General features: G+C 45.6%; 1 protein-coding gene across 1 annotated transcript; it reads left to right on the forward strand.

Annotated features, from left to right (window-relative positions):
• Window positions 1-2,855: 2,855 nt before the first annotated feature.
• LOC129145716 (zinc finger protein 260-like) lies at window positions 2,856-39,562 on the forward strand. Its single transcript, XM_054694826.1, has 5 exons — window positions 2,856-3,014; window positions 10,764-10,929; window positions 11,175-11,267; window positions 13,347-14,999; window positions 38,086-39,562. Exons 1-5 carry the CDS (start codon window positions 3,000-3,002, stop codon window positions 38,379-38,381), a joined length of 2,223 nt encoding a protein of 740 aa, XP_054550801.1. The 5' UTR covers window positions 2,856-2,999; the 3' UTR covers window positions 38,382-39,562.
• The last annotated feature ends 32,527 nt before the right edge of the window (window positions 39,563-72,089 follow it).

Consider the following 72,089-nt stretch of genomic DNA (forward strand, 5'->3'; position numbering starts at 1 on the left):
GCCACCAGTGAGGTACCAACTTTGGTGTCTTTAACCAGAAGTCCAGAAGTTTAACCAGAAGTGTCAAAGTGATTAACAGAAGTCAGATCATCCTAAACATCAGAGAGTGCAAACCAAGAGAAACTGTAAATGGAAAGTGATGAGTGGTTTGTCCAAATATGAATTTTGAAGCCACCAGATTTTATACTGGAAACTTGAAAGAAGTGAAAATATGATTACGTAATTTATAATGCAATTTAGATTCATATTAAGATATTGCAAAACAGTAGGAAGTGAGAAACACTTTACATTCCTTAAGTCAGAAAATTGTTATGGAGCATAAGCCAACATTAAAACACTAAGTATTAGCATAATTGAAAAGTCTGAGGGCCTTCCTGGTGGTGCAGAGGGTTAAGTCACAGCACTATGAAGCTATCGTTTGGTCTCTGGCCAGGGAGCTGACCACATGAAACAGCAGACCTCTCCTGACTTATCTGCTGCTCCCCTCAGCAGTGTGTTTCAGTCAATCTGCTTGTTCTGCTCTGCATTCTGCCTTTGGGAAATCCTCTCACCCCGTACTCTTCTGGCCTACCTCTCTGTTCTTGTATGCATAAATAAATAAAATCAATCTTTAAAAAAATAAATAAGAGTTCAAGACGATGGTTTGGGGCCCTGTATAGTTATTTTCTTTGTCCTTTTTTTATCAACCATACTTGAGATATTGTGAAGAGACCTGATGAATATAATTCAGCCCTAAATCACTTCACTCTATGGCTTTCTCCTGGTATGTAGGTGGAGTCATGTATTTGACTTTCGTGTGTCAAACATCTAAGGGATCCTCTCCAGTTGATGAGTTTCTTTACATCTTAATTGCTTGGGTACATTTACAATGGTGTCATGTATCATGGATGAAGAAAATCTGAATGGATATGCTATTTGTGTCTGACTGAAAAGATTGATCTAAATCACCCAGAGGAGTCGTGGACTTCATTGTGGGCATAAAAGTTAGACACGGAAACGTGCTGAAGTTCAACTCATTTCATCATTTTCTCCTTCAGGGAATACACTAACAGTTTATTAATATCCTCATGTTTCTTCATGGTAGTAATGGAGCCATGAATATTATTGGATGTTGTTGCCAAAAGAAATCTTCACAAGCATGTGATGAAAGAGCAGGTGAGCTTTTCATAACAGCGTAGAATTCTTGTGCATTCACATTAGCTAAGCAAAGCATCTTTATGTTGAACACCGACTCTGTGATCCAGGTATCAGAAGGTCAAGATGCTTCTTAAATACCTGAATGTTGATTTTGATTAAATGTGTCTTGGTATCTGAATGTCTTATTTAGACTGTATGTGAACTTATGTATATTTTTAAAATTTATTCATACAAGAGCTGGGGTGCAGGCCAAAGGGGGTGTGTGTGTGTGTGTGTGTGTGTGTGTGTGTGAGAGAGAGAGAGAGAGAGAGAGAGAGAGAGAGGATTCACCAGAGACAGAGTGGGGCATAGCACAGGCCGACTGACTGAAATACTGAGGGGAGCAGTGGGCAAGAAGGGAGAGGTCTGCCATGCCCTGTGGGAGGCTCCCTGCTGTGGAGGGGGCAGATAGCTTGTCAGTCAGCGCGGTGCTTAACCCCTTCAGCCCCAGGGCGGCCCTGTTGAGCTCTCTTCCCTCAGAGCCCTGAACCCGTTATGGGCCCCGCAGTTTTCACGGGCCTCGCCCACCTGCCGGTTCTCCTCAACCTCCACTCCTCCCACTTCCAGGCCGCAACCCCACCCCGACGACGGCCCGACGGGCTGCGCAAGCGGTTGTGGGAAATGTAGTCTCTAGCCCCTGTGGTTCCCGCGGAGGTTTCTGGGCGGGGCTTCCGCGATCTGCGCAGGCGCGGCCCCGCCCCCACCCGTTCGAACGTTCTGGCGCCTCCGCGAGCGCTGGGCGCCCCGAGGTGAGCGCGGTTTTGTCCGGGAGGCCGGGCTCGGGTGAGCGGAGACGCCGGGGGTTGGGGAGCGGGGGGCGCGGGCGAGCGGGGGCTCCGGCCGCGTGGAGTCGGGCGCTTTGGAGCCGATTCCCCCCGGAGCGCGCGTGGGGGCGGGGCAGGGCCGTTGGGGAGACCGTCCCGGCCTTTCCGGGGTGTCCCCGGCGCGGCCGCCCGGCCCTGACCCCGGACGCTGCCCGGGGTCTTCCCGGGGCGGGGGACGGGGTCCCCAAGGCGGGGGCCCTGGGGAAGCGCGGGTCCGCCTGTGCGCATGCGCGCTGACTCCTCTGGGCCCCCCAAAAGTTGGGCTGAGAGGGAGAGGAGAGCCAGGCTGCGTTTTTGGGCGGGGTTGTATTGCGCCCGGGGCCAGATTCACGGACCCAAGGTGGGCGGGTGAAGTTGCTCAGGTTGCCAGGGGAGGCGGCCCCTGTGGGGGCGGGGAGGTCGGCGGGAAACTGGGTTTGCAGGGCTGGGAGGGGGGTTGGGGGGAGTTCCTGGGGCATTAGAGGCTTGTTGTCTGAATTTCCAGGTGCGCTTTGCGTTCCTGCCCCCAGGCGGCGTCCTGCTGGCTGCTGCATTCAGGCCTCCTGCCTGGAAGTGCGCACCCCAGGGGTCCAAGTCACTGTCCAGGTGTCCATGGAGAGGAGGCATGGAGCCACTGCCGGGGTGTCCTGGCAGAACAGTGCGTTCGGCGTCTCGTTGGAAATCGTGTCCAGACTCTGACGTGACTCATCAGCTTTGAGACTGTTGTTCTTGGCGTGACTGTTGATCAGGGAGTGGGCAGTGTCACCTTTTGTTAAGTTATGGTGAGTCGTAAACCCAAGTTCTGCCACTAATGGACTCGCGGGGCCTCTCCTGCCCCTGCTAGAAGTGTCACACGGCCGTCACCCGCAGTGACTCTCTGGTGTCTCCAGGCAGCGTGTGGCGGGCTCTGGCCAGGAGACTCCAGGATCCCATGCAGCTGCCTCCGTCCTCTGTGCTGGACCCCATCGCCCCTCCCAGCGCCGCCTCCAGAGCCCTCGCGCGTCTGTGAGAGCAGCGACAATGGGCCAATCTCTGGTGAGTGCTGTGTTTGCTTCAGCTCGGGGTGCATTGACTTTATGGGAGTACCTCAATGGACATGTAAATTAGAAACATAGTTTTCTCCAGGGACACATTCCTCACCAGAGAAAGGTGTGGCGTAGATCCAGGCGCTTCACATGTCCAGCATGTGTGAAGATTGGGCTCTGCCCTGGTGCTCATGCAGCGCTGAGTCAGAGTCTGTACCTGGGTCGCGGTTGATGACGCTGAAGGTGTGGACTGTGGCTCTTCACCCCGCTGGACAGAAACACTTCCCAGCTCTGCGCTGGTAAGGTGCGGGGTGAGGGAGGAGGATGGGGCCTGAGGACCTGAGTGCAGAATGGGGGTGAAGGAGCCACATGTCTTTTAAAAAGGACAACTGATTTTTTTTTTCAAGATTTGTTTATTTATTTATACATGCACTGGGTACAGTCAGAAGCGCAGGAGGGTGAGAGAATTCACCAGAGCCAGAGCGGGGAGCAGAGCAGGCAGAAAGACCGAACGAAGTACACTGCTGAGGGGAGCAGCGGGCGGCAGGAGAGGTCTGCTCGCCATGTGGGACCCTCTCTGGTGATCGAACTGGTGCTGCAGAGGCTGCGGGCAGCTTCACAACCCAACGCTCATCTCCTTGCGCCCCCCAGGAGGCCCCAACTAAATTTTTAAGGTTTCTGTGCAATAGCTAAAATCATATACTGTGTCCTGCACAACTCTCGGAGACTTTCATGCAGGCATCAGTCTTGGCATGTGTGCCGTTGAGTCCAATGGGGGATCCTTACATACCTGCCCCTGCCTTTCTCTCAGGTGGCCTGCAAACCGAAGGTGCCCAGTAGACTCTTCAGAGTCCTTTTTTCTGGCCGTTGTTTCCACTCCTGCGCATTTCTCCTTGGTGTGGTCTGAATGCATTTCTAGTGACACTCACTACACCCTAAGTTGCTCTCCAGTCCAGTTACACTCTCCAAAAGTTCCTGCCATGTTTGAGAACACCATGTGTGACCTTTGGGAAATTTCTTTTTTTTTTTAATTGTTTTAAAGCTTCTTACACTTTTTTCTTATTCTTTTACTTATTTTCCCTCCTCGATCTGTCATTGACATGTGTAGCACAAAAAGCCTTCTGCTGAAATAGTTGCCAGTTTTTTCCTACAATCCTAATGGGTCTTGCCCTACCCCTAGTTTCCCCCTCTAGCAAACCACCCTGGCCCATCCCCCGTCTGCCTGCCTCCCTAACCTCTTCACCCATTTCCCTGTTCCCTCTGGTGGTCATCTTTACCTTCAAATAACCCTGTTCAAGTTTTATTCAAGTATTTTGGCTGTAAATGTTTTTTGGGTATTTATTTTCCACAGATGAGTGAAGCCATCTCATATGTGTCTTTACTTTTTGGCTTATTTCACTCAAGAATAGCACCTCCCGGGGCCTCCCTGGTGGCATGAGGGGTTGAGATGCAACCGATGGGGCTGTCTGTAGTCTCTGCAGCACAAGTTCCATTCCCTGGCCAGCCAGGGAGCTACCCACATGGCGCAGCAGACCTGACTGGCCTGCTGCGTCCCTTGGCAGTGTATTTCGGTCTATCTGCCTGTTCTGTTCCCGGCTCTGTCTCTGGTGAATCCTCTCACTTTACTCCCCCACACCTCTGGCCTGTATCCCAGCTCCTGTATGCATAAATAAATAAATCTTTTTTTTTTTTAAAAAAAAAAAAAACAATATCACCTACTTGCTCACCCATTTTATCCTCAGTGTGGCCCTTTGCTCCTTCCTCGCAGCCCTGCAGTGCTCTCCTGCGTGTGCTCCACCCTTCCTGCCCTGCCTCTGCCGAAGGGATGTAGATTGGGCCATGACTGGGCAGTTGGAATCAACAGCTGCTCTGCTCACGGATGGGATAAATCTTTTTGTGTTTGAGTTTTCCCGTGAGGATAATGTGTAGAAGTATTGCAGATGATATGGAATTTCCGTTTTTACTTCCTTAAGAAACCTCTGCACCCTCATCAACAGGGTCTGTTCCGACTGTCATGACCACCAGCCATGGGTGGGAGCTCCCTTTTCTCTGCGCCCTCTCCAGCGTTGTTCATTCCATATTTGTTTTTTTTTTCTTTCAGTGTTTTCACTTTTTTAAATACTATTTTACATATTTTTACATCATTTTCATTTTTGCACAGTGTAATCATTTACATCTTTGTTATAGTCCCCATAAAATTCTCTCCCCTCACCCCCCGTTTTATATAAATCCATTCGTTTTCATTTGGGCCTTCTCAAGGGGTGAGGTGGCATCTAAGTGTGCTTTTAATTTACATTTCTCTTAAAATAAGGTGAACATTCCTATTGTCTGTAGGATGTCAGAATTCCCTCTCTAGAGAAGAGTGTATATAGTTCCTTTGTCCATTTTTTAATTAAGATTTATTCATTTATGCATACAAGAACGGGGTACAGGCGAGAGGTGCAGAGGGTGAGAGGATTTGCCAGAGACAGAGTGGGGAGCAGAACAGGCAGACTTACTGAAACACACTGCTGAGGGGAGCAGTGGGGAGTCAGGAGAGGTCTGCTGCGCCATGCGGGTTGCTCAGTGCTGGCCAGGGATCAAACTCGCGCTGCAGAGGCTGTGAAGAGCTTCATAGGCTGCGTCCCAACCCCTTGTGTCACCAGGGAGGCCCCCCTTTGTCCATTTTTAATTGGTCATCAGTTGGTTTCTCGCATTGTTTGGGGATGTTATAAATTTTTGAATGAGCCCCTTGTCACATGTGTGGCATGCAGATTGTTTTTCTGTTCTGTAGACTGCCTTTCAGTTTTGGGGCTGGTTTCTTTTAAGGTATGAAAGCTTTTAGGTTTAGTGGTGTCCCACTTGTTGAATTTTGCTTTTGTTTCCCTGGGTGTTGGGGTTGTGTTCCCTAGTGCACTTTGGGGCAACCGTCCTTAGTGTGTCCCTATATTTTCTGTCAAGTACATCACCAAATATTTAATCCATTTGGAATTTTATAGATTGATTTATTTATCCATATAAGAGCTGGGGTACAGGCCAGACATGTGGTGGGTGAGAGGATTGACCAGAGACAGAGTGGGGAACAGAACAGGCAGATCTGGTGAAATACACTACTAAGGGGAACAGCAAGGAGACAGGAGAGGTCAGGTGTGCCGTGTGGGTGAGTTCCCTGACTGGGGATTGAACTCATGCTCCAGGGGCTGTGGATAGCTTCATAGTGCTTTGCCTTAACCCCTTGCTTCACCAGGGAGACTCCATGTTGCTGTATTAAGTCGGTTGGAATTTGTGGAGGATTTTCGCTTCTCTGTTCTTTGGTGGTATTGGTTTATTTTTTCCCTTTTATGCTGTCTTTTTTTGGGGGGGGATCAGGGCAATGTTGACCTTGTCGTATGTGTTGGTTAGTTTTTTCCTCTGTCTTCAGTGTTTTGGAAGATGCAAATTTCTTTGTGTTTGCTTCTGTCATGGTCTCTCTGATGATTTCTTTTCTGTGTCCCTGAATGCTTGAGTATCTTGTGCTCCTGAATGTAGCTAGTCCCTGTGTTCCGATCTGGTCTCCCGTCTTCAGTCTGCACTTCTCCTGAGTGAGTCAGTCAACTGTGTTTTGCCATTTCTGCCGGTTACACTTGAGCGTGGGCCTCCTTCGCAGGCCTAGTACCACAGGCTCAGCTCCCACCTGACTGCGCCTGTAGCCGTCCCAATGGCACCTGCCACTCATGTAACATGCAAACCTCGTCCTGTGTTGTGCCCTCCCGTGTGGGATTAGATCCTTCTCGGCCCAGGTCTCCCGCCACCAGAAAGGGATTTCTCTGTTCCAGAGTTTAGTCTCACCCAATGCAAGTTACTCTTCAGTATTACCTGATATCTTAATGGTTGCTAACAGCAGCACCGCTGTGCGTGCGTGTGTGCGTGCGTGCATGTGTGTGTGTGTGTGTTCACTTTCTTTTACATTACAGTTCTCATTCTTGCCAAACCTGATGGATGAGTTTTCTCAGTGATGAGGTTGCTCCCTTATCTGCCTCCGACTGGCCAGGGTGTGGTGACACCTCAGAGTTCAGGGGGAGAAAGTACTCAGGGGTCAGTGGGACACGTTTGAACAAGGGTCATGACACAGACACTCGCTGAGTAAAACCAGGTAGCGCAGATGTTCATCATTTGACCTTTGGTTGTTGGGAATTTATGTCAGTGATGCTCAATGTAGTTTTTAATGAAGAGCTTCAGGTTTCTGTCATCGAGTCTGGAGTATAGTATAGTAGGTGTGTTTGCATTTGTCATATGTATGATTCTTGCTGAAGTTACCGTTAATGGTAGATTTTTTTAATTTTGATAGATGTTTATAGAATATTGATAGAATGAATGTATTTTGCAACCTAATTTTACCAGCTCTTCTGTCACCTGTGACCATGCAAGTGTTTCATTTTATAAACCTTTGCACTGTGGGGAGCAGCTGTGGCTGTTCTTCTGCCCAGCATGACTGTTGCTTCCTTTTCTCCTTTTCCTAGTAAATGTGGCCCTCCATTCATTCATTCATTCATTCATTCATTCTTTTTTTAAAAGATGAACTTATTTGTGCATACAAAAACTGGGGTATGGGCCTGAGGTGTGGGAGGGGGGAGGATTCACCAGAGACAGAGTGGGGAGCAGAACAGGCAAATCTATTGAAATACACTGCTGAGGGGAACAGTGGGCGAGTCAGGAGAGGTCTGCCACGCCATGTGGGTAGCTCTCTGGCTGGGGATTGAACTCGTGCTGCTGTGGCTGCGGGACAGCTCCATAGGTAGTGTCTTTACCTTTGAGCCACCAGGATAGCCCCTGACCCTTTATTTAAATGTAAAATAAAAATTCTCCTTTTGCTGTTATTGCATGTGGTGTTCTTTGGCTTTTAGTATCTGACCTTGTTATACAGCCATCACCACCTTCCAGATTTTTTCATTTCCCAGTAATAAAATACTGTACTCATTAAACTCTCGCTCCTAACTGCTCTGTCCCTCAGCCCCTGTGTCCACCATTTACTTTCTGTTTTCAAGAGTTTGACAACTCAGACCTGTATGAATGGAGTCTTATTACATCTTGTTTTCTTGGTGAATCTCTTATTTTATTTCATTGTTAACGGTTTTGTCATTTCATAGGTATCATACAGGAGTGCATTCATATTGTAGTGTGTGTCATTGTTTAGTTCCATTGTGAGGCTCATTAATAATCTCTTATGTGTATCTACCAGTCTTATTTATCCATTAATCCATCACCTGGGGCTTGGGTTGATTTTGCTTTGGGCTGTAATGATGGTGCAGTGACCGTAGGTGAGCAAACATCTCTGCCTGTCCCTGCTGTCCTTGCTATTGGTGAACACCCCGGGGTGGGGAGGGGTCCTCCTGTCATTCTGAGTTCCCTTTTCCCAAGAATCACCTTCCTGTCTTCCCTCCTGGCTGCATCATTTATGTTTGCCCCAACAGTGTGCAAGGGAGCCAGGTCCCAATTTTTGCCAGTACTTGTTTTTTTCTTTCTTTTTAAATCATTGCGATCCCAGCGGATGTAAAATCTCATCTCTTGTACTTCTCATTCATTTTTCCTTCGTGACTGGTCCTATTGAGCACATTCATGTGTTAGGTCCCGCTTGGGTATGTGATTTGCAGAACTGTGTATTCCAGTCCTTTACTCATTGCTGCGCATTTCCATTTTGAACAGGGTCAAAAGCGCAAGGGGAGTGTATTGTCTCATTTCGTCATATGGTGCTTTTATGGCATCCTGAGCCCATGCCTGCTGGGAGGTCCAATGAGTTTCTGTGCACAGAAATGAGCCATCCACCTTCTCTCTGCTGTTGTTTCATTTCTTGTATTAGTGTTTTAATCAATGAGCCTATAAATAAGAATGCATTTTTGTTTTCCTAGAACTGGGATGTGGCTGGGTTACCTTGTGAGAGTTGCTGTCAGTGCAGCAGGCTCATCGTGTCCTGGATGCTGTTTTGTCTTTGCATTTGTTTAATTCATTGTTTAAGCCTCCAGATTTCTTTATTCCAGCTCAGTCTCTGCCCTTGGTTCCGCTATATGTATTGCTTACTGTTTTGTCATTTCACTGGCAGCGTACAGGAGCTCCTGTGTGTGTGAACACGGGTGTGTGTTATAGTCTGCTCACTGGGTTTTCCTTTCCAGAGTCGCTTTACTGTGGCTTTCATTAGTTTTCCAAGAATGAATTATAACTAGTTATGACCATTTTTATGTATGTTGTCTTTTTGTTGTTACGTAGTGTCACCTGAACCCATTGTGAATAAGGGGACACTGAGCATCTTTGTTAGTCCTCCTCTTACTGGGAATGTTGATGTCACCTGTGGCTGTGTCAAGGACTTGTTTTGTGTTGAGAAAAAATCCTCTGAATCCTTTTTTAGCTATTACAAATAGGAATTTATTTTAATAGGTTCCTATTCAATATGTATGTGGAGGTACATAGGGTTTACTACACAGGAAATGAAATGATGGAATAAATTTACAGATTTCTTAAGATGTTTGTTTTCTTATACCTAGTGTCTTATTTTTCAAAACTCTTTCATTGCTATGATCTATTTTTTTCTTTCTCCAAAAGAAATTTTTGTCTCTTCTAGTTGTTTTTCCTCTTCTTTTGATACCTTTTGTTGTGGTCACCGTGTTCTCCCCTACGGTGATGAAAACTATCAATAATATCCTGGAGATTCCCAAATTCTTTCTTTTCTTTAATATTTATTTTATGTATGCATATAAACACTCAGGTGTAGGCCACAGGTGCAGGGGGTGAGAGGATTCACCAGAGACAGAGTGGGGAGCAGAACAGGCAGACTGACTGAAATACACTGCTGAGGGGAGCAGCGGGGAGACAGGAGAGATCTGCTGCCCCTTGTGACTAGCTCCCTGGTTGGGGATCGAATCCGTGTTGCAGTGGCTCCTGATAGCTTCATAGTGCTGAGACTTAAACTCTTGTGCCACCAGGGAGGCCCTGATTCCCAAATTTCTGTTCTCAGCTTAGAATTCCTGATCTATCAGACACATGTCCAGTTGCGTGTGGAATACCAGTGTCTACCAGCCCGTAATGCGGACAGCACATTAGGAAAACATTCCTCGTACCTCAGCCACCAAGTTATTACCGAGTTCTCCTCCCCTTTGTCCTTCCATTTTAAAAGTGATGACCTGTTCTGTCTTCTTCTGACTCTGTCAGCTGAACATCTTTTCTTAAAAAATTATTTTATATATATTTTACATTTTTCATTTTTGCACAATGTATGCGTTTTCATCTTGGTTATAGTCCCCATACATCCCACCCCCTCTTATTTTGACCCTAATCCCTCCACCCCTCTACCCACCCATAGTATGTGTCTGGTTTATACTTGCTTGTAGTTGAACATTTCTTACCTGTGCTTTTTCCCCCCTCATTGCTTGAACATTCTGGTTTCGGGTTCAGTTTTTGTTTACTGTGAGTTGGAGATAACCAGGCTTTGAGGTACAGGAGTAAAATATTGGCACAAAGTTGCACATGCTTTTCATTTGTTATGAAGCTCCTTTAGCGCATGATTCCGGGTGTGTGTCTGTTACACCTGCCAGCCAGGCTATCAGCTCCTCAAGGAGCAAATTTTATTCATCCTTTTATTCTTACAATCATAAGACACTTTCAAATTTATACAATAAGCTATAGTTCTACTTTTAGGACCGAACGGGTGAATGTAGAGGCAAGGCTCTTTCAACTGCGAATTCTATATATCCTATACAGGACCAAAGACCCACAAAATAAGATGTGTTTGCACTTGCTCTGTCTGACCCAGGCTGCCAGCCCTGAAATGAGGAGAAATGTTCCCTCAGAGGGGACGGTGTCATTTGAAGACGTGGCTGTCAACTTCACGTGGCAGGAGTGGCGGTACCTGAGTGAAGCTCAGAGGACCCTGTACTGGGATGTGATGATGGAGACCTGCAGTCACCTGGTGTCCCTAGGTGAGGAAGCTCCAGTGTAGCACTCTAGTGCAATGCTGTCTTCTGCACTGATAAGTGTGCACTTGCTTATGAAACTGAGTGTTGGTGAGGTTGAACATGGCAGGCAGTGTACATTGTGGGTGTTTCAGTTTTTGTTTGGAAAGATTCAGATTGGCCTCTTTTGCACAGCTCTTCACACTGCATTTGTTAGTTTTCAAAGACTGAAGTTGAACTTGATCAAAGACCAACGCTGTTTCTCATCACAGGGCATTGTGTTACCGATCCTGAGGAGAGCATCAGGTCGGAGCAGGGATTACAGCCGTGGTCTGTGGACGATCCCCTAAACCAGGACCTCTCAGGTCAGTCAGTGCTTGCCAGGCCGGGAGGCTGAGAGGAGGCTGGGAGTGTGGCCAGTGATACTGGCCACACTGAGGTGCTTTTCCAGTGTCCAACCTTGGACAGTGTGTCTGCATATATCAAACTGATTCTTTATTCAGTTACAAAATATTGCTGTCTGGTGAATTTTGTCCTGCTCTTTTAATGATGGTTGTCTGTGTTCTTAAACCAGTATGCAGTCCTGATACTGTGGGGATTATTCTGCAGTAATCACATTTCTCTGTTCTCTCTCTTAGTGTTTTCTCATAGACTATTTTCTTTAGGTACCTGTTCAGGAATTTTTTTATTCTGTGTGTTCATGGGAAGTTTAGCCAGTGTTAAATTTTCTATGAGAGGGGAGAGCAACAGTACTCACAGAAATGATCTTTACTTTCTGAAGTTATACACGCTGTGAGGAAAGAATATATAATATAATAAATACATTTATTAATAGAGAGGTAAAGCCACAGAGGGTGTTTGACCAGCCTGAGTGAAACAAAGTGGAGGATGTTGTTTTTGTGTGTGTGCTCCATACACATCATTATAGAGATTAATTATTTTCTTTCAGAGCTCAGGTGAGGCGAATGGCTTGCACTGACATGTCATATCTATAGTTCTCTCTGCAGTCTGGGCTAGAGGCTGTGTATTGCTATTGGAGATGTCACTTTGCAGGTGACTAACTCCAAAGGGATAGAGTGGCGTTGACTGGAGAGTTATTTAGAACATGAGTAGTTTTTCAGGGGCAAGCCTTGTGACCGCCTACATAGTAATTGTGAGGCTGAGGAGGAACCAGAAATTGTTCAGCGTGGGAAGGGATGTTCTGTGACTTGGGAGGGGGAACCTGAAGTGGTGGTTTCTAAAGCCATGGCACCAAGAGTTTCAGGTTTGGGGCTCATACCTTGGGGAACAGTGCGACCTGTGCAATTCCACCTTCTCGTGGGAATCGTTGGGAGGAAAGTAAAGGAATCGATGACAGTGTGATGTAGCTGAGAGTCACACACGACATAAAAACTGGAGCTGCTATGAACAAAGCAGAAACACAGGTTCCAGGGAGTGCATTGAGAACACCAGGGTGTTGCTCTCAGAATGATGTGGGAAAAGACTTTAACACTGATAGCCACAGGCTGGATGCAGAACTTTTTTCCTATCAGCAGGAATGTGGGACACAATGATGAGGTGGAGTTTGCTGCATGTATTAGGATTCTGAGCCTTATGTGATATGATATTTAAATAATAACTGACAGGTCTCTGCCGTGGAGGGATGTGCATGCCTCTGAGAACCTCTGCAGGTGACCGTGGCCAGGGCTGGGGTCGAAAGAAAAACTAAGGAAATGGAGAAGCAGAGTCCTTGTGTCTCAGCAGGCCTCTTGCTTAAAGTACCTGGGCAATGACTGGGTCACTCAGTCCACAGGTTTCCGGGAAAGCCATGGCCTCTGTAGGGCTTGGTTATTCAGAAAGTACCTGCAAGAGCTGCACAGGGTCAGTCTAAGAAAGAAGGTGTGTAGGATCTATGTTGGGTGAAATGCTTCTGGTTGAAATCGACAACTCTAGTTAAAGGACTATTTTCACCAAATATTTATGATTTATAAAGCCATTATGAAATTAGTTTTACTGCTTTGTTATCCTGGTTTGGCATTAGAAAATCTGTTAATTGGGGCCTCCCTGGAGGCCTAGGGATTAAGTCTCTTAGCTCTCACTCTTATGGCCTGAGTTTGATCCACAGTGAAGGAGCTCACCCACTTTGTCACAGCAGACCTCTCCTGTCTCACCCGCTGCTCCCCTCAGCAGTGTATTTGAGTCAGTCTGCCTGTTCTGTTCGAAACACTGTCTCCACGCTCCCCTACAGCGCCCCCACTCCTGCACTTCTGGCCTACACCCCAGATCTTCTATGCTAAAATAAAAAAATACCAAAAAATCTATTCTCCCCATAATTTGCTATGGGCAAAAAGCATGAATCAGAAAAGCAATACCTGTAAATTGTGTTGTAATACAGGAGCTTTTGTGCCACTTAGTAGTATTCACTCAAAATGCTTAGAGACATGATCATTTTTATCTCACTTTAGATGTCCATACTGTGGATCACCTGACTCAGGACAGCTCTGCAAATCAGGGCAGACATGTGTGGCAAGTTCTTACCACCAGCAGCAAAATACCATCCAACAAGAGAACTGACTTAATGGAAAAAAGCAATTTGGACTCAATTCATTGTTTGAACCATAGTATCAAAAATGAACGCAATTCAGCAATGATGCCTGAGAACTTTACTATACATAGGACCATGATGATCCCTGGTGAGCCTCATGAAGAGCATGCTGGAGAGAATAAGGAGGTCTTTAGTAGAATGAGGGAACCCATCAAGTATCCTGAGCACCTTAGTCACCAGGTGATTCAGAACTTTCAACAGCCTTTTGAATTTCATGAACAAGGAAAAGTTGTGAGTGTAGAAACAATATTTACACCTAAAGGAGCCCTTCCGGAAGGGGCTGCCCGTAAATGCAATGAGTGCAGGGACATCCGTGATGAGGTACCTTTCGTTGTCCGAGACAGAACCCAAGAAGGACAGACTCCCTGCAGTTGTAATGAAAAGGGGAGAGCTGCGGATATGACTCCAGTGCATTTGAATCCTCCTAGGTATGTTGAACATGAGCAGCAGGAATGTTATGAAAGTGGGGCCAGTCACAGCAACACATTTCACACCTATCAGCGTGAGAGTACCCAGTTAGGAAAGAGTAGTTTTGGATATAAGAGATATGGTGAAGCGGCCTCTAAAACCTCTGTTCTGACTGAACATCAGAAAACACAAGCAGACGATCAACCTGATGAGTGTGGGGGCACCTCTGAGATTTCCTTACAGAGGGGATACCAGAGAAATCTCACTGCAGTGAAGTTGTTTGGCTCTAACGATTATGTGAAAACTTACTCATGGAAGACTGCCCTCACTTTACATCCACAATCTCAAACGGGAGTGAAGCGCTACCCGTGTCAGGTATGTAAGAAAACTTTCAGGTGGAAATCTGCTTTTAGTGTCCATCAGAGAACTCACATAAGGGAGAAACCCTATGAATGTGAGGCGTGCAGGAAAGTGTTCTCCTGTAAGTCAGTTCTTGTTCTACATGAGAGGACTCACACTGGAGAGAAATGCTATGAATGTGAAGGGTGTGGGAAAGCTTTTTCTAGTAAGGCACACCTCATTAGACATCAGAGAATTCACACTGGAGAGAAACCCTATGAATGTGAAGGGTGTGGGAAAGCTTTTTCCAGTAAGTCTTACCTCAGGGAACATCAGAGAATTCACACTGGAGAGAAGCCTTATGAATGTCAAGAGTGTGGTAAGACTTTCCACTGGAAATCATCCCTCAGTAACCATCAGATAAGTCACACTGGAGAGAATTATGAATGTCAAGAGTGTAGGAAGACTTTCCACTGGAAATCATCCCTCAGTAACCATCAGAGAATTCACACTGGAGAGCAGCCTTATGAATGTCAAGAGTGTAGGAAGACTTTCCACTGGAAATCATCCCTCAGTATCCATCAGATAAGTCACACTGGAGAGAAGCTTTATGAATGTCAAGAGTGTAGGAAGACTTTCCACTGGAAATCAGCCTTCAGTAACCATCAAAGAATTCACACTGGAGAGAAGCCTTATGAATGTCAAGAGTGTAGGAAGACTTTCCACTGGAAATCATCCCTCACTGAACATCAGAGAGGTCACACTGGTAAGAAACCCTATGATTGTGAAGAGTGTGGGAAAGCTTTTTCCCGTAAGTCAAACCTCATTAGACATGAGAGAAGTCACACTGGAGAGAAACCCTATGATTGTGAAGGGTGTGGGATAGCTTTTTCCCGTAAGTCAAACCTCATTAAACATCAGAGAAGTCACACTGGAGAGAAACCCTATGAGTGTCAAGAGTGTGGGAAAATTTTTTCCAGTAAGCATGCTCTCACTGGACATCAGAGATGTCACTGGACAAAATCCCTATGATTGTGAAGAATGTGGGAAAACTTTTCAGGAAGTCAGCCCTCACTAGGCATGACAAAATCCACACTGGAGGGAAATGCTAAGAATGTCAAGAGTGTGCAGGCAGGCCTCCCCTGGTTGGTGCAGATGTTTGAGCGCAGCGCTGTGAAGCTGTTCGTGGCCTTTGCGGTGGGAGTTTGATTCCCTGGCCGGCCAGGAGCAGCCCCATGGTGCAGCAGACCTCTCCTGTCTGGCCTGCTGCGTGTATTTCAGCAGTGTATTTCGGTCAGTCTGCCTGTTCTGTTCCCCGCTCTGTCTCTGGTGCATCCTCTCACCCTCCCACACATCTGGCCTGTACCCTGGTTCTTGTATGCTTGAATAAGTAAAAATCTTTAAAAAAGTATTCAAACTTAGGAGCTCAAACCACATCATTCAGTTGAGAGCAATGGGAACTGATATACAGTTTCACTCCTAATTGCGTGGAGTTACCCGGTTCACTCTTCTCCCAAGTTCATGCAGTGATGATGTCTCTGTTCCTGTTGCTGTTGCTTCTAGTATCCCCTTAAGTTCCTGGGCGATGCTATTCATGTTCACGGTAGCTGTCTATCTACATGGCACACTTCATGTTGCGTGGGTAAGTGATCTCTCTGGGTTTTCTAACTTAGTCGTCACGTTCTGTCCTGTACTCTAAGTCTCTGTGGTGCCCCCCGATGCTGGAATTGCTCACCACCAAAATGTCCTCCTCTAGAAGGAAATGTTGAACTGTGTGCTCTCGGCTATAGGTTGAGGTCTGCAGCTGTCTTTACCTACCTTTCATGATGAAAGTTTCTCGGGGCCTCCCTGGTGGCCTCGGGGTTAAGTCTCAGCGCTATTGCCTGCTCTGGCCAGGGTTTCAGCCTTAGCTAGGGAGCCGCCCCACATATGCTAGAGGCCACAGCAGGCCTCTCCTGTGTCACCCGCTGCTCCTGTTAGCCAGGTATTTCAGTGGTTCTGCCTGTTTGTCGCCACACTCAGTATCTGGTGAATCCTCTCACCCCCGAACCTCTGGCCTATACCCCAGTTCTACAAAATGAGGGAATTTTTTTGGAAGATTACTTCTGCATACAAGAACTGGGGTGCAAGCCAGAGGTATGAGGGGGTGAGAGGATTCTCCACAGAGAGAGTGGGGAGCACAACAGGTGGATCTACTGAAATCCACTGCTGAGGGGTCAGTGGGGAGACAGGAGAGGTCTACTGTGCCATGTGGGTCACCTCCCTGGCCAGGGATCGAATTTGTGTCTGCAGTACTGAGAACAGCTTCATAGCGCTGAGACTTTCACCCCTGCGCCAACAGAGGCCCCTATATTATTTTTAAAGGAAAGGATTCTTGCCTTTTGAAATTTTTTTATTAAATTGTTGTTCATCTTTGTGCACTATTGAATTGCTCCCCTTCTTTATAATTCTTGTAAATGTCCTGTCCTCACCGCCCCTGTGACCCCTCACCCCAGGCCCTGGTACTCCTCCTCCCCTCCTGGCCCCTCTTCTGCCCTGTCCCCTGCTGGCATCTCAGCTCTGTCTGCCTGCTAGTTTTGTATTTTTCCCCTGACCCTTTCTTCGTCTCCCTGTATTCCTCCTGGAGGTGATGATGTAATCCAAGTCTTTTTCCTTCTCTCTTTGTTCTGAACATAATCCCTTCCGCCATTGCTGGCCGTGCCCTGAATGTGGTCTTTGTCTGAGTCAGTTCATACCTTGGGGTGAGTGGTCGGCGTGGAAGGTGGTAGCCGAGGAAGTCCTTGATGTCACTCTCGCTACCCCCTTCCCCCAGCGGCCCTGGGCACCTTCTGGTGTGTTTCTTTGGTGCTGTGGTGATGCCGAGCAGAGAGTTTGAGCAGCAGGCCCGGAGTCTGAGGCCTCGGGTATGCTCTTCTTTGTTTTTTCTCTTTTGTGTGAAAGTAGTTCCAAGTGGAGCCCAGAGTTCCAGAAGAGCCAGACATTTACTCACAGGAGTAAGGACAAGAAAGCTCCCTGAGCAGAACGGTCCCGAAGGGTGGCCGCTGTGGCCGAGAAGCAGGGGCTCCCACGGCTGTGGCGGGCAGGGAGCGGGGGCTGGTCGTGAGGGTCTCTGCCGCATGTCTCTTGCTGAGGGGCTTGGCCTGAGGGCTCTCCTGAGGCTCCGAGGCCCTCTGAGTTTGCCCCCGTTACTCGCCTGCATGTCCACACCTAGCCTCTGTCTGTGGATTTGCAGTCGTGCCCTTTGTCGGCTCCGTGGCGTCCTCTCAGCAGGGCTGGGCTCGGGGCCCGTCCGTCGGGGATTGTTTCTCTGATCATGGATTTGGGACTTGGGCGCCTGCTCCTCCCTGCCTGCGCCCTCTACGCAGCTTCCTCCGTCAGGAACATCTCTACCGCCAGAGCCCCAGTCCTGTGTTTCCAAGTCAGTGACTGACGGGGTGTCTGTCCCCTGAGAGCATCTTCTCTGATTCAGGGGGAGGTACATTGGTCCCTTCAAACTTCACCTGGAGTGTCGGGGCCACGGGCCATATTCCTCAACGCGCCATGGGAGGTCGCTGAGGTTTTCACCCCCAGGCTGCAGGCCGCTTTCCACAATGCTACAGGCTCCTAGGTGTCCTCGAGCGCCCATTAAAAATGGCATCGGGCCCCTCAGCCTTCACCTCAGACCTGGTCCAAAGAGGCCTGCAGGGTTTGCTAAGACAACGCTCCTCTGCTAGTGCCACGTTTCCTGGAAGTGTCTGTTGCTGTGACGTTACCCATGTGGGCTGTTGCAGCAAGGGTCACTCTCTGCTCTGAAGGTGAGGGGTTCAGGTGACTCGTGTCACGTCCCCCTGCAGGTGTGTTGGGGCGTCCAGGGGTGTGGCGGGTGATGCCTCTGTGGATGGGTGGGCGGCCCAAGTAGGTGGTGATGCTGTCGGCGGAGGCCCAGGAATGGCCTTCACTGTGCTCCGTGGGGACCTTGCCCAGCTCAGCCACATCCCCGGGTCAGGACGCGCAGGATCAGCACAGCCCAGAGACACTGTCCATGCTCCAGTGGTGAGGACACTACAGGAACCCTGAGCTCCAGGGGCAGGGAGTGGACCGGGGTGGGGGAGGACTCCCCAGAGACGAGTGGGGAGCAGAACAGGCAGATCCACTGAAATCCACTGCTGAGGGGAGCCGTGGGGAGACAGGGGAGGTACTGCGCCCTGTGGGTCAGCTCCCTGGCTGGGGATGGAGTTCTTGCTGCAGTGGCTGTGGACAGCTTCATGGTCTGAGACTTACGGAGCAGGGAGGCTATGGGTCCATTCTTGTGTGGGGCGCTTATCCTTCGGATATGGGGACAAGAGGTGTGTGCTACTTGCAGGTCTGTGCCATCTCCCTTGGTCGCCCCCACCCCTAAGTTCATCCCCTGGATGAAAGGGAGTGTACCCATAAGACCAAGGTGGATGGCCGCTCTTGGGCTGCGAGGTTCTCTTTCTCTGGAGAAGCAGAACTGCTCGGGAAGAACATGTTCATCTTGGTAATGTAGCCAGGCTAGAAGACAAAGAATAGTTTGACTTTGTTAACAGTTAAGCAATGAGCAGAAAGAATGCAGGTCTATTTTGGGGATGTATGTGAGCCTTCGGGGACACCCTGGTTTCAGAAATGAGAGTTACACGACAGAGTGAGTGTATGTAATGCCACCAAACTCTGCATTGAAAAACATATGCCTTCCTAAGTACAAATAATGAACTAGAAGAGGAAATTAACAAAGCCATGCCACCTACAGTTGCACACTCAAAAAATTAACTGGGAATAAACTTAACAGAGGAGGGGAAAGACATTTACAAGGAAAACTATCAAACATTGTGAAAAAAAATAATAGAAAGCATAGAGAAATGGAAAGAGACACCCAGCTCATGGGTTGGAAGAATCAACATTGTCCAAAGGGCCATCCAACCCAAAGCCCCTTCTAGATTCACTGCAACCCCAATAAATATCCCGATGGCATTCTTCAAAGGAACAGAACAAAGATTACTGAGGTTCATATGGAAACACAAAAGACCCCAAATAACGAAAGCTTTGCTTATTAAAAGTGGGGGGAAATGAAGGAGTCACACTTCTGTCCTCAAACTAAAGGTAAGGGGCCTCCCTGGTGGCCCAGGGGTTAAACACAGTGCTCTCAAACTACTGCCAGCCACTGTGCACGACTTGTCAGTCAGCTCCCAGCCGGCCAGGGAGCTGACTGACATGTGCCTCAGACCTCTCCTGACTGGCCTGCTGTGTCCCTCAGCAGTGTATTTTGTCAGTCGGCCTGCTCTGTTCCCTGCTCTGTCTCTGGTGAATCCTCTCAACCCCGGCATCTACGGCCTGTACCCCAGCTCTTGTGTGCATAAATAATTAAATCTTAAATATTCGTTAAACGAGTAATTTGGAAAGCCAAATAATTGAGCTAGAGTTACCTTATCAAATTCCTAGTTATAAATTAATCTGACTTGTGATATCATTTTGAAGAATACTAATAATAAATATGTGTAGATTCATGAAACACATCTGTAAAAACTTGGATGTGTGCAAGATTATGTGGAACATCCTGAGAGACAGAAAATACATCCCGAGAACAGGCCAGGATGAGCTGCTCACCTTGTCACAAGCAGGGATGAGCATCAAGTAGTCTCCGGCCGGGAGAGGCCGTGTTGTTTCCAGCTGGTGTCATGAGACTCTCGTGGGCTTGGCTGCCGGGACTGACATGTCGGCCAAGGTGAGGTGAAGTGTGGACTCTCTCTCCGTCCTGAGGAGAGAGTGATCAGGGCCGTCCTCCTGCAGAGAGCTGGGGTGGAGGATGTGGACGCTGCTCCGGGCGCCGTCTCGCCGTGACTCTGCACACCCTGCTCCTTGGCCTTTTGGGGTGAGCTGAGGAAACAGTGTGAAGGACACGTGAAGTCTGTGAAAAGGCCTCTGGCGCTGGCCGCTGTCACTGCTGAATAACCTGGGAATGTTTTCCCTCTGCAGCGAGCCCTGTGCCGGCTCCGGCGGCTGCCGGCCTTCCAGGGACACCGTCCTGGGAAGCCGGAGCCGCTGCCTCCCCGTGCCTGAGTGCCAAATTCGCGGGGGGGGGGGGTTCCCGGGCGGTGTGGAGTCGGGGTGCAGAGGCGGCCCAGACCTGGTGGTGCCAGGAGCTGGCCCTCGACAGGTGGATTCCTCCATCGGGTGCGAACGTCCTCAAGGCGCTCGCCGGGGATTCTCTCCACAGCAGCCGGTGAAGCCCATGGAGGAAACAGGGTGATGAGAAGCCACGGGCGGTGGGGGGGGAGCAGGGGCGGAGGCTGGACCTGCACCCGCCCGGGCAGAGGCGGCCCTGGCACCGTTGCCCGCGGTTGCTCCGCCGTCGTTGGGCGCTAGCGGGGGGAGGGACCGTCCCAGGTCCCTGACGAGACCATTCCCCCTTGCGCCCCCGTGTCCCGTGTGTCCTCCCCGCGATGGTCTCGGCACCTCCAGAGCGTCAGCCCGTCCCGGGCACGTCCTCCCTGCGTGCCGGGGTCTGAGCTGGCAGCGCCTCCTCCAGGTTCTCAGTCCTCCCTCGACTCTCCCGGGCCGCTGCTCCGGCACCACTGGAAACGGGGTGTCCCCAGGGGTCGTGCGGGCGGCTGTCGTCAGAGTGTGGAGAGACGAGTGCATGCGGGGGTGGTTCTGTGTCTGTCACTCACCTCCATCTTCTTGGGGGGCGTGACGTCGAAATTGGGAATTTAAAAAGTCCTATTGTTACAGGAGGTGGGGGGACCGCAAAGCCCCCAGAATATCCGCTCTAGAAAGGGTCTGCATCTGCTGCATCAAGAAAAAGCATAAAAAGGGGCCTCCTCGGTGGCGCAGCGGTTGAGCCCTGGGTTGTGAATCTGCCCGCAGCCTCTGCAGTGCCGGTTCGATCCCCGGCTGCTCCCTGGCCACCGGTGAGGGTCCCGCATGGCGCACAGACCTCTCCTGCCGCCCGCTGCTCCCCTCAGCAGTGTACTTCGGTCCTTCTGCCTGCTCTGCTCCCTGCTCTGGCTCTGGTGAATTCTCTCACCCTCCTGCGCTTCTGACTGTACCCAGTGCTTGTATAAATAAATGAATAAATCTTAAAAAAAAAAAGCATAAATTTAAAACAATCTGGCCAAGCGTCTTGAGGATGGGATGGTTGCTGGAGCCCCGCGGGCAGGAGGGGAGCGGCTGAGCCCTGCACAGTGGGACCAGGGCAGCTGCCCCTCTGGTGGCCCAGGCTGTGGCCACGGAAGCAACAGCATTTTGCTGCCCCCAGGCCCTGCGTGCAGAGCCCCTCAAGCCTCTCAGTGCCGCAGAATGTGTCCAGGTCAGTCAGCCCCTCAGGAAGGCTCTGAAACATAAACTGGACAGTCAACAGAGTCTTAGGTCAAGGAGCTTCCATTTCTCCTTGTTAAGGAGAATAATTCTCACAGTGAAACCGGAGTTGTTGTTTAGAGCCAAGTGGAGTTTCGAGTTCATAAGAACATCCAGAAGTTTCTGATGACAGTAATTATTGGCAGTTTTCTCTATGGAGAGCAGTCATTTCAGCTTGGGAAAAATTTACATGTTGGGCAGATCGGTTCCTGGGAGATGATACTTAGAAGGACAGCACGGGATGCACCGATAAAGGAAAAAGATATTTCATGTGGTGTCCAGGATGTCATTATTCAAGACACCATTTGCATCGCTCACAGTAAAGGACCCCAGGTGCTATAACGTGGAACCTGGAACACCGGGTGCTTCAGCCTCTAAACTCCCTCCCTTTCTCATGGAGGTGCCTGTCTGGCTGGGAGCATCTAGTGATCATTTGGGAGCTCCGGCTCCTCAGGTGTTGATTCCGTCCTCCTGCGTGTCTGTGGAGTCCTCTGGCTGCAGCCAAAGGAGGGGTGGGGAAGGACACTGTGGTGAGGTGGGGAGGTTTTACTAGCAGACCTCTCTCCTGCCCCTGCTCGGGTGGCTACAGCTCCCGCAGGCACCGCTGCGGTGGAGACCCGTGATGTGATCTCATTGTGGCGCGCAGAGATCGTGTGCTGGCGAGCATCTGGCCGTTCTGCTCGCTTCCTTCCTTGAGTCCTCTGTTTTCCCTCGAAAACTCAGGGGGTTTTAAGGATTTCCCTTATTTGTACTCCGGAGCCAATGCTGCGTATTGTTGAGGGTCTCAAGTAGTTAAATATTTCTTGTCTATAATGACACTTCATTGTGTCCTTGGTTCTCGTGGACCGGGTGCTCCCAGCCCTGGACACCTGGAGGGACATGTTGGCCACGGTGCGGTGCGATACAGCCCCTCACTCCTTCCTGGGAAAAGAAAGAGATCGTGCCATCCTCCTGCAGAGAGCTGTGCATTGAGAACATGTAGACTGCTTGATACGGTCTTTCTTTTTCGGGGGGGATGACCTGAGGAGATGCTTTCCAATGCAGATGAAATCTTCGAGTGTGACAGTACTCACCAGCCGTGTCTTGCAGTAACAAATCGCTGGAGACGATGTGTAAGTACAACCGCGAGGACGGTTGGACAGAGGACAGTGGACCGTGTCCCTGGACTGCAGTGGGGCAGCTGCAGGTGGACGGTGGAGCGGGCTGAGGAGGATGCGGGGCCCAGCAGGGGCCTCGGTCCGCGCAGGGCAAAGAAGAGGCCGCCCCTCCTGGTGCCGAGAGGCAGGGATGCCGCGAACGCGGAGCTGCGAGGGTGCAGGGTGTTGCTGGGGCGGGGAGCCTGTTGCAGGGCGCCCCCGCCTGACGGTGCAGTGGGCCCACCTTTCTCTCCCGGGAGGGCCGGTCCGGCGCGTCCGCGGTCCCCGCTGAGGAACCCCAAGCAGGTGCCCAGCTCGGGACAGACGCCTGTCGCCGCTCTAAAGGCTCCCGATGCGTCCGTTGCCTTGTTTGGAGCAGACAGTCCATCTCCTCCCTTCCGGGCAGAACTCCCAGATGGGCGCCCCTGCGGGAGGCTCCCAGGTGTGCCGGCCCCGCGCACCTGCCTGCGCACCTGCGTGTTCCCGCCCGCGCGCTCCGCCCAGCCGCCTGCGTGCCCGGGCGCCCCGCCGGAGCCCCGGAGTGAAGTCGGGGCCGGCCGGACCCCAGTTTCCGCGCGACCCGTCTCCTTGGGCCTGGGCCTCTGCAGTCGCGGAAGGAGCAGGTGAGTTGGTGGGGGGGCGTGGGAACACCCCCGTGCGGCTGCCCGCGGAGAGGGGCCTTGAGACCCCGGCGTGGGGGCTGTGGGTGGGAACCGGGGGGCTTGGCTGGCGTCTTCCTGGGCCGGGAGGACCCTGGGGGTCGGGGCTCATTCCTGACCCGCCTCCGTGACTGGTGACCCGCCTCCGCGGACTGGTCTTCCCGCGCGTCGTGGCGAGTGGGTGCACCTGGGGTGGGTGCACCGGGCCAGTCCTGCTCCTCACCCGTGTGTTCATCTCAGGGACACGCCTCAGGGTTTGGGGACCACGGGGTGATATAGTCCAGGGCCGTCGCCCCCTCCCTGCCTGGGTCTGGCTGGCAGGATAGCACCCCGCCCCCAACCGGGTCTGAATGGCGGCCCCGAAGGAAGGGGAGCCGGTCTCTCCACCCCACCATGTGCCCTGGGGGCAGGTGATGAGGATCTAACCCGGGGCGCCCATCCACTACCTTCCAGAGAGGACCTTCAAGGAAGGAGGCCATGGGGCCTCCCCGGGGAGCAAGGGTCAGACGCAGCTCTGTGAAGCTGTCAGCAGCCTCTGCTGTGCCAGTTCGGTCCCTGCCAGGGAGCTGCCCATAGGGTGCGGCAGACCCCTCTTGTCTCCCCATGCTCCCCTCAGTAGTGTTTCAGTAGATCCTCCTGTGCTGCTCCCCACTCTCTCTGGTGAATCCTCTTACCCCCTACACCTCTGGCCTGTACCCCAGTTCTGGTATGTATAAATAAAAAATGAGATAAACTCTCCACATGATTAGGTCACGAAGGGCGGGAGGCAAAGTCCCTCTGTGCTCACACTTCTTTTCCACTAGGGTAAATTCAAACTTTTTTTTGGAAGAAAGTGGGTCAGGCGGCTTCCTGGGTGCAAATCTTCACTTTTTTTTTTTAAATTATTTATTTATACAAGAACCGGGGTACAGGCCAGTTGTGCAGGAGGGTGAGAGGATCTCCCAGAGCCAGAGCGAGGAATAGAACTGGCAGTCTGACGAAATATACTGCTGAGGGGAGCAGCGGGCACAACAGGAGGGTTTTGCCGCACCTTGTGAGACCCTCGTAGGCTGGCCGGGATCAAACTGGTGCTGCAGAGGCCGCGGACAGCCTCAAGGAGTCTGCGCCACCAGGAGAGGCACCAAAATCAGACTGCGGGTTCACAATGATCTGCGGCTCCCCTCTTGGCTCCCCTCTTGGCTCCCGTTGGCTAGTTGCTTTGGTAACTATCAGTTCAAAACCACATCTGATAGAATTAAAGTCTCCCATTAATTTGAGCAGAGGCCATGCCAGGGACTGTATTGGTTCAGGTTGTTCTAAATTGCCTTCTGAGTGGAAACAAGTTTTTTTCTAGCTGGCCTACAAGGCTGTGATTGAATAGGGAAGGAAACCAGTGACTCTGCATTTCATTTTTCTAAATTGTTGATAATGTAAGTTGGGATATTCCTCGGATTCTCATTTTAGGTTCCTCCATTTAGCCATGATATTTGGGAGGTTTCTCCCACGAGGCCTCTGAGCTCCATGTCTAAAACAAAAATTCTCATTTGAGGCTGGGGTATATAGAAAGAAAATAGACTTTTAGAGAAGCATGAAAAATATTTTAGTAAGTTTATTCCAGTATTATCTGCTGCAACGTGTGTAGTAGGTAGATGAAGAAATGGGAGGAATAAAGCCCCAGATAGTTGACTTTTTAATACAAAACTCACTGCGAGTGGGCTTGGGATACACGTTAGTGCTCCGTTGGTCCCAGTCTTACCACTTGCAAAGCCTTGATTGGGAGTCACAATAGGAAACGGACATCTTAAGCCCTCGACGGCACTCTGCAGAAGGCTTTGTTTTAGTCCATATGGACAGTAGTGCCTTTAGGTGTCTGGGCACATCCACTGACTGACCTGGGACAAAGAATCCGGTGCCTTTCGGCTTTAAGATGTAGCAAGGAACCTGTGAGATGGAGGCAGCACTTTCTGGTTTTCACATCTAGTTCTGCCGTTCCCTGGTTTACTTTCTGCCACGTGTGTCTGCTTCTAGTACTGAAAATGTGGCTGATGCCACTGGTTGCTTTCTCAGGGATCCCAAATTCCAAATCCTGAAAGAGGGTGTAAGTCTGATGTTCTGGTATCCACTGGTGTCCAGTGTTTGGAAATGCACTGGGCTTATTTGGAAAGTTTGGATTCTCTAAGCTTTCTTCTGGAGAGTCTACAATCACTGCCAGTCTCTCCATGATGGGAGAGGTGTTGCAGAGTCCAGCCACATTCCTTAGTCTGCCTGGCCTTCATTACCTATGTCAGGTGTATCTGGACACTTCAGGGGCAACTTGGCCCTCTGCAACTCAAGACAACTCCCAAACACTTTATCTGCAGAGAGCCATTGAGGAACCCCCCTGTGCGCCAACATTTCTTGATTTTTCTACTATGTGCAGTGTTGTAGATCTGTGATTTCATTCATCTGTAAACCACACTCAGTAGTGGGTATTGCTGGTCCCATTTTATGCATGAGAAAATTGAGACTTGAAGGAAGAGCAACTTACCGAAAGTCCACAGCTATTAAGCAAAATGGACTCCAAAGTCTTTCCTCTTCATCAAACCAGTTTGCCTCCCTAGTAGAAGGATTTGTGCCTCTGTACTTTTCCTGGGCAGGAAAGCACTCCCTGCGGACTCTGTAGGGGGCTGCCCTCCTGCCCTGTGGAGCAGCTGTGATAAGGGCTCTCTGCAACCTGCATGGGGCTCTCAGCACTTCTGTCAACACCCTCCTGTTGAGCAGGAAGCCACACTCACATTCCTCCAGAAGGTTAATGAGAGAGCTGCAAGTAGGAGTTGATTTTTCTTTCCCTTCCGAAACAGAAATGTCGCTAAACTCCTTTAAAAATTGACTTCCTAGTTGATTTTGAGTGTAGGTGATGCAGCAAGCCTCAGACTTAGGATTTTCAAATGTCCTTGGCCGATTATTACCAATGACTGTCAAATGTGTTCTCGGTGTCTGGGTGTATCCCATGGGAAAATACCTTTTCTCAGGGAGTGGAGCTTTTAAAGTTCATTTGTGACTTAGATTTTAGCTGTATATTGAATTCATACCTTTATATGCTTTTAACTATCTTGTCTCATAGCAGAAGCTGTTGAATGTGGTCTGTGCTCATACATTAGGTTTCTGATGTGATTGTCTTTATTCTGGTGGGTTGGGCCGGGAAGGGGTCGCTTCAGCCTTGGCCAGTGATATCCTGGGGAGAAAGTGAATCCATTTGCCCTGGATTCTGTCCAGCATATTCAATTCCTTTATTTTACATCCTAGGGAGGTGACATGATGGTCAAGTTTACAGTACTTCTTCTTAGTGGTACCACAAGTCACCCAGATTTCTAAGTCACACTGCGCTCATACCAGGATTTGGGGGCTCTCTGATAGGAAGAGGGAGGCTCAGAGGTGAAGTGACTTGGCTGAGGTCCTGGCTGATTGGTGTATGACTTGCAGCTAGAACTCAAACCTGCTAAGGACTGTAGTGTAGCTAACTGAATGTTTAGCTACAGAATGTTTTTGTTGTATTGTAGCTAACTAAATGTTTTTAGAAACTCAATTATGTCTGACTCTACCAAAAAAACTAGCTGTTTAAACTTTCCCATTGTGATTGTAAGATGAACAGTTCTCTCTGATTTGTCTTATAGTAGGGAGAGCAGGGACAGCAATTCAGATGTTTACTTTTTGGATTTCCTGAGGCCAGCTCTCCTTAGATTGCCCCCACCCCAAACCTAGATCCAGACCTAGGGCTCTGTTGCCTGAGGACTCTGCTCCACCCACTGCCTCCATTTTTCTACTGCAGAGGCTGTGGAAGTGGGAGCTCATTAAACAAACTGCGTTTCAGTTCCCTTTTGGAGCCAGGGTGGAGGGCAGAGAAAGAAAGGTGTGCTGCTTCACAATGTGGCTGCAGACTTTGCAGCCATTGGGCCGTCCTCCCCCTGGGCAGGAAAGTGGACAGACAAGGAGTGCTCCCAATTTCAGGAGTGGCCCTCCTGAGTGGCTTCCAGCACTTCTTACAAGAACAGTGAAGACCTCCTGGGCAGCTACAACAGGCGATAGGCTCAGTGGTCTCACTGGATCTTGAGATGAAGCCAGAACTGTACTGAGTGACCCCAGTCAGTGAGCAGTGCAAAGCAGTGGCCTCAGAACCTTCCTCTTCCCCACATCCCAGTCTCTCTGTGCTGGAGTCCTGGACAGGGCACCGGAGCATCTGGCTCTCAGTCAGGCTACTAAAGTGTTGCACTGCTGAATACTCTTGAATCTGCTGCACCCTTTCTGTTTACACAGCGAGCAGAGTAATAGCACGACTGTGCTATAGGTGATGGCTCTGCACTTAGCTAGGCTGTCAGGCAGGCCGGGCTCTGCCCCATGGTGGCCTGCTGCCATTGCGTTTCCCTTCCTGTGCGGGTCTCTGCTGTCCCTGAAGCATCACCAGGACACCTTGGTGTCCTTCTGAATGTAATGACTTACTTGTAACTCTAGTCAAATCCCAGGAAAAGAAACAAAAGCAGGGACCTGACCAACTCCTTAGACCCCTCTTTGTTGTTTAGGCAACCAAACATATTTAGAATTCTGCCCTCTGTCTAGCCCAGGGGAGGAAGAAGTTTCTAGCAATTATGGCTTTCTCCTTGCTGCCTGGTGCTTTCACAGAAATACTTCATTTTTTTAAACCAAAATTGCATTTGTTCAGTTGTCATTGTTGAGGATGTATTTATTGTGTTTTACAGACGTGAGTAAATATACGTATGTATTTATAAATATGTACGTATGTATGTGTGTATGTAGAAAACCAAACGTATATAGACAAGGTCAAGGCATGTGTACTAGATATTTTGAAGTTATTTATCAAGGGGAAAGATGTGTGTTATAAAGTAAACAGAGTCTATATTTTATACATAATGTAGATAGCAAGAATAGCATACACATTATACACAATTTTCCTTTCCTCTTTTATTATTAAAGCCAAAAAAAAAAAAAAAAAGGACAGTACATGCAGCTGTTTCCAGGGTTGTGAAGGCCACACTGCTCTGGGGGGAGGGACTCCCTGGCCCTGGGGTGCACTCTGTGCTGGGGCCCAGCCCCAAACTCCCCGCTGGCTGGTGCTGCCTCACACATGGTTTCCTGCTGTCTCCCATGGTCTGCATCCCTGGGGTGAAGGGTGAGAGTAACCAATAAAGATTGACCAACAGAAGTGATTCTGGCTCTTGTCCTGCTGGGTCGCCTCGGGGCTCTCCTTCAGGAGCTGGCACCTGGCGGGTTGTGGACTCTGAGGCAGAGATGTGAGTGGGTTGGTGGTGGTATTTAGCATGTGCATGGGGTTGTTAGGGGGAAAAGGATGTCCTAAAGCTAATTCCATACAGGCTTTGTGGACTCCACCCCCACTCCAGGCCAAAGCCAAAGACACTGGGAACTCCAAATCCCATCACCACCCAAGGGAAGGTGGCTGGGACCTGAGGGTGGGGTTAAGCAGCCAGGTTTGGTATAAAGCCAGACCCATGGGCTTTGGAGGGGATCCCCCATTTTGGCTCTCTGCCAGCTCGCAGCGTCTGGCCAGCTCTGAGAGTGCCTTTGGGTTTCCAGGTTGGTGGATAGGGTAGGACGCATTAAAGATTTTATTTCCCTATTTTCTTCCTGAGTTGTACATTTCCTTAATTCCCTTTCTCTTGTAAATAAACCTTTTATTAACCTTTTGTTTGTGCCTGTAGTGGAGTATTAGTAAGTCCCTTTTAAGCCCGCGGGTGAGAACCCACAGCCAGGCAACCCATTCAATATTGGGATTGCCCTATAACAGCTGGCGCCCAACGTGTTTTCCAAGCTTCACCCGTGGTTGACCAGCCCAAAGTAATTTTTCTTGCGTTGGTCACCATCTTCAGTGAGCTCAGGCAAATTGCTAACTGGCCTGATAGGAGCTGTCTCCCGGTTGGACCGCCCTTTCCTTTCCAACCTCTGCTGTCCTAGAGAGTGCACACAGGCAGGTCTTCTAGTGCATACTTTCCCTTCACTTAACAGCAATTGAAAATTGGAAATAATAATACAAAGACGAAATCTTTTGTTGCGAGCCAGCCGCAGCCATCTGGGTGTCAGGGATTCCTGAAGGATGGGAAGGTGTTGGCGCAATTGTAAAGGGAGGGGGAATGAGGAGACACAGACACTTGGTCAGGGTGCAGGCCTCATCCTGCTGAGGGTCTCAGCAGCCCTTCATTTATACATTTCAAGCAAACCAGGAGAGCGCATAAGGATATGCAAGAGGGAAGGGAACAGTCACATCTTAGAGCAGCAAGGGTTGATTTACCCTTCCGCAGAGGCTATGACATTTATTATTTTTTGATTTAAAGGAGGCTCATTAGCTCAACAAAAGTTTCTCAGAATAGTCATTTATCTGAAATGACCAGTCATTTTATTACTAGCAAAAGGCTTCCGGGGCTGCACTAACATTTCCATGTTTACTGAGTGAAGGATTAACTAAGGGCTGGGGAAACAAAGGGCAGGAATTTACCTGGGGGAAGGGAGACAAAGGGATTTTTTTCCAACTAACCTATAAAGTTGAGACTAACATATTAACTCATTGACTAAAGCAAAAACCAGAAGGCGTTTATCTAGAAGTTATCATCTATAGTATATTGTTTTAATATTGATGGGCGATTAAGGAACCAAGGGCCTGGAGGGCATTAGTGCCAGGCAAGCTGCACTGACTCCTCCCTGGCCCCCAGCTCTCCCTTCAGGGAGGAATTCCCCTAATGTAAACAAGGAGTTTTCTGCCTATTACTCTTCTACTTATCTAGGCAGCCTAGTTTCTGTATCTAACTTTAAGATTAAGGGAAAATTCCTTTCTCTGTAAGATTGCTGATTGTTGTTTGTAGTTGTAAGGAGTTACCAATATTTTATCAGAGGCATAGCCAAAGATGGTTATAGCTAGCTCAACCAGTCACAAAACTGCTGTCGATTTATTCTCGAATGTGTACTCTAACAGCTACCATACCAATCAGCCCTAAATAAACAGGAATGAATTAGCAGGAGTCCACTATGGTGCCTTCTGGCTTATCAAGAGTTTTCTTCTACTTGGAGCTTGGCTCACCTCTGACATTCAACTGTTATCTTTAACTGTAAAGTAAAAGACTTTCTTCTGTGGAACCAAGCTTAGCCGAGGTTTCACCATTTTGTATATCCTCCAACTTGATATGTTACTTCTTGTCCAGCCGCATTCCGGAGATAGTTTCAGCAGTCACAACCCTCACTCCACTTGGTGACGAAAAAGCGGACCACCCCAGCCGCCAATGAGGGCAGTCCTATCCGTAAATGGGACAGCATCTCTACCTGTCCAATCAGTTTGAAACTGTAACTGCGCGCGCCAAAATGCCTTTGTAGTAGCCAATGAGTAATTGCCAGCTTCTTTCAAAATTCGCGCCGCTGGTGACCCTATAATTGACCCCTGCTTCCTCTGTTTGGGGCTCTCGACCTCTGCCGTTGCATCGGTGCGTGTCCGGGGCCCGGACTCGAGCCGTAATAAACTCCCTTTTGCATTTGCATCAGCTGTCTTTGGATTCTTGGAGGCTATGCTCACAGAGTCTACTGATCTTGGGCACAACATCTTCCAGTTAGCCCTTGCCTTAAATGGCCACATCTCCATACTAAAAGACTTAGCCCAGGGATGTTTACAGCCTTTTGTTCCCAGAAGTGTTTTCACTTGTTCATGTAAGGCCAAATGTTGAATTGCTGCCTTTGGCAGAGAACTACTAATTTTATAAAAAATGTAATATTTGTATCATGCACTGCCATTTGCCATCAAACTGGTTATTCAGTGATTGATCCATATTTGCAGTTTTACTTTTAAATGCGTATTTTAGCAATGGTAGAAACTAGCCCTAAACAAATGAAGAGACTCTAGCAGGAGTCAGCTAACGAGATTGCAGATTTTTCAGAAGTCTGCCCCATGCCTGGACTTTTGTCAGATGACATGAGTAGCATGGTCCCCATGATCTTTGTATTCATGCCCTTCTGAGCTGGTCTGATGTTAATGCATTCAGCATTTGGCCCACACATTTAGACAATCAAGTTGCAACAAACCCTTGCCACCATGGGGAACATCACATCACACACATAACATTCTCACATCTTATAATCCTGTAGTACGCCTAAGAGCAGTTCTGAAAACTGAAGAAGGGAGAGCACTTAGTCAAAGCTCAATGTACCATCTGCTCAACTGTAAAATGTGATGATGTATTTTGTCCATCCGGGGTGGCCTGGAAGGCAGCCCTTGATGGAAGACTCCACTGTCCTAAGTTTTAGTTCCAATGCAGGAGCTAGTCGTTACTTCCTAAATCTGGAATTTCTTTGTGATGTTGGTTTCTCTCATATTAGGCCCATTTCTTGTTTTGTAGACCAGGGATTATATTTTCTCCAAGTGTTATAGGGCAGGCCCAATATTGAACGGGTTGCCTGGCTGTGGGTCCTCACCCGTGCGCTTAAAAGGGACTTACTAACACTCCACTATAGGCATACACAAAAGGTTAATAAAAGGCCTATTTACAAGGGAAAAGGAAATAAGGAAAATGTACAACTCAGGGAGAAAATAGGGAGATAAAGTCTTTAATGCGTCCTACCCGATTCGCTGACCTGGAAACCCAAAGGCACTCTCAGAGCTGGCCGGATGCTGTGAGCTGGTGGGGAGCCAAAATGGGGGAACCCCCCCCCTAAATCCCACGTGTCTGGCTTTATACCAAACCTGGCTGTTTAACCCCACCCTCAGGTCCCAGCTACCTTCCCTTTGGTGGTGGAGCTTGATAGGGACAGGTATCACCAGTTTTTTTTTATTTTAAGACTTATTTATTTATGCATACAAGAACTGGGGTACAGGCCAAAGGTGTGGGGGGATGAGAGGATTCACCAGAGACAGAGTGGGGAGCAGGACAGGATATACTGCTGAAAGGAGCATTGGGTGAGACAGGAGTGGTCTGCTGTGCCATATGGATTGCTCCCTGGCCAGCCTAGGGTGGTTGTCACTAGCTTGATAGCACTGTCTTTACCCTGTGCCACCAGGGAGGCCCAATATTCAATATCCTTTCATGATAAAAAAACAGCAGATGGAAGTTTCCTCGACCTGAGAAAGTTATCTATAAAAACCAGCAGGCAGCAACAGACTTATGGTAAAAGGCTGAATGATTTCTCCCAAGGATCAGAGACAACATAGAGATTTCCAGTTTGGCTCCTTCACTCAACACAGTACTGTGGTTTTAGCCAAAGAAATTAGACAAGAAAGAAAAATTCAGATTGTGAAATAATATGTGAAATTATCTTATTATATATAAAATGATACTGTAATAACAAAATCTAGAACAATCCAATGGAAAATTATTAGAAGAGTGAGTTCAATAGGTTTAAAAATCCCTCAGTATAGAAAAATCAATAGTTAAAACTCTGAAAATGAAATTAAGATAAAGATCTATCAAAAAGAATAAATGCTTAAGAATAAATTTTACAATGGAAATGCAAGACCTTCGCAGAGATCACTATAAAACATTGTTGAAAGCTGTATTAAAGATCTAGATAAATGGAATGATATCATAGCTTCATGGATCTGAGGCTTCATATTGTAACCATGGCAATATTCCCTAAACTGATAGTTTCAGTGCATATTTATGAAGCTTCAACCTGTCATGTTTGTGTATTTTTTTGCAAATAATAAATAGCAAACTGATTCTAATATTCATAGGGAAATACAAAGGACTCAGAATGGCCAAAAATATCTGAAATAAGAATAACCAGTTTGAAGGGTTCAGTCTCATTTCCAAACTTGCTAAAATTGAAGATATCAAGACAATGTGATACTAGCAGAACAGTCATAGATCAATGAAATAGAGGGGAAGGTCCAGAAGTAAACCTTTACATTTATGGCCAACTGATTTTTTAACAAGGGTGAAAAGAAAACTCAGTGGAAAAAAATTTGTCTTCTCAACAAATGTTGGGACAACTGCATGTCTGTATGCAAATAAATGAAGTTGTATATCTTAGACCACACACAAAAATTCATTCAACTCCATGTTGAATATCAATATTCAACTTAAAGGGAATATCAAATACTACAAAGTTCTTGAAAGAAAATATAGTAGTAAATCTTCCAGCTTTGGGTTAAAATGGCTTGTTAAGAAAAATAAATGGGGCCTCCCCTGGTGGGGCTGCGAAGCTGCCCGCAGCCTCTGCAGCGCAGGTTTGATCCCCGGCCACCGGTGAGGGTCCCACATGGCATGCAGACCTTTCCTGCCGCGCACACTGCTTCCCTCAGCAGTGTATTTCGTCAGTCTGCCTGTTCTGCTCCCCGTTCTGGCTCTGGTGAATTCTCTCACCCTCCCGCACTTCTGACTGTACCCAGTGCTTGTATAATTAAATAAATAAATCTTAAAAAAAAAAAATGAAATTCTGAGACCTGGATGGATTTTGAAAGTCTTATGCTAAGTCAAAGAATCGAGACACAGAACATAACTTCTTGTAAGATTCCATTCATTTCAAAAACCCGATGAGGGATATCTATAGAGAGACATAGTAGATTGGATTTTGCCAAGCCTAAGGGTTGGTGCAAAAGGGAAGTATCTGCGTATCTGCTAATGGTCTAGGGTTAATTTGGGGGTGATGAAAATGTTCCAGATTTTATTTTGGTGATGTTTGCACAACTGTGAAGTTATCATTTATTTGTATGCTTTAACAGGTGACTTTTATGGTATTTGGATTATATCTTTAAAAACTCTTAAGAAAAATAATGACTATCACCATTAGGTTGTGCTAAAACAGCAGTACTATGTAGTGATTTTAAACTTCAAATGAACGAAATTGTTGTAATGTCTGAAAGTTTATGTGCTGTTGCTCATTTTGTTCTTCACTTAGGAAACATCCTTCAGGCTACCTCATAAAATTTACTAAGAAGCACCCTTTGATTGCTATTATTTCTGTTGCTGAAGTGTCAGGGAATGTAGAGACAGAAGTAGTTTTTTTTTTTTTTTTTGCCTAGACCAAAGTCACACTGTGTGTGATCTGTGTGCACCTCCGCATTTGCTATCTGGGCTGAGTCCACCATCACTGCCTTTCTTCAGGCCACTCTATTTTCAGCTCCCCTGGCTGGGCTTGCTTGCTTCATGACACAGAATCCTCTTGTGATGGCTGCCTGGAACGACTGCCTTTCTTGGCAATGAAACACCATGACATATTTGCAAGCAGTGACCAAGGGGCTTAGACTTCAGCATGTCTGTTCATGACATGTTTTGCTTGTGCAGCACCTTTCTATTGTTCCTCGTGGGTTTGCTTGTATTTCTTTTATTTGCCTATCAGATCCTCTTTTTTTGTGTTAACATTAGTACAAATTTCAGTTCCATCACAAGTATTCCAGTTTGCAGTAAGTTCTCTGTTCTCTGAATTCTTTTATTTTAAAGATTTATTTATTTATGTATACAAGAGCTGGGGTACAGGCCAGACACACGGGGGAGACAGAAGAGGCAGATCGACTGAAATACACTGCTGAGGGGAGCAGCGGGCCAGACAGGAGAGGTCTGCTGCACCATGTGAGTTGCTTCCTGGCTGTCTGGGGATGGAACTCATGCTGCACACTCTGTGGACAGCTTCATAGTGTGGTGCTAAACCCCTTGCACCGCCAGGGAGGCCCTGTTCTCTGAATTCTTATCATGTGCATTAAGTGTTTCACTTCTGTCACACAGACCACAAACTACCCAGCACATGTTAGCTTTGTTGAGCATATACTATGTGCTAAGAACTGCACTAAAAGCTTCCCATTTTTTCAGCATATTTAACCATGTAAATTAATCTTGTTTACTTTATTAATAGGCACAACCATTCAGTGAACTTCCATTCTTTTCTGATTGAGTATTTATCTAATTGTCACACAAATTCTATTACAGAAAAGATAGGGCTTGATAAATACTGGTGAATTACTTATTATTTTCTCGTTTCTATTTTTTTTTGTCTTTAATTAAGCTACTGAAGAAACCTACTAAATGTGGTAAAAATATGTTTTGTTCACTCACTGCCACGTCACGTCTCAGTAAATTTCAATTATTTATTTTGTAGTTTTTAAATTAATAGACTTTATTTTATGAGTTAATGTTTGGAGAAAAATTGAGTGGAAATTGCAGAGTTCCCATATATCCCCTCAACCTCCCAAAAACACAGTGTCCCTTCTTATTAATATCTTGCATAGCCACTCATTTTCCACCAATTTAGTGATCCAGAATCTGTTCTTACAATTGATGAACCACTATTGATGCATTATCTTTAAGGTCCATATTTTACATTAGGTTTCACTCTTTCTGTGGTTTATTTTATATCATTTGATAAAGGAATAACTTACAAACAAAATAACTTATACACACACATATATATGTTTTCAAGGCACAAGTATATGTATATATGTATGTGATAACATATTTTTTTTGACCACTGAGCTATATAGCTCATTGTCTGAATATACTACAGCTTATCAGTTCATCTGTTAAAGACTATCTTGGTTGCTTCCAAGTTTTAGCAATTATGAATAGAGCCTGTACAAACATTTCTATGCAGATTTTTCTGTAGGACTACTTTTAAAATTTTACTTGAATAAATACCAGTAAGGACAATTTATGGATCATATAGTATGTTTAGTTTTATAAGAACAAAGCAGTTTGTTTCAATACAATTTCAAACCATCTTCCCAAGTGGCTATGCCATTTTGCAATCCCATCAATAATGAGGAGTTTCTGTTGCTACACATCCTCACAAGAACTTGGGGTTGTTGTGCTTGGGATTTTAGTCATTTTAATATTAATGTGGTGATATTACAATTCTCTTTTAATTTTAAATTCTCTGATGGCATATTATAATTAAAATCTTTCTATGCACCTGTTTATCATGTGGATACTATGGTGAAGTGTCTTTTCAGATCATTTGTATATTTGGTAATTGGGTTGTATTTTTTAAAAATATTTAATTTATTTATCCATGAAAGATCTGGGGTACAGGCCAGAGGTGTGGGGGATGAGAAGATTCATCAGAGACAGAGTGGGGAGCAGAACAGGTGAATTGACTGAAATACACTGCTGAGGGGAACAGCTGGCGAGACAGAAGAGGTGTGTGCTACATATGGCTAGCTCCTTGGCCAGGGATCCAACTCAGGCTGCAGTGTTGAGAGCACTGAGGCTTAACCTAGTCCACCAGGGAAGCCCGAGGTTGCATGTTTTCCTATTGATTCTTTTTTAATAAGAATATTTTGAATTTATACTACTTTTTAATCATTTATTAATTCCAGGAGATTTTTTGTGGATTCTTTGAGATTTTCTACATTGAAAATAATGACATCTGGGCACAAGTATAGTTTTATTTTTCTTTAATCAGTCTACATTATCTTTTACTTGCTTCCTGTTTATTTCATTAATCTAAAACTTTCCAGTACAATACTGAATAGAATCAATGATAAGGGACAGCTTTAATTTGTTCCCAGTTTTTTTTTATTTTTTAAGATTTATTTATGCACACAAGCACTGGGGTGTAGACCAAGGGTGTGGGGGGTGAGAGGATTCACCAGAGACAGAGTGGGGAGCAGAACAGGCAGACTGACTGAAACACACTTCTGAGGGGAGCAGCGGGGAGACAGGAGAGGTCTGCTGCACCATGCGGGTAGCTACCTGGCCGGGGATTGAACTCGTGCTGCAGTTGCTGGCAATAGCTTACACCACTGTCTTTAACCCCTGCACCATAAGGGAGGTCCTGTTCCTAATTTTAAGTGGCATCCAGTTTCTTGTCATTAAGTTTGATTTTAGTTTTAGATTTTTGTAGAAATTTTATAGCTAGTCGAGGAAGTTGCCCTATACTTCTAGCTTATCATGTAAATTAATCTTGCTTTCTTTGTCATTCAAGCTCATTCTTTCATGATTCTATATAGATCAAAGTTCCATTAATACACAAAATTTAGGACTTAATAAGTTCTAGTGAGGCAGTAAACTATTATCTTATTATCTGCATTTTATTTTGTTCTGGATTAAGTGCTGAAGAAAATTATCTAATTATGTAAATGTTTTCTGTTTACCTATTGCCACATCTCTGTGCATTTCAGTAATAGTTTATTTTCTTATTTTTCTTTGATTTAAATTTCAAAGTTAGAATTTTCCTAAGAACACTAATTCTTTGAGATGTGTAACCAGTTAATACTGAATGTCCCCATCCTGTTTTGAAAGACTATTATCATACTAAGTCTCCAAGCAACTCTGCAGCAAAGAATCCTAAATAAGTTTGCCAAATACACCTGACTGCAAAGCTTATTTTTCACTTTCCAACCACTAATTTTCCACCAATTCAGTGATCCAGAATCTGCACCTCAAGGACTGTGTATAAGGTCAGGAAACAAATGAGACAGATTTGTTTTCTTTCTATACTGTATTAAATACTTCACAGACAGAAGATGACACTACTTGTTTTCACAGTGCATAAGTTGGTTTGTTTCCAAGTCAAGATGAGGTGTATCCCCGGCTGTGATGAGGGGAGACATGAATATTGAACTTGGTGGAATCACTCGGTGGTCACCTTTGTAGAACACCTCCTTAGTCCTCATGAGAGGGACATGCAGACACCCTGACCCTATCTGCTGTGTCACTGAACCCCAACCCCTGCTCCTCTCGGGTCTGTTGTTTTCATCTGCCAGAGGGACAGACATTTCCCCACATCTTCCAAACCTAGAAGATATGGCCAGGACAGGAGACCAGACTGACCGCAGAGAAGCCTCTTCTCATCAGCCCAGCTGGCAGTATGGTGGGACGAGGCTCTGCCGGCTGCAAGGACTATGACTCCCCCGAGTTCCTTAGAGAGGCCATTCAGCAGGGCCCCTCCACCCACCCATCCACAGGACCTGTGGGCACCTTCACTCAGGGTCCTCACACCAACCTTGCCCCCACCTGCTCTGGCTCCTCAAATGCTCCGAGGCCTAAGTGCTGGATCCCACACCCGATGTCCCCTGCAGGATCTGCTGCTGGAAGCAAAGCGCTCTGACTTGAACAGCGACACTGACTGACTCTTTCAAAGAGATGTAAAAAGGAAATACGCTGTCAGGGTGACAGCTGTTTTCCCTTTAACTCTTGTTAGGGAGTTAACAAGGTTCCTCACAACCTAGTAATTCCCAGTGGAATTTGTATTTAGATTGAAGAAAGCTTTAGAGATCTTTAATGCACTGAGGTTAGCATTGAAGAATTATTGCAAATTGTAATATAAAGTAACAGCCTCACTCTGTGGCTGGTTAGCTTGGTAATAGGGTTGTAAATGATGAGCTATAAAACTGGAGGGAGAATTAGAGGTCACAGGCCTGCAAAGCATAGCCTTCTAAGATTTCCTGGCAGATTATCTGTACTCTGTCCGCACCACTCCAGTGAGGACACTCCCTGGTCTCTGGGAAGCTGTCTGAAGCCCTTCCCATCTGTAGGGTAAGGTAAAAGGTATCAGACTTTTCTGCCCTCCCGCCATCAGGATAGATGAGGGAGCCCTGTGATCCTGGGTGCATGCCTGATGGCGTTCACCTGAGTGGGTACACCTGAGCTAAGAGACTGATTTATAAAGGTGGTGCAGCAGTGTGCGGTGTGGTGGTAGTGCGGTGTTAAGGGTGGAGAAGTGGAGTGTACGGAGGAGTGCGGCGACTACAAACAACGGCAAAGAGCATGTGGCTGCTAGAACCGTTCATAAACCTGCCCGGAATGGGTTGGTTGCTTTACACCATCGCTTGGCACAGTGGGGCTGCCTTCCCGAAAGCCCTGGCACTGACCCGCATGGCTGGACTCCCTTTCAGCTTGTCCTGACACTGACCTTCTTATCACAGAGGTTAGTTGACCATAGGAAACCCCCCACACCAAGTGAACATTCACCTCAAATTCTAGACAAAGAGTCACCCTTTCACCTCAGCAATACACCTAACTTTAGGCCCCAGATTCTGGCAACATTCCCCATTTGTAGACACCTTCAAGTGTTCTTCCTCACTGGTCATTCTGAAATTAAAGCAGTTTGGTTGTCATCAAGAAAAAAAGGAGTCAAGTAGACTGAGGGGATGAACCCAGAACCACACACAGAGGATTTGGACAAGCAGAAACTGAAATCTCAAGTTCATGCTGATTCCACTACAAGGCTTCAGTGGTGCTGGGCCTATCAACAGTGTTCAAGCCTGTGTGTAGATTGCTGGCTGTGCTTCCTCCAGGGCAGATTCCCAAAGGTGCTGACTTACCAAGTCTGGAACATGTGTCCACATTTCCCTCAGCAAGTGCATGCCAGGTAGCGCTCAGTGCTCTTTATCCTGTGTTGTGTGTCCAGGACAGGAGACCAGACTGACCGCAGACAAGACTCTCTTCTCATCAGAACAGCTGTCCCAACAAGACAGTGTTGGCTTCACCTGGGTATTGGCAAGAACAAAATTTTCTGCTTACAATTTTTTTTTGTTTTTATTATTTTTTAAATTAATATTTTATTTTATATAATTCTTCCATCATTTTCATATTTGCACAATGTATGCATTATCATTTTGGTTATATTCCCCATACAATTGCACCCCCTTATTATGACCCTAATCCTTCTTCTCCCCGCCACCCCCTTCCCGTAGTGTGTCTCTGGTTTATGGTTTCTTGTTGATTTTGATTTTTACTTTGTATTAATTAGTCTTTTTCCTGGTCCCATATTATGTTTTTCTTAATTCCTGCTATGAGTGAGACTATCCGGTATTTTTCTTTTTCTTTCTGGCTTATTTTGCTGAGCATGATTCCTTCCAGCTCCATCCATGTTGCTGCAAATGGCATGAGTTTCTTTTTTTGATTGCTGAGTAATATTCCATGGTGTATATGTACCACATCTCCTTGATCCAGTCATCCATTTTTGGGGCATTTGGGTTGTTTCCATAGCTTAGCTACTGTAAATAGTGCTGCTATAAACATAGGTGTGCAGGTGCTCTTTGGAATTAATGTTTCTGTGTCATTTGGGTAAATACCTCTCCAAAGAGGAAATGCAAATGGCCAACAGGCATATGAAAAAATGTTCAACATCGCTTGTAACCAGTGAAATGCAAATCAAAACTACCATGAGATACCACCTGACACCAGTGAGAATGACACATATTTAACAAACTAGCAACAACAAATGTTAGCGAGGATGTGGAGAAAAGGGAACTCTCCTGCACTGCTGGTGGGAGTGCAAACTGGTCCAACCACTATGGAGAGCTGTGTGGAGATTTCTGGACCTACTAAAAGACAGAGCTTCCATAGGATCCAGCAACTCTGCTTCTAGGTATTTACCCAAATGCTTACAATTTTATATGCCTGCTGCGAGGACTATGACTCCCTCGAGTTCCTTTAGAGGCAATTCAGCAGGGCTACCTACACCTACCTATCTGAGATTCCAAAATGAAATCCAGATTTTGCTCACTTAGATTCCCATTTTCCTAGGATCAGAATTTCCTAGAATCATAAAAGCTCAGGAATGTAAGGGTAAATAATTGCCCTCCCGCCATTAGGATTGATGATGGATCCTTGTGGTCCTGAATGCATGCCTCATGGCGGGCACCTGGAGTGGGATGTGGCCATATGGAAGTGGGATTCACCTGGGCTGAGATGGTGCTTATAAGGGTGGCGTCACGGGGATGCAGCAGAGCAGAACAAAACTACCAGAAGAGAACGACAAGGAGAAATAGCAGAGAAGCAGAGGCCACGAGAGAAGGCCAAAGAGCCCAGAAAGACTGAAGACTTGCTGGGGGCTGGAAGGCTTGCCAGCCTCCTGGCCCCCCAGCACCCCTGCCTGCTGTGTACCTGGTAAAATGACAATAAAAGCCTGGAGAGCCACCGATGTCTCCAGGACTCTCCTTTACTGTCTGTTCCAATCATAGAAAACCTGCACTGGCCCTTCCTGCCACTATAGTAAGGAAACTTAAATTCCTCCTGATCTGACCAGCCTTTACCTACCAGGTTCGCAGTATTACTACAAACAGTGGAACTTGATGTTGTATGTTTCTACTTTTAGTACTTATAGACACTGTAACTCCATTGAAAAAGCCCTATTTGCAAACCATGAAGCTATTTATAAATACTGAGGACTTACCCAGTACCTACCACGGACTCAACACAACGCAGGTTCACAGTCTGGAATGTTGCAGCAACTTCATTTTAAGCCCAATTGTTTTGTGATCCTATTTTTATGAAGACATGAACTGATCAGAAAATATATCATCAATGCTTTGACATGAAATATTTAGTGATGATTGTTCGAGTCTGCTTAACATTATGAAGTCAGACTGTACTAAAGAGACAGGAGGCATCACATGTGCTCTTGCAGAGTGACAGAAAGGTGTAGCTGCAGATGGACAGGCTTTTGGAGAAAACCTGATGCTATCTCTGAGGCCTGAGAGAAAGGATGGTGCTGCACCTCCCCCTGCAGTGACCCTCAGGGCTAATGGCTGTTGCCATGGTCCCTGAGGTCCAGCGTGGGCAAGGAACCATGCGCACAGGGGGAGAACAGCAAACTCCCTAAGATGCAGAGAAGCCGAATGCCTGTCAAGAGATAACGACCACCAGAAGCTGCCACAAAGATGATTAAAAGAAATGCTGACCACCTGGAACCTTATCTCGCTTTCTCAAGGCCCATAAACTTTATTCTGCTACAACTGTCTCTCTAAAATCTTTCCTTTTTCTGGTCATTGATTGCTAATTAAAAAGCATACGTAATTTAATAATTAGGCTAATGCAAATGAAACATTACTAAACACTGTGTTATAATAGAATTGTAGTTTAATAATCTTTCTATTATGTGCTTAACTTTAGTACCTTTGATATTAACTACATTATAATATAAATTTACCTATGACAATTAATTATGAGTAAACATAAGTAGGTAATAGTAGTAGTAATTAGTACAAGAATATAGAAAGAGTTAATAACCTGTCTACTTAGGAATGCAGCTAGGTCCAGATGTATTTTGGACATAAATCACTGCCCTGTCAATGATAAGCTAAACCTATGAACAAAACAATTTTCTTTGATGTTTACCGATCCTATGCCTTTAGAAAAAACATATATATACTGACCACTAACAAAAATAAAGAACACTCAGATTTACACTCTCTCTTGAAGTGTGTCTGTTTGTCATTTCTTTAACCGAATCCCTGACCACCCTGCGCAGTCTCTCAACCCTGAGACGGCCTCATTGTCTACTGCTGTGCTGGTCCACGGCAGGTGGCGCCCGAACGTGGGGCCCAACTTCAAATTTTGCTGAGTTGTCCACCTAAACAAAGAGGTGAGTAACGAAGAGGTTGCGTTGGGTAAGCTATCTCCTTCTTAGTGTGAGTGTGTGAGTGAATTTTTTCCCTTAAAAATACCCTCTTTTAAAAGTCAGGGATAGGATCCTCACTGGGGCGTCCGGAGCTCGCTGATAAAGGGTGATCAGTTTGAGACAGTGAGAAGTTCTTCTAAGTGTAAATATTCTTGTGGTGCTGAGTGTGTGAGAGAGTGCATGAATACGGCTCCACAGCCTTAGGGCTACGGAGTCTGAGTGGGCTGCACCCGCGGTTCCCGTGGAGGACGTCATACGGCATAACGGTCATCTGCTCCTTGGAGCAGCCTGGTCCGGGGTTTATGCGGACAGACCTTAGCTAAGACGCCTCCGCAATTTCCTGCGAGGGACACGGGCCGGACAGCACAGTTGAAATAAAGATCTTGGGTGAGTGAACAAAAGCACCACGAGGTCATGGGTCAACAACAGACCAAAAACAGAGATCTTTTTCTTTCTATACTGAAAAATATGATTGAAGCACGCGGTATTAAAGTGAATAAAAAAGCTTTGTTACAACTTTATGAATTCATAATGCGGGTATGCCCGTGGTTTCCTGAAGAAGGCAGTTTATCACTAGAAACCTGGAAAAAAGTAGGAAAAGAAGTGGAAGAATTCTATGACCTTCATGGGCCATCTCAGGTCCCGGCACAGACTTTGTCCTTGTGGGTACAAATTAGAGATTTGTTGATTGATGACACCGAGGCAGAATTGTGGGACAGTCAACGGGGAGAGGTTCAGGATAATACTAAAGACAACAAAAACCTAGAAATAACACCATTACTCGCTCAAGCCTCTGCTCCTATATTAAAGGAATCCCTTTCCCATGCAGAGGATGAGCCTAATGATCATGAATATGCTGAAATGCTAGATAAATTAACTTTCAAAAATGACAAACCCTCCCGCCCAGTTGCCACTCTTTTTTCCAATCGTTACTAAACCCAAAACTGCACTTAAAAATCTTCCTCATGATTGTGTCCTTCAAGGGCCCCTAGGCAGCATTCTAGGATCAGCAAGAGAGGCCAGTAAAACGGGAGATTTTTCATTTGCCTTTCCCGTGACTGGACCTCCGGCCTTGACTCGCACTGATGACGATGGCCCTACCTGGGAGGCTATTCCTATAAAAACTCTTAAAGAATTACAATCAGCTGTTCAGACTACAGGACATAACTCCCCTTATACTTATCAAATTATTGACATGTTATTGGCCACTTGGATGACTCCTTATGATTGGCTTAATCTTGCTAAAGCTGTTCTTCCTTCGGGAATGTATATATTATTTTGCATGGAATATGAGGACCAAGTACATGCCTTCCTTAAGGAACATGATGATATGGTCAAGGCTGAGAAAATTTCTCTTTCCATGTTCATGGGAACAGACAAATATACTGATGTACGCAGACAGGCTGCCCTTCCAAAAGATGTCCTAATTGAAATTAATAAACTAGCAGTTGCCTCATGGAAAAATTTACCTTCACCTGAGCACAAACCCACTAATCTCACTGATATACACCAACGCCAGGATGAAATGTACCAAGATTTTGTGCCTAGATTAGAAACTGCTCTGGATAAGGTTCTTCCATCCTCCGAAGCACGGGATTTGTTGTTTAAACAACTTGCATGGGAAAATGCTAATTCCCTTTGTAAAGAATTAATTAGACCCATAAGAAAAACTGGTACACTTCAAGATTACATTAAAGTTTGCTTAGATGCTTCCCCAGCAGTTGTTCAAGGCATTGCATATGCTGCAGCAATGAAAGGACAATCTTTTGCCGCTTTTGTTCAGTCCATGCCTCATGGGCGGCGTAACAATCAGGTTACATGCTTCAACTGCGGCCAGCCAGGCCATACCTCCAAAAATTGCCTAAACAAGGCCCAGGTAATTGCTAACCTTAAACGTCCTAATACCCCAGGGCTATTCCCTCGTTGCAAAAAAGGCAATCATTGGGCCACTGAATGTCGTTCTAAATGGCATAAGGATGGCCATAAATTAATCCCTAATTCTAAACAGTCAATTGACTCAAAAAACTTCCAGAGGGGCAAGCCCTCAGCCCCGTAAAAGAAGGAGGGTCTCATCAACAACCCCCTAAGCCCAATTCCCCTCCCCAAGTGTCAGTTAATGACCTTCCCCGGGGCACCCCGGGCAGTGCTGGTTTGGATCTAGCTGCCATCAAGGATGTTTTATTGTCTTCCACAGAAGATGTGCAATTAGTTGAAACTTATTTAAAGGGACCGCTGCCGGCTGGCTCGGTCGGACTAATAATTGGTCGGAGTTCAAATTACAAAAAGAATTTTGAGGTGTTGCCAGGTATTGTTGATGCGGATTTTACAGGCCGAGTCAAAGTTATGATCCGTCCATTAAAGGAAACTATTCAAATTCACAAAGATCAAAGAATAGCTCAAATTCTAATTTTAAATTATGTCAAACTTCCAAACCCAGTTTTAAAAGACAAACGGGGAGACGGTGGTTTCGGCTCCACCGAGGTCGTGGCTTGGACACGGCCCATTACAAAACAGAGACCTTTACAGACAATATATGTTAATGGACACCCCTTCACGGGATTATTGGACACTGGTGCTGACAGGTCATGCCTAGCTGGCAAAGACTGGCCCTCGTCATGGCCCATTACTAATTCCTCATCTACTTTAATTGGTTTAGGCATGGCAGACAATGTAGCTCAAAGCTCTCAGCTTTTACATTGGCAAATGAATGAGCATTCTGGTTTCTTTCAGCCATATGTGATTCCTTCCTTGCCCTTTTCGTTATGGGGCTGTGATGTGATGGAATCTATGGGGTTAACTCTCACCGCTCCTGATTTAATTGATGAACAGGCTTTTTCTTAGGGGCCATTGCGGAAAATTTATTTGCTGATAAAATTGCTTGGAAAAACAATGATCCTGTCTGGATACCTCAATGGCCCCTTACATCTGACAAAACCCAGGCTATACATGACATTGTCTCTGACCAATTACAAAAAGGGCATTTAGAGCCCTCTAACAGTCCGTGGAATACTCCTGTCTTTGTAATTAAAAAGAAGTCAGGAAAATGGAGGCTTCTTCAGGACCTCCGCTCAATTAACAACACTATGCATGACATGGGAGCGCTTCAACCAGGCCTCCCCTTCCCTGTAGCTGTTCCAAAACAAAATCATATCATAATTATTGATTTGCAGGACTGCTTTTTCACCATTAAACTACACCCTGATGATTCTCCTCGGTTTGCCTTTAGTGTTCCATCCGCTAATTTTAGCCAACCCTGGCAACGCTTTCAATGGAAAGTCCTGCCTCAAGGCATGAAAAATTCTCCTACTTTATGTCAAAAATTTGTTGATCAGGCTTTACAAGCTACCAGACATAAATTTCCTGATGCATATATCATTCATTACATGGATGACATTCTCCTGAGCCACTCCTCTAAGGAAGGTGTGGAAACGCTTTTACAATGTGTAATTACTGGCCTGACCTCCTTTGGACTTGTCATTGCTCCTGACAAAATTTAGCGTGATCGACCACTTAACTATCTGGGAAAAACTATTCATGATGATTTCATCATGACTCAAAATCTTCAAATCCGCCTTGATAAACTTTCCACATTAAATGATTTTCAAAAATTGCTTGGAAACATTAATTGGATTCGTCCTTATCTTAAAATTACTACAGGTGATTTACACCCTCTTTTCCAGATTTTACAAGGAGATCCTAACCCTAAATCACCTCGGTCCTTGACGCCCGAGGCTCTCTCAAAACTGCATTTGGTTGAACAAAAACTTTCTGAAGCTAAAGTTTCTCAAATTGATTATTCATCACCATGGGAATTACTTGTCCTTAAAACTGAATTCACCCCTACTGCCTGCCTGTGGCAATCAGGTATTCTTGAATGGCTTTATTTAGCACACAATCAAACAAAAATGGTTACATCTTATACATCTATGTGTGCATTTCTCATAATGAAAGGGCTGACACGTTCTAAAGAACTGTTTGCCAGACTTCCTGCCACTATTGTTGTCCCATATACTAGAACACAGTTAGAATTTCTGCTTCAAAATGATGATGACTGGGGCATAGCCTTGCTCAATTTTCCTGGTCAGGTCAAATTCCACCTGCCACAGCACCCTATTTTAAAATTTGCGACAGAAACTGCTTTAACTTTTCCAAAAATTGTTTCCTCGCAGCCTCTGCCCGGAGCTGCCGTTGTTTTTACTGACGGTTCCTCCTCTGGAATTTCGGCAGTATATCATCCTGATCAGCCTCCTATGCAGCGTTTCTCTAAAGGAATTTCTGCTCAGCAGACTGAAATCATTGCTGTAACACTTGCTTTAGAGCATTACACATGTCCTTTGAATTTATATTCTGATTCTAAATATGTTGTCTCTTTGTTTCTGGCAATTGAAACTGCCTTGATATCTGGGTCGTCCCATATTTCTTCCTTACTGGCTCACTTACAAACACTGCTACGAGCCAGAAAACAAAAATTATTTATTGGCCACATTAGAAGTCATTCTAATCTGCCTGGACCCCTGTCCTTAGGTAATCAGATGGCTGATTTACTTACAAAATCTCCAGCTGTCATGACGGTGGCTCAGGCTCAAGACAGCCATGCTCTTCATCACCAAAATGCTAATGCTCTACGTCACCGTTTTCAAATTACTAGAGAACAAGCCAGACAAATTGTTCATGAATGTCCTTCTTGTCCGGATGTTCATCATCCTCCCAAACTAGGAGTTAATCCTCGAGGCTTAAAGCCTCAAGTTCTCTGGCAAATGGATGTAACTCATGTCCCCTCTTTTGGGAGACTTTGTTTTGTTCATGTAACTGTTGATACTTTCTCACATGCTGTTCATGCCACTGCCCGTACTGGTGAGGCAGTGAAGGATGTTATTCAACACCTTACTGCATGTTTTGCGGTGTTGGGTAAGCCATTAAAATTAAAAACTGACAATGCTCCTGCATATACTTCCAAATCATTTCAGTCATTTTGTGCCCAATGGCATATTGCTCATGTTACTGGCATCCCTTACAATCCACAAGGTCAAGGTATTATAGAAAGAACTCACCAAATATTAAAAACTCAACTTGACCGTCTACAAAATGTAGCTCGTTTTTATTCCCCTCAGCATCTTCTGCAACATGCTCTGTTTGTAATTAATCATCTTAACTCTGATGACAAAGGTGTCACCCCTATGGTGCGGCATTGGGGATACACTGATGTCCCCAACCTGCCTCAGGTCAAATGGAAAGACCTCCTCACTGGAGCCTGGAAAGGCCCGGATTTACTACTTGCCTCAGGGCGAGGTTATGCTTGTATTTTCCCTGGGATGCCGACTCCCCTGTCTGGATCCCGGACAGACTCATCCGCCACTGCCCACAGGTCTTGAGCGCGAGCTCAGGTTCTCCGCCACCGACGGCAGATGGCGCGCTTGACAAGGAGGATGCGTCGCCTTCACCTTCAACGGCAGCATCCCGGCAGTCTTCCGACGTGGGGTCACATAAAGGCCCTCTCGATTATGGCTGAAGACCTGGTTCAGCAACATAATGTTCCACGCACTGCCTCATCAATTTTCCTGGCACTTATTGCCATTTTGGCAACTCAGTCTATGCCCGTACAAGCGGCACATTTCTGGGCTTATGTTCCCGAGCCACCTTTTCTGCACCCGGTTCCCTGGACAGAAAACTCTGTCATAAAAGTTTATGTAAATGACACCAACCTTCTTGGTGGCTTGGCTGATTTTCACTCTGAACACATGGTTTCTTCCCCTATTGATTATGAGGGCCTATCTGATGACCCTCCACTTTGTGCCTTTGTTAATTCTGTCTCCCTTCCTGGTTGTATGATGTTGCATTATGTCTCCATGCTCACTGAAGCACCACCTCGCACCCCCCTTGAAAGCCACCGCACGGAAAGCAGAGACCGTGTCGTCTGGGCTTTGACATTTATGGCCATGGATCAATTAACGGAGGACAATTTAATCCGCACGTTCTCCTTACCACCCTTTACTCCCCCTTTTCCCAACTGTGTTCAAACATATCGGGATGTTGACCAATACTGGGATTCACTTATTACCTACCCAGTTTGGCTGCACTGTGGTTTCTCTCAGGCAATGCCTATATCTCCTCTTATGTCTCAATTTACTGTGTATGATTTTTCATTTGCTGTTCCAACCCTTCACTACAGAAAGTTTTCTGTTGGATGGGTGCCACCAATGTATGCTTTTAATCATCACAATAAGACTTATTTACAGCCTGAACTTTTTCGTCTCTTCGCTGCCTTTGATGATGTACTTTTCAGACAACCTGGACAGGACACCGCTAAGATCCCAGTGCGTGCCTGCGTTGGATACCCCTTTGCTCTACTTCTGGGAAATGCCACAGCTAAACGCATTCAACTGCGTGGGACTTCTTACTCTGTACATTGTTCTGGCTGTGTTATTACTAATTGTATTACCCCCTCTCTTGCTCGTATATATCCTGTGGTGGTCTTACTTAAAAGACCCCCCTATGTTATGTTACCTGTTGATTTACATGATATGCCTTGGTATGATAATACTGCCATGCAAGTTTTAGATGAAGTACATGCTCTTCTTCGTCCTAAACGTTTTATTGTTACCCTTATTCTAGGCATTGCTGCCTTGATTTCCTTAGTTACCTCCTTGGCTGCTTCCTCTGTTGCTTTAGTTCAGGAAGCTAAGACAGCTTCTTTTGTAAATGACCTTACCAAAAACGTGTCCATGGTGCTGTCTACACAGCGGGACATTGACTATAAGTTAGAGAGAAAGTTAAATGCTCTGGAAGAAATTGTTATTGCTATTAGTGATGAGGTTCAACTTCTCAAACAACAACTGTCTACTCGTTGCCACATTCAGTTTCATTTCATTTGTGTTACACCTTTACGTTATAATTCTTCCCTGCATTGGAATCTTACTAAACACCACCTATTGGGCATCTGGCATGACAATGACCTTTCTCATGATCTCTCGTCCTTTCAATCTGAAATCTCTGCTGTCAGTAAATCTCATCTGGATACTTCAGTCTCTTCCTTTGCCCATTCTCTGGCTTCCACTCTCCAATCTTTAACTCCTGCTCACTGGTATCATCTTCTTTTCTCCTTCCTTATTCTTTCCCTATTTGTCCTGCTCCTTTGTTTGTTTATTCCCCTCTGTGTCCGCTCACTTCACAGGTCCATCTACCACATCCAGTGTGACATGTATGCTTACCAACTTCGTTCTAAAAACAAAGGGGGACCTGCTGCACCTCCCCCTGCAGTGACCCTCAGGGCTAATGGCTGTTGCCATGGTCCCTGAGGTCCGGCGTGGGCAAGGAACCATGCGCACAGGGGGAGAACAGCAAACTCCCTAAGATGCAGAGAAGCCGAATGCCTGTCAAGAGATAACGACCACCAGAAGCTGCCACAAAGATGATTAAAAGAAATGCTGACCACCTGGAACCTTATCTCGCTTTCTCAAGGCCCATAAACTTTATTCTGCTACAACTGTCTCTCTAAAATCTTTCCTTTTTCTGGTCATTGATTGCTAATTAAAAAGCATACGTAATTTAATAATTAGGCTAATGCAAATGAAACATTACTAAACACTGTGTTATAATAGAATTGTAGTTTAATAATCTTTCTATTATGTGCTTAACTTTAGTACCTTTGATATTAACTACATTATAATATAAATTTACCTATGACAATTAATTATGAGTAAACATAAGTAGGTAATAGTAGTAGTAATTAGTACAAGAATATAGAAAGAGTTAATAACCTGTCTACTTAGGAATGCAGCTAGGTCCAGATGTATTTTGGACATAAATCACTGCCCTGTCAATGATAAGCTAAACCTATGAACAAACTGATTTCTTTGATGTTTACCGATCCTATGCCTTTAGAAAAAACATATATATACTGACCACTAACAAAAATAAAGAACACTCAGATTTACACTCTCTCTTGAAGTGTGTCTGTTTGTCATTTCTTTAACCGAATGACCCTGCGCAGTCTCTCAACCCTGAGACGGCCTCATCGTCTATTGCTGTGCTGGTCCGCGGCAGGATGGGTGTTTTGTTTCAAGTTACTTCAAGGGCAGAAGACGTGGCCCACAGTATCCACTTCTGTTCTCTCAGGGAACTGTTTAGAGCAGAGGATACACAGTCATCTTGAGGGACGGGTTAAAGATGGATAGATTAATGGATGAGCAGATAACATATGAGTCTAATTTCCATTACAGCAGAGTCTCAAGATTATTTTTTACCACATCAGATTTGTCTCTTAAATGTTAAAGGAATGAAATCTTCTCTTCTTAATTCTTATAAAGGGGAGAGGGGACGATGGCTGCTGTAAAAGTGCTGTCCGTGGAGAAAGTGATTCTATCACCTGAGAACTGGGACCTCCAGCTCATTTTGCCGCCTCTGTCCTCACTTCTTCACCACTTTTTATTATTCACACTAATTCAGTAAAACTGCAATCCCAGAATATTTCAGTGTCTGCTGTTGTGACTTTCACAAACATCCTGTTTAGCATAATTTGAGAAAAACAGAAGACTATGTGGACTGTTGCACTACAAATTTATGGTTCCAGCCTTAACTGTGAGAACAAGGCTTCTACTTTGCCCTAAAAGCTGTCTCCCCAGCTCCCTTGAAGGCTTCCCTAAGTTTCCTCTCCATCTCTTCCCCTCTCCTGGCGGACATCCTTCTTCACAATGAGATTGGACTCCTCTCGTGGGGAACGTCCCAGGCGCCCACACTGTGAGTGTGTCTAGCCCAGAGCCTTTCCCTGTCTTTGCCCCTGCCCTGCCTGCTTCAGTGACATGCTCCTGTTACCTTGTCTCTTCTTCCCACTGGCATGGGAACTTGACTCACCCTTTTCTTAAAAAAAGAATTCTGCCTCAGTCATAAATCTTTTACTTTCATTCCCATGACTCATGGTAGCCGGGCTCCTGAAATTGTCACCAGCCTCTCAGTCACCCCTCAGGACGGGGCATCCCCTGCACCGGCTCCATCCATGCTGCCCTGCTGGGCCCTATCAGCTTCTTCAGGTCTGACAGCGCTTGGTTTTCAATCCAGATCTCCCACCAGAAGGCAACAGCATAGTTTACCTCCTCCTTGTTTTCTTGGTTACCTCGACACCACATTACCTTGTTTCTCACGCACATATTTCTGCCTCCTTCACAACCTCTGCAAAGTATCTGCTTGCTTGCTGTGAGTATTCCTAGGGTTCTAGCTTATGATTTTGTCTTTCTTAATTTTTGTTCTTTTGAGGCGAGCTAGTTAGTCTGATGCCTTCAATTTATACATTGACAACCCAGATTCTATCATTCCGGTACCAATTCCTTGTCTGTTTTAAGCTTGTGTTTCCAAACTTGTACTGGATTCTGAACAAGGGTATATACAGGTAACCGTAAACCAGCATTCCAACATGGAATTGTTCATTTCTTCTCATGTGCTACAAAATCAAAACTAAGCAAATCAGAAAAGACTGGACTTTCTCTCCAGATTTCTCTCTCTCCTAAGGAAAACAGTACATCATCATATCTGCCTTTCTCCTTGCCCAGGTCCAATGTTCAGGCATCATTGTCATACTTCCTGGATGGTCCCATGGGAGTTAAAATGCTTCCATCATAATCATGCTTTTTCTAAAATGCGGCAAAGAGCAGGTACGTCCTGAATATGGGTCCTCTCAAAACAGTGGAGGCGAATTTCACTTTAGAAAATAGTCATACCAGCTGTAATTAGGGTTGCATAGGCATGTTAGTCTTGATATGCTGTGCTATGTTCATAAGGCCCCAAATCCATTGGTATAACAAAGGAACAATTTATTTGTCACTCAAGAAAAGTTCAAGGGACTTGGGTGGCCTTATTTTCCCCTGGTAGTTCTGTCAGCTGGCACAGGGATTCTAGGGTGGGCCTCATCACAGAAGAGTAGGAGAAAGCTAGAGGACCGGGTGGAATATGTTTTAAGTCTAGACCAGATAGTGGTTTATACCGCACGTGGCTACAAACCCCTGTGAACCAAGCAGCTTTGTGACCCCACCTGATCACTATGGAGGCCGGAGGTGAGCATTTGGTTGTGCCAACAGTCTCTGTCCTGGCAAGGAATGTCTGGTTTAAAATATCAGATTAATTGGAAAGAATTTTAAATTGATCAAGTCCTGAGCATAAAACATTTTAAACATTAATGAAATTTGACCACTATTAGCAAGATGAAACGTCAGGCCCCTGTTTCTCTGACACTGGTTTGCAAAGAATAAAGCAGAGTGTCATGAGCCTCACTTTGACTGAGTTTGACCCAGGATGGGGCAGATTGTTGGTCTCTTTGGCAGCTCATGTCCAATTGAGGATGTGCTCCTGTGCAATTGACCACAGCACCTGCCACTGAGTGCAGTCAGGGTCTAAGACCACACACGGCGGGTGGCATCCGTGATGAGGGAGAAACCTGGGGCCTCGGGAAACCCTGCCAATGGGAGCGAGGCAGCAGGACAGGTGACACATGCACAGTTGATGCCACTGTCACCCACTTTGTGCAGGAAGGCTGATTCACCTGCCACTCCTCCTTCTGCAATACGCTGACAGGAAGAAGCATATTCATTGGTGAAAGATTGTGCTTGAAAGCATGAAAGGATTTGTGACATGCAGTTTTGGGTTTAAAATCTTTCTCTAACCTAACTTATTGTACAAATGTCGCCATAATCCATTTGCAATCTCAATGTCCACTGTCCCTACCGAGGCTCAGACAGACCACCACCATCCTAATTACTAAAGTGAATACTGAAAAGGATTCCTCGCTCCCCTTGAACCAGTAGACCTGTCCTAGAGAGTGAAGTTACTGCCAGTCTCACCTCAATTCATTCTCCCTAACAGAGATTTAGATTTCTAAAGCCAGAAATCTAAATGTCACTGCCATGTTTAGAATGCTTCCGCCTGTCCATGAAGCTTCACTTGGATTCGAAAACTGTCATGGTCAGGCCCTTCCTGGCCCTCCCCTTTCACCCTTTCCTCCCCTCTACTCCCCATGCTCTGTATAGACTGAGTTTCTTTCACTTCCTTGAAATTGCCAACAAGTCTTCAAACTTCTGAGTCTTCATGTGCTCTCCCTTCTGCCTGAAACACTCTTCTACATAAACCACCAAACTCCTGATAAGCATTCACATCTCCACTGAAGACTTTCCTGATCCACAACCACCCTGTGTCTGCCCACTGGCAGCCCCTCAGCAATGTCCACCTCTCCTTTGGAAACAGTTGTTACCCATGATTTTATCACCTCCTAGAATAAAGGTTTATATCTTCACTACTCTATACCTAGAGAATAGACAGTAAGATACTAAATCAATAATTATTGAACAACCTAGCGTTTCCTAATTTTCCATCTTGCCAAATTTTATTTGTCTTTATGATCTAAGCTCAGGGGTCACCGCTTCATGAAGTCCCCCATGACCCTGAGTTGGGTTCAGAACACCTGGATTCTCTCCATCCAAACACCTGTCTCACTGTATTGGAGAAGGTGCCGACTCCACATGGCAGCCTCGGTTTCTACACAGAACCCAGCACAGACTGACACCAAAAAGTAACTGTGGGGGGCAGAAATCCTGTGTCTCCTTCAGTGTTTAAACTGAAGCAGACAAATTGCAGTTCAGGTGAACTTCTGAAATTATCTTAATAATTACAATTAATAATAAATAATAAACAGAAGGTAACTCTGATTGATTGACATGCTGAGGCCTAGCTGCCATCTGCCCGTGCATGGTGGAGCATGAAGAGCCTTGCAGGCAGTTGGGGCCGTTCTCTGAGTTCTGAGTCCTCTCCCACTCGACTCCCTGGCTCAGACAGACTCTTCAGCACCTTCTTACTCTGGAGTAGTTAGTTCATTTTGCTTGATCCAGGCACTACTGAGGCCTTCATACTGCTTGATCCAGGCACTACTGAGGCCTTCATAATGACCTCCAGTCACTGCCACTTCATGTCCTGATATCCAGAAACCAAGGCAGGAGCATGAGTGTCATTACAGGAAATATCCATGGAGAATAAGCAAGATCAACCCTAGTACGTCACATCAGAATCCTGAATGAATACAGTTCTCAGCCTGTGGTCATGATGCACTCTTAGTCCATAAACATTCACTGGATACACTTTGAGTGCCAAAGAAAAGGCAGAATGCTCTACGTCAAAGGACAACTCATTCTCATAATTCCTTTGAGAGGTAGATATCATTATCCATGTTTTTAGGATAAAGACATTGAGACTGAGAAAGTTTAAGTAAACGTCATAGGGCACCCAACCCCATGTTTGTATGACAGGGCATTCCGAAGCTATGCCCTGTTCAACAAAATCCTCTCGAATACAGGGCTTGCCATGTGTTTAACCATTGCCAAGACACCACACAGGGGTGTCTGCCCGCTGGACTGGCACTGTTCCTAGTTCTTTACTCATTCATCATGACCCACTGAGTCACATAAAGACTCATCCTGAGAAGAAAGCCTCGTTCTGAAGTTCCCAAGAAGAGCCTGACGTAGGATCCTCAGCTGAGGAGCCCTGAGAAGCTGCTGTCTCCTGCCTGGAGCTGCCAGGCTGCTAAAGGGACAGTTTCTCTTTAATGGTTTTATAATAGCCATCCAAGAAAGCTATAAAGTGGCTCTGCAGCATTTATAATGTTTATTTGAATATTTAATAGGGGTTTCTGGAAATCTATTTTATCCTGCATTACTCACACTGCTAGGTGACTTGCTGCTTTATTTGAAGGGCAATGCACTTAGTAATCTTACTACACATAAAATAATTCTTCATAGAGGATATAGTTAAGCCTCAGCCAGGATGTCCTGAGGTGTGGGAATTGATATAAAGAGTATGGGGAAGGAATTTATATTGATAAAAGCATTTGATTCCTGAGACAAGCCACCAATCCTTCTAACTCACGGGTCTGAAAAGATTGCCTCTTCATGGTGCCCCAAAACACAGCACAAACTCACAACAGATACGGGTCAAAGAGGCCCACATTTAGGAGGTGATCTTCCTGGAGTGTGTTGAGAGCCACATCAGCCTGGAGTCTGGGAAAAGGCAATAATCAGACAAAATTTGGGGTGTTGGGGCTGAAAAAGAAGGGAATCGTGCTTTCTCTGTTGCTTTCTTTCTCTGTGATTTCATAATAGGAAAGATAAAATCCACAGGTCAATTGCAGGATGGAGCCATAAGGAGAAATCAGGGAACACACTTATGGGCCTGCTTATGTGTGTACAAAAGTGTCTCCAGTGTGGAGCCTTAAAACAGTGCAAAGGCTGAGGACAGTTTGCGGTGGGTTCTCACCCTTGCACTCATGATTGCAAGACCCCACTCAGGCTCATGGTGCAGCAACAATGGGGTTTATTAACAAAGTGAAGACTTACTTTTTTTTAAAGATATATTTATTTATTTATACAAGCACTGGGTACAGTCAGAAGCACAGGAGGGTGAAAGAATTCACCAGAAACAGAGTGGGGAAGAGAACAGGCAGACTGACGAAACACACTGCTGAGGGGAGCAGCGGGAGAGACAGGAGGTCTGTAGCACCATGTGGGACCCATGCCGGTGCCCGGGGATCGAACCAGCACTGCAGAGGCTGCGGGCAGCCTCGTGCAGCCCAGCATTCAAGCACTGTGCCACCAGGGGAGGCCGGAAAAAAAGAGTTTCTAAGGCCACAAGTGGCCAGCTGTCCTAGCCCACAGTGTTCAGCAGTCCAAACCAAAGGCTGCTTGTACAAGATGGCATCCCTTTGATGAGGGCCTGGAGCCAGTTGCACACCTGTAAGTGGTGCACCATGATCCAACTCATTTTGACAACTGGAGGTAACCGCAGGGGGTGCTGCTGAGATGGTGCCACAGCAGCAAGCAGCACCTCTCTGGAGGCCGGGCTGGCCAATGACAGATGCCACAATGGACAGTGCCAGAGAGGATAGAGGAAGGTGGTGCTAGAGAATCGGAACAGTGGACCTCTCTCAGAGATACAGGTCAGTGTTGCTGGTCAGCACTGGTCAGCAGGCAATGGTGCCAGAGAACAGGCCCAGTATGACAGCCATTTGAGTGATGTTGGCATAATCCAACAGCAGACAGCCCTTTTGGAGACACTGGGCACAGGCCAGTGTTGCCATTCTACAGGAAATGCTAGGGCAGGGATGGGAGCAGGAGCAGCAGTAAGGATGCAGTTTGAAGTGGAGATCAGATGAAAATGTCTGAGGAGGTCTGAGTGTTGATGAAGCTTCCCAGTGAATGGAACAGTTTTTCCAGAAGTTCCCACTACCCATTCATCAGGTATCTGCAGGGTCAGCAACAGCCAGGGTCAGAAGCTGTTGCAATCTGGGTATTCTGGCCATTTGCCTCACTGACATCCAGTGCTCTTGCCAAGTAAAGCAGTTTTATTTGTAAAGAGAGCTCTGAAAACACCAGAGTTTGTGGAAGGTAAAGCATGCCAGTTTTGGTCATCATAGACCTATGACTCACATTTTGGCCTTTTATAGCACAAACTTGTAGACAAATAAATCCCGAAAGACAAGGCAGGAGTGAGAAGAGGTAGCACTGTGGTGCCTGGGAGCTTGAAGGAGACTGCAGTTACTCCTGATGTGCTGGACAGAGGTCAGGAAGGACAGTGATCCCAAAGAGGGAAAAACTGGGAGTTAGGAGAGTTCATGGGACGCTCTGCTGAGGCCCAGCAGTGATGTGAGTGTCCTGGATGAACATAAGTTCCCCCGATAATAACCTTGACTTCCAGCAAGAAAACAGCTGGCTCTTGGGACGAATAAGCACCCCAGCACCTGCTGGGGACAAAGTAGGCCTCTGCAGATTGCATCTTCGAGGTTCCTAGTCTAGAGGCTTCTCGTGCCCACAGTGATTACTTACAGGACCCTCTCCAACTATTACCGTCTTTCTCTAAACAGGCGTAGTTTGCCAAGGCCGTGCCAGGCCAATTTTAGACCTAGGGACCTGTAGGGACCAAGTGAAACTAGGCTGCCCTCCAGGACCCACCCGCCCCGGTGGGCACACGCTGAAGTGGTGAGCAGATGATACGCGTCCATGAAGTTTTAGATCTCTGGCACTCTTTGCCACAATGCCATTGGGTATTGTATATGCAATTGTCTGATGGTTCGTTTTGGCCTGGAAGATTAAGTAACTGCCAACCAAACCCCACTGTTGAGCATGCTGCTGAGAGAATACAGAGGATGCAGGGCTGGCCTTGTCTGGCTTCGTATTGGACCTTGCTTCAGTATTTTTGAGAAAAGAAAAGTGATTCTAAGTGTGCCCTAGCAGTGATGGGGAGATGGACAGCTGTTCTGCAAACAAACGAATGAATGTTGCACACAACGTGTGCATGCTACACTTATCAAATAAATCCAATTCACTGATATGTATTTGTAATCATAATATACAGTACGATCCTTTGGAATTCAACCATGTCCTAACTGATCTTTAAAACCCAAATAAATAAGCTGGCAAAGTTGATGCCGGCATATACAGTAACAAGCGTCTGTTTCATGATGAGTGTATAGGGGATGTAATGCATATTACATAACTAATGCATATACAGCCGGGCTGTGCATCTTTCAGTTCTGGAATATAACTGATGCTCCCCTTTAGCATCTCAAAGTGAAGCACATGAGCCTCCCTTAACTGTCCTTTTCACCCCCCTGGCCCCCAAACCCTCCCACTGGTTAAGTCCAGGACTTCCCCGGCTCTTAGGTGTTTCCAAAGACTCCAGGGCCAGGGCACCATCCTGTCCGCCTGGGTCAGAGAATCTCAATGCCCAACAGCAGGTGCTCTGAGGACCTGGAAAAATTACTCACCACTCACTGTCCTGCCAAGACACAGACAACACTCAGAGACCCTCTGGGGCCCTCAGAGGCCACTGCTGCTGCTACTGCTGTCATGATGCTCCCCAATCTGGAGACCCTCTTGCTGGCATCCTCCAACCACCAGGATGCCCTCTTCCTGGCATCCTCCTACACCAGGCGCAGGTTGCCTGGGGGCTCTGTCTTAGGCTGTCTAAGGAGGTCTTTGGCACGACTTACAGCCAGACGAGTGGCCTGGCCTCCCCGGAGTCTGTAGCAGCCTGCCTTATTCAGCAGGCCCAGGCCCAGACTGAGACCCCAGGCCCAGACTCATACCCCTATGTACTGTTGACCCTTTGCCCTTGGGATAGTTCTGTGGCTACCATGTTTCCTGTCTTTCTAACCTCACCAGGATTTTTTTTTAATTATTATTATTATTATTTTTTTTATTTCAGGGACCTTGATCCCGTCTGTGCATGGACTTGCACAAGGTAACAATCAAAGGCCATTGGGGCCTCCCCAGAACAGAGGTCACTCGGAATCTCAGGGAAGATATGTAGGGTGCCTGTTGCTCTTCCCTTTCCTAGAGCCCCTGGGCTCTACACGCTATGCCCACTGTTGCCAGGCAAACTGCCACCTTGGCAAGGACATCACTTCATGACAGAGAATAAATCAGGTCCCTGACTTAGCAGGTTTCCACACTTTATTTAAAATTAGGATTGGTCTATTTTATTTTACATTTCATTTTGTTTTGTTTTACTGATTTATTTTTTTGCTATTTATTTTCTCAACAATGTTTTTCATAGCTTTTCAAAAGACAACTGGACTAAAACGAGGTATCTTTTTCAATTCTACAGCCCAGGAAAGAGAACAGAGAGGTTCAATTTCACCCTTGCTCCTGCAGGGGGCAGACACTGCGCTGACCTGGAACAGAGACCCTACCCACTAGGGCCCGTCTAGGTTGGAGTAAGGCCCTCCAGCCACTGCCTATACTTATCTGGACACATCTTGCCATTTAGTGTATGCAAATGTGCCCAGCTTTACTCACTGGGGCCTGGAGGTGACAGTAGGAGCCATGGCATTTACTGAATGACCCTGGCCCTCCCATCAGCTCCCACTGGATGCGCTGATCACACTGCAGGTAGAAGTGCTCATGAGCTGAAACCTACTGGACAAACGTGAACTGCAGTTAACAGTTGTTATTACTGGTCATACCTGCGAGAGGCCAGCACAGTCTCATCAAGTGCTGGCCCTTGAGATAGCAGACAGATTTAAGACATAGAAACACGCTTGATTTTGGGGAGGTGTAGAGCCCAGGCTTCCCAGTACCATTCCCTGTTTCCTGGGTACATTATGCAAATGTTCCATCTTAATTTCTAATGGAAAAGTCAGATTATTAACCATCCTCACCTCACCACCACAGTCGTTAACATATTCCATGTGCTCATTTTGTTCTGCACATTCTGTTACTCATTGCCTCTCATCTGGGATGGGACTATTATTATCTTACCTCTGTTGTTCAGGTGAAATAACTGAGAGGTGAAACACTTTGCTCAAGATTAAAAGGGAGAATGCAGGCCTCCCTGGTGGTGCAGGAATTAAAGACAGTGCTATCAAGCTATCGCCAGCCACTACAGCACGAGTTCGATCCTCAGATCACCAGGGAGAAACCCACATGGTGCAGCAAACCTCTCCTGTCTTGCTTGCTCCTCCTCAGCAGCGTATTTCACTAGGTCTGCCTGTTATGCTCTCTACTCTCTCTGGTGAATCATTTCACCCCCCCACCTCTGATCTGTACCCCAGTTCTTGAATGCATAAATAAATAAATATTTAAAAAAATAAAAGGGAGAATGCACACAGAAGGTGGGGCTGGGGTGTGTATGGCACCCAGGAAGAGCCAAACTCATTTGCCACTTCTGCTGGACTCATGGTCAGTAGAGGAGCTGTCACCTATGGGAGGTGGGAGGGATGCAGACAGGAGGCTCACAATCACATTGTGACCCAACAAGAGTCACTGTCCCCAGCCTCCTGCCTTATGACTTGTACTGTTTTCTTTCTCAGGTGTGACACATATATATACACACCATACATGTACCACACCATACAGACCCCACATATATACACACCATATACATGCACACACACCACACATACACACGCATGCACACACACACCCCTCAAGCATCAGCTGACCAAGTTGGACTCATGTGCTTCTCCTCTACACATCTTGAAGTCCTGTCTTCTTCCCTCCTGAAGACCTTACCTCCTGGCAATAGATTGTGAGACCCTGAGAATAGTTACCGTTCTATGTGCATCTCGTAGACCCATAAATAACACAAGTCTTCCCAGAGGAGATAGCTGCAATGATTTTTAACTTAATTAGCACATGCTTGGGTGAACAATAAAGAGGATATAGGCTGAATTCCGTGTATTTATTCATGGTTAACCAGCACACTGAGCTGTTGATCAGCCTCTGTTTTTGTTTGAAAAATGGTAGTAGTTTCTCTAGAAGATATGACCAGAAAAACAATGATAGAACATATTTGCAGATTACTTAGCAAATACAACTTTAGGAGAATTGCTTTCGGCAATATGAGGGGAGGTATGAAATACATTGCTATGGAAACTGAAGGAAAGTAAAAATAATTTAGGCCAATCATATATAGACTCTTCTTTCAGAGGAAAGATAAAAGTCATCCCAATAAAATAACTTTCCCACTTAAGGAAATGTTTTCTTCTTTTCCTTATCTTCCCTGCTGTGCTGAGTCAGGCACTAGAGCACAGCAGGACAAGTGTCATGAACCACCATGGGGCACAGACACAGATAAGACAGGATGCCTCAGCTCCTCGTTTGGCCACACAGTAGAAAACTACTGATGTGTTTTCCATCTCTATAATTTTGTTATTTCAAGAATATTATATCCATTAAATAATATAGTTTGTAACATGCAGAGATTAGATTTTTCAACTTAGCACAATTCCCTTGAAATACAAGTAATTTGTGGCAATACCTTCTTGTTTTTATGAATGAGCTGAATTCTATGATATGGATGTATCACAGTTCTTTAATCATTTATCTTTGAAGATCAGTTGGGTACTTTCTAGTTTGGGCTTTTACGAACAAAGATGTCAAGTTCGTTTTGTTTAATTTCCTTTGAGACTTTCTCTTTGACCCCAAGATTACTTAGAAGTATATCGCTTAAATTCTATGTTAGAAAATATCATGCTATCTTTCTTTGGTAATTTCTAGTAGTTTCTTTAGAAGATATGACTGTTCTGATTGGAAAATATATTGTACATAGTTTCAGTACTTTCAAGTTTGTTAAGGTTTGTTTTATGACTTGGAATTTGTTACATTATTGATAAAACTTCTATGCACATTTTGTTTAAATGTTATACATATTTCTATGTGAAAATAAACTTTCTTTGGGGAAAATATCATGTCATGATCGTGGGCACTTAAATGGATTGTAGATTCTCCTTTTTTACTTGGAATTTTCTCTAAACATCTATTAGATCCTATTGTGAAATGTTATTGTCATGTCTGATTTTGTTCTAATAGTTCTGGTAATTGCTGAAGAAAGATAATTAAAATCCTCAACTATATTTGTGCATTAATCCATTTAGTATTCCTTTTAGCTCTGTCAGTTTTTGCTTCATGCATTTTGAAACTTTGTTATTTGGTGCACGTACATCTATATTTCGTCTACATCCTGCTGCTACTCTTCTCTTATCCTATGCCTCTGGCCAGAGAGAGCATGTGTTTTTAATTTGTTTGTTTGTTGGGTGGTTGGTTCTAGGTTGTGGGCCTTTCTGGAGCATGTTCTTGGATATATGAGAAATAAAAAGAAAACCCAGGGAAGCCACCACAGCATGTCTCTTCAAATGGTAAGTGCCTTGTTCTTCCCCACCCTCTCAGAGTCCTTTTGAGATTATCTGTTAGATTATTTCTAGGAGTTATCACTAAGTTTGCAGGGAAAGGTTTTATTTTTGTCTCTGAACCAGCAAAATCTTATATTTAAATATTTTATTTTATTTTCACCAATGATAGAAACTAAGTAATAAAAACAGTACTTTAAAAATAATAAAATGAGAAATGAAATTATTTTGCTTCTTTCTCCAAGGCCCATAGGGAAGGTGGGGGATGCTTTCCTCTTACCCAAACAAGCCAGAACACCATGATAAAGGGAGAGTCACAGGCCCATGAGGCAGATAAACGAAAGTCCTGACTCCTTGGCTGGAAATTAGCTGAGACATAAGACCTATTGTATCCATTTGTTTTTATGGGTAGGAATGTTTTGTTGATTTTGTAGAATGAGATCTTCAAGAGTTAGGTATTAGCAAGAACATGTAATACATTATCTCCTGGATTTCTGCTCTGGCAGGTGGCCCTACTCTCCCGGTTTCAATTGTCTAAAATGTCAATTCTGATAGGAACTCTTGTTTTTCAGTGTCATTGTCCCCACTTCATAGAGGAGTCAACAGACTTTAAAATATTACATAATTTGCTATGATCTTACTGGTGGGATGTGACAAAGTGATACATTAAACTCAGAGCTGTTTAGCTCTGAAGCATGTAGGACAACTCCTATTTAAGACACTGGATAATCACAATAAGCACATCCCTGTGTTGTTCATGTTCTTATGAAGCTTGTAGTGGGTGAGAGAGACTTCAGTAGGATACTCACAAATACGCAAGACAAATAAGAGTCTGATCACCAAGTGAGACAAGTGCTTCAAAGTACATGAAAGTAGTTCTAGGTAAAGAGGGGATCTGGTTTTGGGTCAGAGTCCCCTGCTGATATGAAGAATGAAAGAATAATGGGGTGAGACAAGGAAGGGAAGAAGGCAGACTCCAGGTAGTGGGAAAACTCCAGTTGAAACTCAAACTCCTAGGAGGTGAAGAAGCCCAAGCCTTCTGGTTCAGGGATCAGGCCAGGAGACACGGGAAGCTGAGTCACCAAAAGTAGAAAAGTGGCATGCGGAAAGGAAATGTTAGAGTTTTTTAGGCACCACACACAAGTCCAAGACAAGAATTTTAGTCTTCACATTAAGTACTAGGCGCCTTCTTTGAATTCTGTAATTGAGACCTTGGATCCACCAACTCACTGCAGTATTTTCAGGTAAGTAAGAGGTCCATATCAGGGGCTTGGTATATCATATAGATTAAAAACAAAAAACAAAAAGAAGGGACTCTCAAAAAGGCCAGACAGACCTGACTTCAGCACTTGTTAACCATGAAACTGGGTACATTTAGCTACCTCTAGACCTTTCAGTATCCTTACTTCACCACAGCAAGAATAGTGCCAACTTTATATGTTTGTGATGAGGAGTGAATCAGCAAGTGGTGCCCACTCAGCTGACCTGTAGCACATGTGAATACATGACCATAACAGGAACAGCTGTAGTCATTACTTCCCTTCACTGTCCTCAAGAAGGTTATGTTTCCTTTGGATGCTCTGCCCAGAGGGATGGGTCTCACCTCTGGCTTTTGGAGACCTAGTGTGTGCCTCTTCTAAACAGCTGGGGTTGCAATGTTAAAAATTTGGAATTGAAAGCACTCTCCTTTGCCTTAATAATCAGAGCTGAATTTCTGAGCAATTTCATCTGCCTCTGTCCTCATTAAATGAAAACAAACTTCCCTCTAGAGGGGGCCACTCTCTCCTATCACATAATGAACACATAACCATCGTGGTTTGGAAAGTGAGAAAATAAAACCAGGTATATTAAGAATGCAATCAGAGAAATGATGATAACACATCAAATGTGCCCTTTTTCAGGATGAAAACACACATAACTCTTGTCTCAAGAAGTGCTTTGGAGGAGATTATGTGGGGAGAAGACATTTATATTAACAAAGGATGGAGAGCAGTAGTATGCCGCCACTCATACAGGTCAACATATGGAGATATGTGAGATTCTTATAAATATTCTGTATTTTAGAATTAAGAGAGTAAAAGGAATTTGGATGGTTCAATTTAGGAAAACCATAATAGTGAAACTAATGGGCATAATTCTATTCTTTTCTGTCCAGCTGGATCCATTAATAGTATTATTGAAACTTCCATTGAATAAGTACCTGCTGTGCTCTAGGACCTGCATCTGTTCTTTGGATCTAGAAAAACACAGATTTTGTGGAACATAGAAGATCTCATTTTTTTGCCTTCCTGGTGGTGCAAGGGGTTAAGCACCACACTATGATGTAATCTGCAGCCTCTGCAGCACGAGTTCAATCCCCAGCTGGCCAGGGAGCAAACCACATGGTGCAGCAGACCTCTTTTGTCTCACCCGCTGCACCCCTCAGCAGTGTATTGCAACCAGTCTGCCTGTTCAGTTCCCTGCTCTGTCTCTGGTGAATCCTCTCACCCCCTACTTCTCTGGCCTGTATCCCCGTTCTTGTATGCATAAATAAATAAATCTTTTTTAAAAAAATCTCATTTTTACCTAAAATTTCTACCAGGGCTTAGAAGAATGATATTAAAGGAGTCTTCACATTTTCTGAACAGCAATTCCTTCTATGTAAAATGTGGGCAATAGTGCCTACTTATGGAGTTGTTGTTGAGGGAAATGAGATGGCCATCTGTCATAGTGTGGCAAACCCAAGCAGCATAATTGGACTGAGATATGTGTTATGAACATGGCTTACATTAGTCCTAAGCACAGAGTGTACAGATGTGCCAGGGCTCCACAGTCCCTTTCTTCAACATGTTAGCAGCCCTGGTCCTCAATTTCCTGATAAACTTCTATTTCTTTCTTTTCCAGGTGAATCTGGCATTCTTTTCCACACTGAAGACTGTGATGAATCCCTCTTTATTACTGGAATGATACAAATAGCAGGCATAGAGCATGGACCCAAGAACTTTTTACTTAAGTATGGTCATCATATGAAATTTAGGGCTATGACTGGACCTCTTCTAGGCAAGTGGGGATTGAAGACAACAGAAACATATACAGAGCACACAGTGAAGGAAACCCAAGCATGACTTTGGTGTCCAATGGCCATAATTTTACTGACAGATGTTCCATGCTTGCATACAATGAGCTCTGTCTCTTAAAACTGCTTGTAGGCTTCCATTTCTAGCCAGAACAAAGTGACAGGAACTGTGTTTACCATCCTCCTTACAAAAAAAAAAAAAAAAAAACAACTAACAACAAAATAGAGAGAAAATATTGTCTTTAAGATACTCACCGACAATGAAACTTGGATTATATAATAGATGTATATTTAACTTATGCAGAAACTGAAACCATTTTTCAATTAAGGTAAAATGAGTATCTCCTATTCTTGAAATTTCTATATTATTTGGTTTTTATTTTCCAGGGTCAGTTCTGTTAGTGAGGGAAGGAAAGCTGACTCTGATTTACCATGGTATAATATATAAAATGTTTAAATTTGTTAATTAGAATTAATGCAAATGCAAATTCTGAACTATGTCAGCACAATTGAGTTGGATGTGCTGGTATAAGGCAGTCAATCTTTCTGGTGGAAGATATAGCAGGAAATCTGGATTATTTATCTCTAGTACTGCCATTTGCAAAACAATATCCAGCAATGAATGTAATTAAGATTTGCATAGAGTAGTTTGGATGTTGTGTTTTAGGTACTGCAATCAGACAAAAAAAAATATAGTGGAATGAGCTAGAATTAGCTAGAAGTCAGGCATCCATCTTTAGTAAAAGGAGAGGAGTGAATGACCTGGAGGGACATGAACAAATTAATCCAAGGAGGGAGAAATAACGTATATAAATTATACCTAAATTTAGGAAATGCTAACTACCACCGTTTGATGGCTTACACAATGACAGACATTTGAGTTATATCTGTCTTCCTTTGGATGATCTCTATGGAGATGAGTTACTGGGGGTCTCTTCCCTGTAGAAGGTAACCTTCTAGAAGAATAGATCTCAGATCACATTCAAGAGGGTGATTGCTGGGGTAGAGAGAGCATGGGAGGTGCAGTTAGCATCATACTTGGTGAGCGACTCAATACTCTAAATGTGCTTTCTCATTGGGAAACTGGAAGTGATTCCTCTCTGTTGCTGGAGAGGGGCATGCAGTGAGATTTCAGCCAGTGCCACTGCCTTTGTTCAGCTGAGCGACAACATATGTGCGCATTTCACATTCTCAGTCTGCAGGAAAGTTCCTTAAATACCTGCTTGCCCCTTACTTCTCTGCTCAGGAGCATCTCCAGGTGAGTTCATCTACCCAGACGTCACTCTCATGGTAGGAGCTCATGGTAGGAGCTCTGACTTGCATGCTTCCCTGGATAGTCTGTTGGGTCTCAGGCCCAACTCCAGAATGGCACCTAGGGAGAGGTTGAGAGGAAGTCCCACCAGCTCTCAGTTGAATGTTGCAATTATTTTTATGAACATTTTAAAAGCCAAATTCTAGCAGAAAGAAAAAGAAAGTCTTTTTATATATCTTTACCTCAGAAATAAATAAATCAACATTCCTTCCTGGGAAGTAGCATGAAAAATGTCTTTGCTTTAGTGGAAACCTCGTAATAGAGGTCTTGACCTTTTGCCATCAGCAGATGTTTATAAGCTAAGGTCTCAGACAAAGATGAATTGATGATTTATTTTCTTACTTCCAAGCCTCACAAAAGATAGTGTGCCTGAGAGTTCACAAGAAAAACAGGATTTGTCATTGTTTCTAAAGTTTTATTATTTAATGGCAAACAGTTTAAAGTCACAAGTAATTGTTTTTATATTTCACTGACTGTGTTTGATTACCATGCTAATTATAAGATTCTCAGAAAGCGGAGACTTTAATGTCATTTCAAAGTAAAACACTTGTTCAGAGACCATCACAGCAGGATCATTCCATTATTTCACATCAAAAAGTAAAGCAAGTCTTTCAGAGATGGACCGGCAAGCTAATTTCTTTTTCCATATATTGTGATACAAACTTGTAACACTAGGAGCCAGGGGATTTCCATATATAAAGCTCCAAAGCCGACCATTTTGTTGAGAGTGGAGGGACAATAGAGGGGATCTGGGTAGGTGTGATGGCAACAGGAGCAACAATTTTGGAGACAACTCTGACATGTGTGTGAGTTCTCCTTCCATCTCAATGGGCTCCTGGCAGAGCCCAAGCTGCTGTTCTATTCATCATGACTTTTCCGGGATCCCACATCATTTCTGAGGCTCCCAAAATGAGGCACAGCAGACCTCTAACTGGAATTAAGACACTTCTTTATTATGATTTCACAGGGATCAATAAGCTAGAGATAAAAGAACACAGCACGTCCTGCTTTGTGTCCTCACTCTTCAGCTTGAGGGCAGGGTTTCTGTCCCATCACTTACTTCCTTCTGTTCGATTTCATGGGACTTGTTTCTCACCATATCGACTTGTTGCTTCTTCCCCTGACTCTCACCAGTAGGGAAAAAAGCATGATTTAGGCTGAGGTCAAAGTGTTACAGGGCAGCCCCAGGGGAAAACAGGGTGACTTGGATGAATCCTGAGATTAAGATCATGGAACAAGAAACTCCCTGGTGGCCCAAGGGGTTAAGATGCAACTTATGAAGCTGTCCTCAGCCTCTGCAGCACGAATTCAATCCCCAGCCAGGGAGCTACCCACATGGCACAGCAGATCTCTCCTGCCTCGCCCTCTGCTCCCCTCAGCAGTGTGTTTCAGTCTATCTGCCTCTTCTGTTCCCCACTCTGTCTTTGGTGAATCCTCTCACCCTCCCCTCCCCCTGCACCTTAAGCCTGTACCCCAGTTCTTGTATGCATAAATAAATAAATATTAAAAAAAAATCTTGGGACAAGACCAAAAGGCAGGCACAGAGAAAAAAAAAATAAAGGTTTATTGGCAGGGAGGATGAGAAGAGGAACGCACAGAGAGAGGTTAATTGGTCAATACACCCTATCCGTAACACCATCTGAGCTGAGATCTCAGGGTGCAAGCTGAAAGCGGGGAAAGCAAAAGAGCACAAGCCCACAGGTGTTTAATTTTATACCCAGATGGACTGTTCAACTCACAACAATCCCCAACTCATCTCCCTTCTGGAGGTCAGACTCATGGCATGCTGGGAATTGTAGTCCTTGGTGCCTGAGATCTCTTCATCATGGCAATGGGGTGGAATCTATAAAAACATCACGGGGTAGAGTTCATTCAGGACAAACTGTTCTTCCAACAACTGGTGTGCACCAGCTTCATATTCCCACCACAAAGACCAAGGTCAAGTCTACGGAAAAGAGAAACCTTTTCTAGACCAGATACTTATGTTGTGAGGGGCTTCCACTGTTCTCTCTCTGCATGGTGATCAAATGCCAGCAGACTTACACCACAGGTCAATCCAGGGGCTTTGGAGAGCCCAGTCTATTGTTTCTGTTGAACTCTGGGGCAGTAGAGCAGGCCTGGACCTTGGTAGAGATAGCAAAGATCCAAGAAGAGGTACCCCCTTCCAAGGTTAGTAACTGAATAAAACAGGCTTCCTAGCCAGATTCTGTCTCCCAATTCTACACTGATGTGACTTCAAAATACCAGTTCCAGTGTGTGAACAATGGGGTTAAGTATTAGGTGAGAGGGCCTCCCCTGGTGGCGCAGCCGTTGTTGAGGGCTGGGCTGTGAAGCTGCCCACAGCCTCTGCAGCGCTGGTTCGATCCCCGGCCACCGGTGAGGGTCCCACATGGCACACAGACCTCTCCTGTTGCGCCCACTGCTCCCCTCAGCAGTGTATTTCGTCAGTCTGCCTGCTCTGTTCCCCGCTCTGGCTCTGGTGAATCCTCTCATCCTCCCGCGCTTCTGACTGTACCCAGTGCTTGTATAAATAAATAAATAAATAAATAAATAAATCTTTAAAAAAAAAAGTATTAGGTGAGAGATTCTCCATCTCATCCCACTGCCCATCCCCCCCATCCAGCAGCTGGACCATGCCAGAGAACCAGAGTCCCACAATGGCAAGCTTTCAGGAGAAGGTGATGGGATTGCTGAGTGATGACCTGTGGAAGGGCTATCTGAATTGCAGCCCTCATCCTGAGCTTTGCATGAGTTTGAAAGATTTACAGGGTGCTTGTGATAGCAGCTATGAAACAAACCTGGTGAATACATAGATTGCTCAAATTGAAACCTAAGCTCTGGCCTGTTTTTTTTTTTTAAGATTTATTTATTTATCTATACAAGCACTGGGTACAGTCAGAAGCGTGGGAGGGAGAGATAATTCACCAGAGCCAGAGGGGAGAGCAGAGCAGGCAGACTGACGAAGTACACTGCTGAGGGGAGCAGAGGGGAGCAGGAGAGGTCTATGTGTCATGTGGGACCCTCGCCCGGGGGCTGGGGATTGAACCGACACTGCAGAGGCTGTGGGCAGCTTCAAAACCCAGAGCTCAACCACTGTGCCACCGGGGAGGCCCTGGCCTGTTACTTTTAATCCAGTGAGGGCAGGTACCACACCGACTTTTGCACGTATTCAACCAGGACTATGATATGAATCTGTGAATATATAAATGGACAAGAAAAAATTCACTTCAAACCTTTAATGAGACTTAGCTCCAAAGAGGGCGTATTGTGTGGGGTAAGTAGGACCATGATCCCAGAAGCAGCCTTCCAACATGTACACCAGCCTGCTGGCAGCGGGGCTAAGTCTGTTCTGCCTGGCCCAGGCCCTGAGAAGAACGACTGGGCTCCAAGTGGGTGCTGGTCACCAAGGTGTGCTGGGCACTGCCTGCTGCTGGGAGTCAGCTCCCTGCAGAAGACACAACCTACAAGTAGGGCAGGCCAACTCTGAGTACAGATTTTAGAAGAGAGAGGGTGTTGAGCCCAAAGTGCTGACCCACTGGGGCAACACAGAAAACTTTCATTTGTAGTTGGGAGCTTTTATCTGTTTCCCTGACCAAGTTACTGAAGGCATTTTATAAACTGTGAAGCTCTCAGAAAATAAAAGGGATCTTTGGAATAGTCCAGAATGACCTATGCTATGAATGTGATTGTGGGGAATACATCTTCATTGGCGTGGCCATGCTACCCACACTGTCTGGCAAGGTCCGGGCATGGGGGAAATTTCTGAAACGTCAGAAACCTCCATAGCTGGCTCCTGCTACTTCCTTTCATTTGTTTGTGCCAGTTATTGAAACCATGGAAATTTTCTATAAACTTTAGAATAACACAATGAGCGTTGGCATCAATGCCAGTTTCAGGAATGCACACCTCAGTAGTTTGAGAAAATGTACCTTCCAACCTGATTGATAACGAAATGGTTTCCAATAATTCTCCCTGTCCTCCAATTTGCAATTCAGTGACCATGAGTAACATTGTTTTCTAACAAACCACACTTGATAGAACTGATGGAACTGAGCCCTGCAACAGTCCTCACTAGGGAAGGACCTTAGGCGCTCTGGGAGGCGAAATGATCCAAAAAAAAACACACCACATACTGTCCCCATGGCACCAGGACCCCTTGATTCTATATAAAAAATAGGAAGCCACCCTCGATTTTACAATGCCTGCTTAGCTTTGTTTTAGTTACCTAGCTTGACTGCATTAATTATGTTGCGTATAGCACCTGTTTCTATTTTCTGAATAACGTACATCACCTAGGGAAATATGTAACCAAGTTAATGTAACCAAGTGACCAAGTTAATCATAGACTAGGAAAATTTAAAAAAAGGGACTGTGCACTGTTAATGATCATTAATAATTTCTGAAACAATGTAGAAGTAAAATAAATCACGATCATATGATGTAATGATCAAATATCAATGTCTGATGTTATAAAGCCCCGCTGAGGCTATCAGTGGGCGATGTCTGCTCCCTTATCAAGTGTCAGTGTCTCCTCACTACCTCATCTACCTCATCTCCTCCTCTCCTGATGAAGGTGGGTTCCTGGGCCTCATTATATTCCACAGGTCTGTGTGTCTGCTTATCTCCAGTACCATGCTATTTTGATTATTAGAGCTTTATTGTATGGACTGGAGACTGAAGGTGTGCTTCCTCCTTTCTTACTTTTTTGTCAAGACCGTTTTGGCTGTTTGGACTCTTTTTATTTATTTATATATTTATTTATTTAATTTATTTATACAAGCACTGGGTACAGTCAGAAGTGCGGGAGGGTGAGAGAATTCACCAGAGCCAGAGCGGGGAGCAGAGCAGGCAGAAGGACCAAAGTACACTGCTGAGGGGAGCAGCGGGCGGCAGGAGAGGTCTGCGCGCTTTGTGGGACCCTCCTCCTGTGGCCAGGAGCAGCCAGGGATCTAACCGGTGCTGCAGAGGCTGTGGGCAGCTTCGCAACCCAGCGCTCAACCGCTGCGCCTCTGGGGAGGCCCATGTTTGCGGTCTTTTTAGTTCCATATGCTTTTCTGTAATGTTTGTTTCATATGTTTGAAAATGCCATTAAAATTTTCATTTGGATTGCATTAATCTGTAAATTGCTTTGAGTCTGATGGATATTTTGTAATTCTGATTCTTCCTGTCCATGAGGAGGGCATATCTTTCCCTTTTTTTGTGTTTCCAATTTATTTTAAGAATGTCTTACAATTTTCTGGGTATCTTCACTTTCTTTTTAGGGTTACTCCTAGGTAATTTTGTGATTATATGTAAGATTGCCTTCTCAAATTCTTCTCTTCTGATTCCTTTTTTTGCCCTTAAGAAGGCAATTGATGTTCATGTGTTGATTTTGAACTTTTGAAGTAC

The sequence above is a fragment of the Talpa occidentalis genome, unplaced genomic scaffold (assembly GCF_014898055.3).
Source record: "Talpa occidentalis isolate TD23 unplaced genomic scaffold, MPIMG_talOcc4v2.1 talOcc4.14, whole genome shotgun sequence".
Taxonomy (NCBI): Eukaryota; Metazoa; Chordata; class Mammalia; order Eulipotyphla; family Talpidae; genus Talpa; species Talpa occidentalis.

What these genes read in the sequence shown, in the direction of transcription:
- LOC129145716 (XM_054694826.1), top strand. An exon ending in CAGTCACCTGGTGTCCCTAG is followed by an intron (nt 10,930 to 11,174) that starts GTGAGGAAGCTC and finishes TTCTCATCACAG; the next exon opens with GGCATTGTGTTACCGATCCT. An exon ending in ACATCAGAGAGGTCACACTG is followed by an intron (nt 15,000 to 38,085) that starts GTAAGAAACCCT and finishes AGATATGGCCAG; the next exon opens with GACAGGAGACCAGACTGACC.